General features: G+C 31.6%; 1 protein-coding gene across 1 annotated transcript; it reads right to left on the bottom strand.

Moving 5' to 3' along the window:
• Positions 1 to 12,575: 12,575 nt before the first annotated feature.
• Positions 12,576 to 40,487, bottom strand: LOC131847885 (lachesin-like). The gene is made up of 10 exons (XM_059197574.1): positions 40,306 to 40,487; positions 23,631 to 23,734; positions 22,638 to 22,845; positions 20,819 to 20,974; positions 19,338 to 19,466; positions 16,182 to 16,319; positions 14,450 to 14,599; positions 14,163 to 14,228; positions 13,240 to 13,326; positions 12,576 to 12,757 (listed from the first exon to the last, which is right to left on the bottom strand). The coding sequence occupies exons 1-10, from the start codon at positions 40,394 to 40,396 to the stop codon at positions 12,675 to 12,677; spliced, it is 1,212 nt and encodes a 403-aa protein (XP_059053557.1). The 5' UTR covers positions 40,397 to 40,487; the 3' UTR covers positions 12,576 to 12,674.
• Between the last annotated feature and the right edge of the window lie 27,863 nt (positions 40,488 to 68,350).

Genomic DNA, 68,350 nt, shown 5'->3' with positions numbered 1-68,350 from the left:
AGTTAAAGAGCAGCATCCACGTAAACATATTAAAAAAAAGAACAGTTTCCTTACCGCTACAAATTACTATCAGACTATCAAACCTATTAAGCTGTAGCAAGCTGAGTGTTTTTTATCATGTGACATGTAAAAAAATCTGTTACTTCCTCTCACTCCAAAACCTGTCAGATGTTAGTTTATATGCTATTTTGAATAAATAAAATTGTCATCTGGCAAGAAGGCGATGAAATACTCGTCAGCTGATGTCCTCTGGCTTGCGGCTTAGATTATCAACATTCTGTGAAATGCTATATTAATCCCTTTGAATCTATGAAATTTTCTTTATTATTTAATTGTAATATAACCCTGCTTTTTAAATGATGTTGGCAAATAACTCAATAATAACACCCAATTTGCATTGAACTTTAAGTAATTTATATATGCAAGTAAGGCTTGTAGCTATCGTATACTATAACTATTAAAATATATATTTTATTATAATGAAATATTTGTTTAGGACTAAAAGATATTATATTTGTTTCTTATAAATTTTCTGAGATTTAATCAGTTTTATTATTGTCTGCTAAACGGCACAATTGATTCAATAAATTATCTATTGTTCAAGAAGCCACGCGAATATAAGCGACCCAAATCCTTATCTATCGTCGTTTACCCGTGCGCGATGGATACGAGAGAAATGGAATACGAAATTTCAGGCATACAAAAAGATTTGATGTATCCTTGTTCTGGTTGTAACATCAATCACGCGGCACATTCTTGTCCTCGTCACTTGCGAGGCATAAATAAAGCATTGAATGCTTCCGACGTAGTCAGTATTGATGTATTCACAGCGCAAACTGGTTCCTACTTATTGTCAGGCGTCCCATTTATAAACAGTGAAAAGAAACGCGGTTGTCATCACTTCCCGTGTTCAAGTTGCGATTGTTATAAGGACATATTTTTATTTATTATATAATGTTTATTATTTAATACGAAAATAAGTCCTGTGGCTTTAAAATTAAAAACATAAAGCCCACGACAGCCTACACACAATTTATATGTATATGTGATGTTAACGTCTATAAATAAAATTGGAGTGTCTGTTTGTAATATTGAAATAACCGTTTGTTACTACATGTATATGAATATAAATACAGTACATTCAGTAAAATAACATTAGTTGCAATGTCTGTCTGTTTGTTCCGGCTAATTTCTGAAATGGCTGTACTGATTTTGACGGGACTTTTATTGGCAGGCAGCTGATGTTATAGGGAGTAACTTAGGCTACTTTTATTTTAGAAAAATCTTTTAATTTAGTAAAATAAAGTTAAATTCCACGCAGACGAAGTCGCGAGTACAGCAGTAGTAAATACAATTGAGTGCAAAACAGAACCCGTCTACATTAATTATTAATATCAATTATTTGAGTACAGTAAAAAATGATCCCCTCCTTGTCTGTGTTATATATATACTCACAAAATCTCTATATTTGCGTTCTGTATGTAATCTCAAAATCTACTGAATGGATTTTCTTGCGGTTTTCATCTATCTATATAAGTATAAATTTATCTCCCTGAGGTATACTCGTATAATAACTTAGTAGGTATCTGAAGGGCTCGTCAATTGAGTCCAATTACTACTCAGTGGGTTTACTGAGTTGCACAATTTCTGTATGTATTATTCGGTTATTGGCAGTCTAACTTGTAGAACTATTGGATTGCAGGATGTCAGTAACTATTCATTTTCAAGTGGCATGAATACTAAATTCTAAATTAAGTTCCCAAGTTGTACTTGAATGCACCTGGAATATGCAGAACAACAAGTAAGCATATTTGTCAAAGCGATAATTGATTGAACATGTTGCGATTTATTTATTAACCCTTGCATATTTGAAATCTAGATCGTATACATAAATGAGTAAGTACCTAGCAACTTTCTGGCAGTGTAACAATGAAAATGTCATTTTATGAAACGGGCCCGCCTTTGATTAATGGAGTTGGAGTGGAACGCTGTTCGGACCTCCTTACTTGTTTATTCATTCTAGTATCCCGTGTCAGAGGCGCACAAATATTTATATAGAAATTTATGATAACAAATATTTTACAGTCTATTATATTATCAAACTGAAATAGTCATCATGTGTCGATTGGTATTCTTATACCCATTTAATTTCCTTTTAGGCGACCTCGGTAGTTTAGCTGTTTAGTACACACTGCCGAACTTTCAATGGTTGCGGATTCGATTCCCTCTTGATGTATTCATGAGTATGAAGGTTACTATTTGGTGGTATATTTATGAGTTGTCTAGTACCCATAACACAAGCTCTGCGTAGCTTGGGACTAGATGGAGCTGTATGAATTGTACAAAATTATTATTATGATTTCATAGTAACTTTTACATATAATTACAATTGTAAAAACGACGTTATGATTATTTTAAAGAAATTCGCGTACTATAAGTGGACTGTCGAAAAGTATATTTTTATAGGTATTTTCTACAACTACACGGTCTAATTTATTTATTTCTAATTAATTAGTTAGGAATTGAATTATTCCAGCTATTTTATATTAGCAAGGGAATAGAGGATCACATACTACACATCACGGTATTCATAGATATTTACTATGTACATAATAATCGTCTGTGTACCCAAACACTATTCATAAGAAATCCTCGTGCCCGCTTTAATTCATTGATTATTTAATCAGAACTGTTCGAGATAGAACAGTAACAATAAATGTCGCGAGACATGATAACAAAGCGATAGACAGTTTATGAAATGCCAACGGGCTTGATAAATGACCTTAGCTGGTTCGAGGCGGACTGCGGACGTAGGAATTTATGCTTAGCCATCATTGGCAGCCCTACCAACCCCCACAATAATAATACAGCATGTTTATGAAGATATTGTTACCTTTTAAAGCGAGTTTTTATGATATCCACAGAGTGAATGTTCGATTAGCAAGCCGCAACGTCATGATTATTAATGAGGGCTTTGTGCCAAAACAACCCAACATTGTATGAAATCAAAATTTCAATCTCATTGCGTTTTTATGGTTCGCTTAATATAATTTGCGTAAGGTGATAAATATAATCACCATATTTGCGAAGCGTGGGTACATAACGCAAAATTAAAAACGCTCTGTAAATATTTTCAAGGGTTGCCTTGAATGAAATTGTATTCCAATATGACGCAGCTCGAGCATTGAGAGTGATGTTTAAATAGGCTGCTAATCCCACCAATATTGAAATATCTGCGACAATATTCTGGCGGTAAGCTGTGATCCGCTTTTATTAAAATACCGTTCTATGTGAGAAATGACAGAAAAAATATGGAGTAGATATATAGTTTACGTACTCGGAATATCATTTCAGTTAGTCGTTGAACAATTGTTTAAAAAAAGGCTCTACTTAAAATATATATCTTCAGGGACTGTCACGACATCCACCGACTTAATTTGGAGTACACTAACAGTTACTGAATCAGTTACTATTCGAGATTATTTTCTTTTTCATACTTGTTTGCGGTTCTGGTTACTTGTACGCTGCAGTAAGTGTGTGTATTTATTTTTGGGAAAAGTCCGCTATTTTACTAGTTCCTACTTTTTACAAATTTATTTGTATTATAAACTGTTATGAACAATTACTTTTTATAATACGTGTCTATTACATACCAAAGGAACAACGTACTAATTAATTATATTCAACATAGATTGCTACAATACTTCGACATTTTAGAAGGGGATGGTCAGCGGTTTCTTAAGATTCACATTAGGTATATAATACAGGATGATATAGGACTGCTAGAGTTGCTCATGGGTTTTGACAAATACAAGGAAATAACTAGTTGCTTTTTATATCTTATAATAAATAAAAATTCTTTACATCTAAGTATAAGTATCAGAGTAGTGAAGTGTCGCAATATATAGTTAACTACAATAAATTTATAAATGTAAATATTTGTATAATACCTATGCCCTAATTTATAGAAATTAATTACACAATGTACCTATACATCTTTCAATATTTGTCTGTAAATATGAATATAATTTTCACTGTACTTATTTTATATTCTTTAAAGTTTTCATAGATGCTTCCAATTAAATTATTTTACCATAAGAAATTGTTTGATTTCTCCCATGATAACTATTTCCATTAGATATTATTTATCAAAATAATACTAATAGCGGTAATGTAATAACAGTTACTCTGAGAATGGCTAGTTTAATAGTGCTACTAAATGTAATTTAGTATAAGTACCTATGATGTAATGCATAATTTTCCCCAAGACGGCCTGATTCCTTTTATGTTTCCATCTAACTAGTATTAATGGTTCGGAGCGAGCCACCTTGCACAGATTCTGTCATTTGCGAACAATTAGATTGCCCTCGTCTAATAAATTGCATGACTTATGATTAGTTATTTTAAGAAGTACAATGATAAAGAATGTCATTATGTTACTTGAAATTAAATTCTATTATTAGGTATTAAAAATTGGAAAAATTATGCTTTTGTAATTAGTAACGATCTATTTTAATTTTAGTATATAAGTTTTATACCATTTGAATCCCTGTCCTAAAATATAACGAATCAAAATGACCGTTGCTAATAAGGTATCTTATTAACAAGGGTCTAGTAATATAAGAGAACACTTATTAGTCAGTCAAAGCATTTATAATTTTATTTACTCATGTTTCATCTAGATAAGTTATTTAAAATAGATAGATATGATTTAAAAGCGAATTCAATGGAAAATGGAAGACAAAAGCTTTATATAAGCGAATAAATAATATAATCTTTAAGATATGACTGGCTGGAAATGTTGTTATATATAACTATTTACACAACAAAACAATAAAATATGTCATACTAGGAATTCAAAATAGCGAAAGCGAAAATGAATGTTTTAACAGTAGAGAGCGAGGTTTAGTAATGTTGGTTGTTTTTGTTGTTGAATATACCTGACACAGGCATAACTTATCTTGATAGATATATCCATGCGATCCGAATAGTCGCATTGAGTATCAACTATTTGGAATTTTTCACAGGTACCAGATGTGTTCTATCCATACATTACGGAAGGTTTTTTGGAAATACACACGGGAATAGTAAGATCGGGTTCTGGCTGGACTAGGCGAATTTGTATTCTATGCATAGAAGTAAAAAAAACTGTAAGGACGATTTTTATATTGAATATTTATAGACATGTCTACGTGTAAAATCCTGAACTCGAAATTCGGAATGAAAAACACAAACATTAAATATTTACTTTACATTTATTGCTATGACTTACATTGGTAAATACCTGACCATAAATTACTGAAACTTTATAAATTAAAGCATCATACTGAATGAAGTTAGTACATTATATTATCTAACAATGCGGTCACAATTGTTATCACATGTCACAATCCTATTAAGATTAAGAAGACCGTGATGTTTGATGTTTGTGCAAAAGTAAATTAGTCAGAATACCGCTCTGAATACTCGCAAAGACCTCGTTAATTGAAGATAAGCGTACAATACGAATTAATTGGATTAATCAACGTGTCGGCATTCATCAACGTGTCATCACAAACCGGAGACGCGTATATTGCAGACAAATTACACATGTATGTATGTTGTTTGACTTTATGTGACTGGAAACGCAAACCCAATAGAAATAATTGTTTGACACCTGTGTCATTTTTACGGTATATATATATATGTTTAGTAAGCGTAAGCGATCGTATAGCGTTACTATCTAGCTAAATAATTTAGTAGTTGTAGTAATAGTACCTTATTCTACTATGAGAGAGACCAGTGTTTCGTAGTTCCATACAACGTACCTATATGTTTCTATAATAGTAAAATTTTATTTTCAAGAGATAATTCGGCATGGTAGGAATCTAACCAAGTAGTGAAAAATAAACAACTAAATTAATTTCAAATCTTTTCTATTTTTATATGTTACATCGTAATATAACATTATTCGTTGCGTGTTTCGTAATTGGATGTCGGATATTCTTGTCAGTGTATCTAAAGTAAACTTTATTACTCATTATACAAAAAGAAAATATAATTCAATAGATTAAATTAAGGTTCTAAATTTAATTTACTAATTCAATCTACACTGTTTATTTTTAATAATGGAGCTACATCAATAGCATGTGAACAAATACAATAATTGTGATCTTCCAGCCCATGGAGAGTGCCTACTGTAAGGAATAAAACATTACTCCACGACTCCACGTAAATAAATCCTTGTAAACAATATTGTAACTGTCATCGATATCGTACTTTATGATTGGAGCACTGAAGGCAACATGAAATTCAAATTCTACAAAATTGACCGCGAACCCTTCTCAAACAGCCAATATATACTTATGTATAACAATACTAAAACACACCCTAAATCCTTTCAAGCCGTTGGACAATGACTTTGACGGTGTGCTATTATTATATATTATTTTCCCTCACGACTCCTTATTATTTTTATACTTTTCTTCATAGGAGGATATCGGCTATAAAAAACGAAATGTTTCTTGCCTGATTGAACCCTCGCACGACGCGTTTTTTATTTCCTAAAGCAGTATTTTGTACATTCGCTTTACTGTAGGGTTATTTTTGGTAGATATATTTTATTAGAAGAATAAAATTTTATAATAATATAAGGTGATGATATATTTCTATCATATGTTTGACATAAGTTTACTTTAATGTGCGTGTTTCAAGTTTTCAAGTTGAGTCAATACTTTTTTATGTCGCTAACTCTTATCACAACATTCATAAATATTGAAACTTATTGCAGGTTAGCTATATTTATGAGCAATTATATTTCATCCAAAAATTTTGCGTTTTTTTGCCAATACATATAGGTCATTACAGAGTTTATGTATATATATGTTGCAAATAGAACACAACAAATATCTATAATTGCTTAAGAAGCGAACAATCCATAGGCATTATTAGTATAAATGTGAAATTTTCCTTGTTACCTTTAGTGTCTTATGGGCTTAATCCGTCGTATATTGTTACTATACATGTAATATTGAAGAATAGTTCCTCGAACGAAATTGAAGATAAAACTAGAATATAATATAACATTGGAAAGTAACACGCACTACTCCATTAGCAATAAAGTTATAATATAGCAAGCAATAATTTAAACTGATAGTCTGATAAATACGTTATAAATTGATGGTTTATTTTACAATGAAGCGTTCTCGTTGGCACAGCAAAATAACCGCGGTTTATGGCTAATATACCGGCGACGGCTCGCAGCGAGGAACTTAGTTGCATTTTGCATAAAATCGATAGACTTATAGGGTGCTCGTAACAATATGCTATGAATGAAGTTTACCTATGTCTTAGTGAAGCACAGGTTTAAGTAGAGATTAAACGGTATGTGGTCATCTTGGTACGTGCAAATATATATTTCTATTTAATTTTATCGTGTTTCCTTTTTAGACTTCTTGGTTCGCGAATATAAATGTTGTTTTTTAATTATTTATCGAATAACATATGAGAGAATATTTCTCTTAGGATATGTCTCCGATTATTTGAAAAGATTATGAATATACATATTTTGTTTATATATTAAACGTACGAGATTCTTTTATCTAATACAATAGTTATTGAATACAATATCAGCATTGTGCGTATTATGGAATGGAATTGAAGTAATAATAGAGAAAGGAAACGTAAAGTTTTTGCTACAAATGTGGAACAGAAAATAGTTATTTTCAATTATTTATTTGTCAGAAATGTGTAATATTTAAATTAAAATAGTGGTTATTACAATTAATGTTTATAACAATGAGCAAATTTCGACGACCAGGACTGAACCTGTTAACTAAGAGGTTTTACTTATATTGCGAACTAATATATTCATATAATTTTAATCCATACCATTTAAAAAGTAACAGTACATTTGGGGGAATTAACACCAAGCGGCATTTTCTACCTGCTAACCATATGCACGATGCACATGTAACATAACAATCAAAAATATAATAAGAGCATTAAAGAAAGCATTAAAAATATTATATAAGGATACCATTTAGACATAAACACGTAAAGCTATTAATTCAAATATAATAATAATTAATTCCATAAAACAATAAATGATTTTATGGAATTAATAGCACTTCAATTATACAAATGTTATATACATATAATTAATTATCATTTAATGATATAATTTCGGACCAATTTAGATATCTATCTATATTAGAGATAGACACCTAACAAAGCGGTCTTATATTGTGGCGGGAGTTAAAATACAGTTAATTTAACGCACTTAAAGTAATTATCTGGGTCCCAATCGCGTTAATTTTGAACGTAATTACCAAAACAAAACCACAGCCAAAAATGTTATATTAAGCTCATTTTGTGTCGCTCTAATCATTTTAACGAAAATGAATTAACTTTCTTTTATAAGATATCGTAAAGTACCGAATGTTTGAACGTTCTCGTCTTACACATTAATTCATTACCTGTGGTTATGGTTTTAAAATTAACTTTGTACAATGTCACCTGTAAGGGTACGTTCGTTTGATCCATTTCTTTGTAAGAGTGAGAAATGTATGTAAAGTAAAACTATAGTCTTCTGGAACGGGAATGCATTAATGGTATCACAGGCGTCACGTGATAACGAGATGTCCGTGGTACTGCTCAGAGTTTGTTTGTAATTCCATCTTGTGGATGGCTTCAGATTACCACACAGCTTTATTTCCAATGGTCGAGGATTCGATTCCTTGCACGGTGCAAATATTTGTATTCTTATGAATGAGTATGAAAGTTTCTTATTGGTCTGGGTATTTTCTATTCGCGTTATGTGAATTATCTATGTATAAAAAAAGTAGTTCAATTGAGTTTCTTGTCAATTCTTTTCATTTGGATCTATGTACCGAACTGCATGATAGGGAAAAAAATAAAATTATAATGTAAATAATTTGACATTTATAAGTGGCTAAAATGTCCTACATGAATAAATGATTATTAAATTTTGATTTTTTTAATATGAATTGTTATTTTTATTATTAACTAGCTAATCGCCCCAGCTTCGCACGGGTGAACATGTATTATATATATAAACCTTCCTTTAGAATCACTCTATCTATAAAAAATACAAACCGCTTTAAAATGTGTTGCGTATTTTTAAAGATTTAAGCGTACATAGGGACAGACAGCGATTTCATTTCATACTATGTAATGATAATATAATGGAAAAATAAATACACACAGAAGGCATATTATTAGTATACCCTGTGGGAAAGTATTACATTTATAAATGTGAAGGGTGCGTTTTGTAAACGTTCTATATTATGATAAACCACATCTGGTTAAACATTAATGAATCGGTTCAGTGATTTTACGAGATGTTCGGAAAAAAAGAAAACAGAGAGTACAAGGCAGACATAAATTCACACTAAAATTTATTAATATGTTACGGCATTTTCTCTATTAAACGTCTGAACAGCTCTTAATGAAATTTGATGTGAAGACTAATTTTATCACGAGAATAGACATACGTCATTGATATAAAAATAGCTGATGAAGTCAGTTAGTAATATTTATGTTTGGTGTAGGCATTGAATAGCATGATTAAGGTATTTAATTAAGAGCATAACTATCATAATCATAATATATTACAGTTCCTTACAGTATTATACATATATTACTTTTTACTAGTTGGGTATCGAAATTTTTTACCTTCAGGACAGAAAAACAAAGTTGCATTTTCCCGTACATTTACACGCCACTGATAATTTTGTCAGACCGATGCTCCTCTTTACATAATTATATTATAGAAGACCGGTTTGGTGGTAACAACAAATGGAAAGTGCTCGTAAAAGGGTATAAAACGTGTGTAAATGTTGATAAAAATTAATATGATAGGATCTCACAATATAATAATGTCACAGCGTAGGGCGAGTGCATTGTCTATTTTTTTAATTACCTTATACAACGAAGTTTAAATCTTAGTACTAGTGTAGGTATTCATGTTTGTAACTCAAGCAGTAATGTTTTTTCTATGATAATGATAACGTATGTAGATACAAGCAATGAAACCAACCAACCAACCATAATGATTGTCTATTTTCAGATATTTCATTTAAATGGATGATGTTTATATCGAAAATTAGCGGTCATCCGTAACTTCCTGCGTATTTATTTTTATAAATGTGTCCAGTAGATTTTGCGTGAAAAAGCAACAAACATCCTTTCATACTTCTATTCAAACAAAAAGTTTTTAAAATGACAATATTAGTAGGATTCTCTAATAGGTACAACAAAACTCTGAACAAATAAGCAAAGGAATCACCATAATTTTCCAAAACTTTTTTATTAGAATTTCACATAGTCAGCTATCTTTAACAATTACTATACAATTTATCTAGCAAATGAAACACTGCTAGGATAATATACATAACTGTACATATAAATATATGCACAATTATTTCAATAATTACATAGTAGAATGAATTTTCCAGAAAACCATAATACAAAATATGTATCACATAATACAAATCTATGAATTTCTTGAAGGATAGGAGCTATATAGAAGTAAATTACAGTATTAGTGAATTAAGACAGTTTACACGTTGATTTCACGTGTATTATAATTATAAGTAGGTAGTATTTCACAGTTACATATTTTTACTTAAAAGCATGTCATATTGTCTTCATTGCTGAACTAATGAGTCTATTTACAGTAAGGTACATTAAATCATCATTGTAATATTACGAAATTAATGTGAGGAAAGTATGTACACATTTTCATTAAAATACGAGTAGTTTTAATTTTAAATTATTATAGAACAATTTAAAATAGTATCTTAGATACAATTGGAAATATTTTTAATGTGTAATAAAAAAAATAATAAAAAAATTACAACCTCATTTTTAAAATTCATAAGGTTTAATTTAATACGATTATCGTTGTAGTTTTATTTGAATACAAGCTATGAATATTGTTCTTGTATATTTGTGTCGTTGCTATAGCAAGGTATAAAATATATTTATTGAAGTATACCTACCTATTTACAATATGATCGACCTTTTCCTAATAAAACAAAATTTGAACTTCTATATCGTTACAATAATATGTACATGTTTTTAGTGTATTATCTACGCATAAAATGTTTTTACATATACTTAATGTGAAGTTTCGTAATACCTAAATATGAATACATTTCAACAACGATGTGGTACGCACATATTTATACAATATATACAAGTTAGGTAGAATATAAAAGGCAAGATCATGAACTATACAGCGAATGTTTGAGTTACAACATATAGGCAAGATATCTCTATGAGTACAGTGATGTCTTTTTAGACACCACAGAAATATTTTCATATTTAAATGCTTGCAAACTACAGACTAAGTGTGGTAACAGTGTGAATGAGAATATATGTACTTTGGTTATTAATTTTTGGCCGAAAATTGGGCATTATAGAACCTAATTTAAGGGACCGACTTTGGCATTTGATTCTGATTTCTTAGATAAAACAGTGTTAAAGTATTTTAGCGCAGAAAGAGGTTGGAAATCAATATACCGTTATTACAATATCAATGGCCATTGTGCGATTTTTTAGGTTTTACATTCTAATCATAAGTATTAACACAACATTGAAAATAATAGATTTTTTATTGCATTAAAACTTACTTGACAGGAAATGGTATGTAATGGTAACTGTCATATTTACACTAAATATAATTCTAGAGGTACATACTAGTCTCGGAATAGTAACGTCACTGTGCATTACCAGTCTGGGGAAATCCAAGAATAAAATAGGCTTCGGATTTAGTATTTTTACTGTGATATATATCAGCTATCGTACTGAAACATTTTAAAAAAAGGGTTTCTACTTGACAACAGAAATAGCTGAGGCAGAAATAGGTACACACAATGCGTAAATATTGTGTTCTTGACTTAACATACCTTATTGATTCTAGATTAGGTAGTATTAGTACAGTTTCGAAATCTGCAAATTCTATGATATTAATAGATATGGCACGTACATCATAAAAAACTATCAGTCTTCGGTATCAAGTAACAGTTTAATATTTACAGCGTATATTGTGAAATTTATTTTACATAAGTACAAAATTTTCATATAACAAATAACAAACTTAAGGTCTCTTTTTCAACCTTGAGACTCGATCTTATTAATTTAGGTCTTAGAAGAGCCACTGCGGTTTGAAGTAGGTATGTAATGATGGTGGCTGTTTAGATATGCATAATAGTATGCAGAAAAAGTAATATTTCTTTCTGTATGACCATTTACATCCTTATTTACGCTTACTTGTTAAAATATTTATTTTAGTATCTTTTAACAGGTATGCCTAGTTTCATATTGCGTAAGCAGAAAGGAACTAGTGTAGATATATTTTGAAAATATACTTACACATAATTTATATAAGCTCGAACATCAAACCTTACAGTGATTTTTCTTAAACACAATATGTACATGTGGACATAGCACAATTTTATTAAAAGTAATATTTATAATGAATAAACAAAAATTAAAAAAATTAAAAAAAATCTCTTACTGAGAACTGAGATTAAAACACAATTAAATCTATTAATATAATAGATCCAGCATTATATCGTTAATTACATCACTTTTACGAGCTGTTATATGGTTTAGCAAGTTCTGTTTTGGCACTATGATATGTCACTGATATGTACGATGCCTTGGCGTCAGCTGGTGATAAACATGGCCATTATGATGAGGAATACACCCTGAGTGATGGAGGCTCCCGAGGACTGAGTAGACTGGAAATCTGAACATTAATGTAAACACTGATTGAAATATAATTTCAGCTTTATATTTTAAGTTAGTATTTAATAGTAGACCGCAGCTATCTATAGTGTAAAAATATTGTAAGTGGTTATAAAATGGATGGATTTTCAATTGACGGATGAGTTCTGTTTTAATTCTTACTTGTATTTTTTTATAGAATAACATGACATGGTATAGAATAGAATAACATGACATTTGTCGCAAAATGACTATTATTTTATAATTATAATAATGTAAATAGTAATATTTTCTTGATGCAAATGTGTTATTTTATAGTCCATATATATATTAGTAAGGATAATTTATTATATACTTATATAGATTGTGAAATAAATATATATTATCCTGCTGAAGAATCTACAATTCTTTTTAAATAATCTTTATATTTACTATAAGACAACCTATCAATATTAACATATTTTTCTATTATAAATAACAAGTCAATTTTACAGCATGTCTTACCAGCATTCTCCTTCAACTCTTCAGCCTCGTAGTCACCGAGTACTCTATTTTCCGCAGAACTGTCCCTCCATCTGTTCTTCAGTTTTACTGAGGAAATTAATACAAGCATAGAATAATATTTGATTATATGCAATAATAAACAATAATACTAATTATTTATTAACACAATTATTGCATTTACAAAAGAAAAATAAACATAACAATATAAAACACCTATACGAAAGTGTAATTAAATATTTACTATAATGCTGCAGTCAAGAAGCTACAGTACTGATTTTTCAGAATAGTCCTCATGATAAATCATAGTTTTCATGTATTTCTTTCCATTACTTTACGTATCAACTATAGGATGCTATAAAATTTCTCATATAACGTTAAAAGACCATAAAGACGACGCTTTCAAGCTTGAACAAAACATATGATGTCATAAAGAATAGAAAGGAAAGCCCAAATCTATTACAATAAGAGGGCACATTGGAAGTCAAAGCCCAAACAAAATCGTTTTTCCCACAATAATATTACTAACGACCCAATTGTACGGAAGCATTGGGCCGCAGCGGCAAAACCAATAAATACAAAATCCAGATTTTCTTTCTCGCTCGGTGGTTGCAGGCGAGCACGATGAATGTATAAAAGGCACGTGGTCCTGTCTCAACTTTCGTACCCATTGCCTTTCTAATCGCGGTTTACGTGCCAAAATTGAAATCCTGAATTTCGCAATAACCTTTCTGATACAGAGTGTCGATTTGATCATGAAAAATTAATCCGAAATTTCCGATTTGATCGGCCCTGGAAGGGTTTCATTACAAACTTTGAGGTTCTGTTTGGACATTAATTATTTCTATGTCTAAATCAGTTCCATCAAGTGCCCTTTCCTTTAAAACACAATTGTAGCAGTTGGATTTCGTTATTTCTGAAATTACCTTTTCTCTTTGGAGGGCTGGTGACGTAATTGCTCGTTGTGCTTACTGTCGATGGTGCCGGTATTTCTAAAAATAATATTGAAATGGTGATTTTTCATTTTTTATTGTATAGTAGCAGTAATTTCAATATTTTGTATAAACATAAGTTAACAAATACTTATATTTTGTGTTAATTAAAACTATAATTAACCAATTTCATTTTCAGATTAATTTTTTTTTAGATTATTTCGTTTAATTAACTGGATCGTACTGTTAAATGAATCGCATGAATTGAATGTTTCACATACCATCAAGCCGAATTAGTCCATCAGTTTCCCCTAATGAATTCTTTGCGACGCACCGGTATGAAGAGAAATCCCTCGATGACACTTTCCGAATCGTTAATTTCATTTTCCGGCTGTACCCATCGTCACTTAAAGACGTGTTGTATTTAGTTCCTAGAAGTAAATATTAAAATTAGTCCTGAGTTAAATTTTAACAAATCGATTCGGCAGCCAATTAAAACTTTGCATCCTATCAAAAATAGCCAATTATAAAAAGTTATATTAAATATATACTACCACTTAAAATTTAAGACCTTATTTGATATAAAAGCGATTTTTATAGCTATTATTAGCTTATAACTAATATTCCAACACTTTTCTTTAATTAGTAACTGTCCTGAATTTACTGAGTAATTCAGTATTGAGATAACATAGCTAACATAAAATGTTTGTGTAAACTGGAATAAAAATTAAATTGGATATATTTATATACATATATATCACAGGTATATTTTATGGGCTTTAAATGTACTGTGTGAGTAGCTTCGAGAAAATGGCATATTGCTTTGCTCATTTTGGCGTATCCTTTTCTTGGTGATGGCACTTCCGTACACCATGTTTGCTCTTTGTCAATTACCATTCATGCATGTCGCCGTTCTAGACTTCAATTGCATCGTGAGCCAACGTTCAGTTTCCTAGTCGGCGTCGTTAAATTGCGTTATGTACAGATGCACTAACATTTCCGTTTAAGCCAACACCGGAATTGGATGGTGTCATAGAATTTACATAAACTTAATACGTATTTTCTCGATATACAATTTCGGCAAACAACCGTAAGATATGAATCGTATTCATATGAATGATGACAATATACGCGTAGCAATGTGTATCAGAGTGGATGTAATTTTTTTGAGCTCCTCCACATAAGGTTTAGTAAGAGCATTATTATTGGTTATTTGATAGTTTGTAGGTTATTTTTCTGTAAATGTGGTACAAACTTTCTATAGATTATATATTTTATGACAAGATAGATGCAAAGTGTATTATATTTATAGTAAAACTAGCTGTCCCGGCAAACATTGTTTTGCCTTAAATTAAAAATAAAAAAAATTTAGGGGTGGACTACCCCTAACATTTATGAAAAATAGATGTTGGCCGATTCTCAGACCTACTCTCACAAAACAGACAATACGCTCACAAAATTTCATGAGAATCGGTCAAGCCGTTTCGGAGGAGTATGGGAACGAAAACTGTGATACGAGAATTTTATATATAAGATAAAATATATTTATTTTTGTTATTTCAAAGTATTTGGTATTTGTCTAGACTTTAGACATAAAATAAATCTAATTTGAGTTTCAAACAGTTAGGGCTCTGCACCTATTATTATGTTTCTCGACAGTGATTTAGAATAATAGCCGTTATAAATACGTTTTATATTTAATTCTAATCCTTTAAAGGTCGTCTGTATTGATTCATATACAATGTACTTCGAAAATGTGTGAAATATTTAAGTATATATTAAATTAAATTAAACTATAAAATATAAGAAGACATAATATTGTTATACAAAACATGAATAACTTTTTAATATACATTATTTGTTTTAATTGTTTATAAGGTACGAATTAATTATATTTTGTACAAATTTTTTAAATACTATATAAAACGTTAAGAAGTATAAATTATATATTAGTATGAATACACGACATGACAAATTCTTGTATGAGGTTCAATATACTATGACTTAAAATACCTGAAATGATCATATCTCCTCGATCTGTTGTCCAATAGTTAATAGAGGATGGATACGCTTCTGTATGGCACTCCAAGGTAACATCCTGCCCAATGTATGCACCCTCCAATTGATTTGGTATTGATAGCATAGGTGGAACTAAAAGAAGGTATATCATTAAACAATTAAAATCTTATTGTTAAGAGATCTTAATAATAACGTAAAAATTTGAGCTGTGAGTCTATCTCAAATATCTCAAGTCTTGGGTCAATATGTTAGTAAGCGAATCACTGAGACAAAGATAAAAGAGTTAGTACTCTTAACGAGAAGTAAAGAAGATGAATGGTCCAAGATTGTATTTGCATACAGTATATACTGTATACGGACATGTAGTTGTGATTAAGAGTGAAATTAAATGTATTAATAACAACATTTTTATTTTTATAATAAAGCTCACTTTTGATTATTGAATATTTAATTCAATAATTAAAAGTGAGCGAATATAAAATAACTACGAAACAATAGTGAGGTGAAGTTGTAAAATATCTACATATACTTAGTGCCAAAAAGATTAGGGCTGAATAACTGGACAAATAACAAAAACGGTCTATTGATGAGTCTATCATCAATATTACGTCAAGTTTCTTTGGAATTACTATGTACTAGGTATTTTACTTATAAGTGAGTAGTATACGTAACCTATGTTAACACCATTATTTATGTAATTGTCTGCCAACGTCCTAATATAAAGAAGAAAAATATCCGAGCGAATTGTGATCTAATGCTACAAACTGCCACATAATAACATTATCAAGGATATCATCATAAAGATTTGTCTTCGGCGCGTAAGTATAATGAAAACTGACAGTGAATTCATAAGGAAGTCTCGTTGGTTAATCGTGTGAAAGTTACGTGAACATTTCACGTATCTTATAAGAAATGGAGAGGACTGTGAACGCGCTGAGATACGGAATGTGAATTAGGGGGAGGAAAGCGTCTCACTGGGTTTGGGTGTGAGGAGCGATGGACTGTCGGCGGGCGATGCGGTACGGAGAGGAGAGAAGCGGTGCGGCACGATGGGAACAGATAGTATCGCTATTATCGCGTCCGTGCCGTATTCACGTCAGCATAATGCTCTAATTGGGCGCAATTACGGCCGATCCGGCGGAAGGCGCCGTCAGGTAGAGACGCCGTGTCCTCGTAAATACTCGTTAACGACGCCCACCCCGAGAAAAATAATATTTCTGAACGCTGACGCCCGACTAAAGGAAAAGACGATGTGAAAATGCTCACGTACTTACCAAAGGAAGAATTTGAGGCAAGTTAACGGGGCGGGGGAATTGTGCCACCGTTTCTTTATTCTAGATGAGGAAGTAATATCGAGATAATTTGAGCGGCTGCCTTAAATGGTCTTAAAATGGGCACTCGTAAACCGGACTTCTCTATATTAAGGGAGCACTTAATTAGTGCTGTTGCCTCGGGTGGTTTAATTTATGAATAATTAAGTATTGGAACTGGAAAAAATAGAGTTCATTGTATTGTTAATAAGGTTGAAAATTGGTGAGACATATTTTGACATTATTTATTGGTTTTAATTTTCTAATAAATAATATAATAATAATAATAATAATTCTGCAGTTTTAGTTGTGTACTTTTGTAAATAGTATTCTTATCAGAAATTGTTAATATTCCATAGAAATTATGTGTAATAATTTGACTATTTTCTTTACATCAATATTTCAGAACATTGTGTTTCGGAACACACACTCATTTAAAATAAATAAACCGTAAATCATAGTTTTTGGGGTAACCTCCAGTATTAGAAGTAGGTAGAGTGATTGCGGATTATAACCATCATAAACTGAAGAAAAGAGATTATTCAAGAAAAACCTCATATTTTCTTGAATAAACATGAAACAAAATTATAGATAATATTTACATTTATTCTCTTATAACTTTTCGTCTAGCTTAATACAAGTATTTATTTAATTATGTTAATTATATCTAATATTCAAAGGAACTATAGCAAAATAAAAATGTTGAAAATGTCTACATTAACCACCACTGCGAAAAAAATATTTGAAGGAATTTGTAGTTATAATTAGTACAAACATTAAAATTTGTAAATAAAATAAGCCTACGCTTGCTTGATATCTCTTTAACAAAAATATATATAAGCAGTAACAAAGAGTCTACCTGTACTTAGGTAGGTACAGGTTTAGGTAGACAGTTGTCTACCTACCTTTTCACAACTAAACGACTCATCGGTCTTAATAAAATTTGAGGTGAATATATATTATAGCAAAGGACAAACATACATAAAAGCAGTCGCCGCGGGTAATAGCTAGTTTTTTATATAGTTTGTTAAAAAACATTTATACTAGTTAGGTAGTTTGTACTCATATACAAGGGCAACTTTCGGGAATTTGTGTTGAAAGTTTTACTATTGCATCGCATTTAAAAAGTTTCGGACATTTAGCGCGGAAATAGTTTTTGTGAAATAAAAAGATGTTTTGGCACTTTGCTATAGGCTCTTAGTTTTACCTGAAATATATACGTTTATGTATAATGTAAGAACAAATATTTGTATTGTTTAATACAATATTTGAATTTTTTTTTTTAATGTGATATATTTCTTTTGTTAAAAAAGTTATTATTCTTCTTTTAATACATACTGTTATCATGTACGTGTGTGCTTGATAACAGTAAATATGCATAAGTGTTTATACACCGTGTCCTGATCGTCACAGAAGTGCCTTTTTACTAACATCCTTAAAATTTAATTATTGATATGTAAAACAAACAAGACAGTGAGATTGATTATTTATAAAACCATCTGCAGAAGCAAGACTGCTCTGAGAGTAACTGGCAAAAAGAAAAGGTAGGTTATGTTGCAAATAGCTCGCATGTTTAATAAATCTTTAACAATAATATATTACAGAGTACTGGTGAAATTTCTGGGTACAGAAGCATGACCATGCACCTGAAAGCACAAGCTATCAACGCATATGTGAATGATCAATGTTCCATGATGATGCAGTGCACGTCGTGCTGTTCATGTACTATATTACCTAGGTAAGAGGCAAAAGTCATAGGATTCATCTCACCATCAGGGTTGACACCATGAGCTTGTATGCTTTGTTAGGAATATAAAAAATATAAATTTTATAGACTTACACTGAACCATGAGGACGACACGTTTGCTGATCGATGGTGGCACACCGTTGGATGCTATACACAGGTACGCTCCCATATGTAGCCGTGATACCTTCGATATAGTCAAGTTCTCCCCATCCACGACGTTTACTGCCAACAAAATATGTGTTTTAATTTTATTCCATTACGGTAAGCGTCAAACGTATAAGATAATGAACATTTTAGTCTACCCTTTTCCTAAAATTCCGACATGCTTGACATTGCTTATAAACGGGACTGAGTTTCTATCAAGATTTCTACAGCCAATGTAAATTGAAAAATGATACTATGCAAGTCGGACTTGCATATCGAGGATTCCGAATAAATATTCTAATGAACTTTATTTTATTTACACATGATGATTAAGTTACTATGAAATCACACATAACTTGTACAAAAATATGTTATAGCTGTGTAAAAAATCGAGGTGTCACTCCTCAATTTTTTATTTTGTATGATATTTTCTAAGAAATAAACCATTAGATACACTAATTAATTAACAATATTTTACCTGTTCCTATTCATATTGTTATAGCATTAGAAACAAATAGAGAATTTATAAAGAATTCAAGATGTCTTAACAATTTACAAATTCCATCTTTATAACGTCTTAAACTCGAATGTGATTATCTGAGTTGTATTCAATTTGTTATAGTGTATCGACTATTCATCGAAAATTTACGGTAGGGGATGGACGATTTGTTTGAGAATCGAGAGGCGTCCGGTGGGTTCAGTCACGTGATCTTCGTACCCGTACTTTCGCGCTCCAGAGATTTCCTTTCATCTGTTTTGTTTCTTTGCGAGAGCGTCAACATAATGACCGTCCGGGGCGAATGTTTGGACCGGATATTTATGAGAGAAAATCTCTGTTAGCAACAATTTGGATTGTCCTATTGTTACCATTTAAAGGGAATGTGTGACTACGTTTGTGCTGTTTGTCATAAGTTAATATTTAATTACTAATTACATTAAATATTTTTTAAATAATTATATTTTTAAAAAAGTTCATAGCTACGCTAATGCTTTTACTGATACGATTTTAAATAAAGTTATACTTTTAAGTACTGTATATTTTATAAGTATAATTATAACTAACAAGCTTATTTATTGTGAGAATGAAATTTTCTTCATATAAAGGTAATGTTTGTTACATGAAGGTATTAGGTCATAATCCTGAAGATTTGGAGAATTTAAATAAAAAAAAACTTAATTTTATAAAATATTTCCTTTAAATTATGGTTTTTAAGTATTCATTCTTACTATTATAATATTTAAAATACACTTTAAGGAAATAGTGGTTTAAGATTCAAAGACATCAATATATTTCGTCGGTATACTCCATTTGGATTAGGATATTTTTTAACTTGTTCTTAATGAATAAGTGTTATCTATAATAGACTTATAATTTTAAAACATAAATATACAAACGTCAAAGTTTACAGCTTTTTTCTTGTGATATTCACCTGATTCTCCATTGCAATTAAACTCTTGACCATCTTCTCTTCTCCATATGACATACGGTTCAGGATAACCAGTGGCCCGACACACCATGGTGACGTTGGTGCCTTCTCTCACCACCATATCCATTGATGTCATATTGTCTATTATGACTGGTGGTACTGTAGATAAAATATATTTGTAACTAGCTGTTCCCGCGACTTCGTCCACGTGGATTTTATTTTATTTTTAGAAAATAAAAGTATTTTTCTAAAATAAAAGTAGTTTAAGTTACACCTTATTACTTCAGCTATCTGCCAAAAAAGTCCCGTCAAAATCGGTCTAGCAATTTCAGAGATTAGAATATATTACAAACAGACAGACAAAAATTGTAAAAAATTAAATTTTGTTGTATGTACCGTATTTACATTCTTATGCATGTAGTAAAAAACGGTTATTTCAATATTACAAATAGACACTTCAATTTTATTTATATATTTCTATTGAATTTCCGTATCGCAAATATAAAAATGATAGTCTTGTAGCAAATTACTACTACATTTTTCTTAGTAATTTATATATGAAATTTGACATAGTTGTTAGTAGTTTCTATATCTACCCAGGGCATAGAATTACAAATATTTTGTAACTAAAATGAATAGTAAATTTATGATTAGTTAATTAATATTGTGTATATACATAGTTGTCTAGTACCCATAACACACGCTTTAGGTAGCTTAATTTGGGTCTAGATGGCACTGTGTATATTGTCCTGTGATAATTTATTTATTTATTATAGTTACGAAAACTTTATCTGTGTATCCTTGATTTATACAAATTAAATTTAAAAGAGCAACACACAAGTTTCTTGCTCGTTCTTCTTGTGATGAGACAGCTTTCCAAACGAGCGGTAGATAAAAAAAATTGTTATGACTATTCAAAAGTGCTTAATCTAAGTTTATTTGAAAAAATGATTTTCTATTCTATTCTATTCAAAAATGTAGGTAATAAATATTTGGTTACAATAATATATACAAAAAATAAATTTAATCTGTATTTAGAAACACATAATTATTTGTTAATGTAATTACGTATACAAATATTTATATATTTTACAAGTTTGTACCAAAATTATAAATTTATATATGCCATATTTCTCTCTTATATTTTTTTATTTGAACGGTTTATTCCCTCGTTGTCCGTTATGCCGCATTCAGACATATGTATGTTGACCGAAATGTAATGTATCGTTTAATCCAACGCAAACAGCACTACTGCATAGGCAAATAGCAAATGAGCACTGCAAGTGCTTTTGAATTCGCATTAATATGAGAGTCGTTGCGTCAGCGCGAGCGTCGGTAGCGTTAGGTGCAAATAATTTGTAATGTTCGTATTGCGATCGTACGCAGAAGTCGTGTTACATTACATATATTACGGACTTCAGTGAACATAACGAACTGGAGACGCCGAGAAAAAATATTTGGGAATTTTAAATAACAAAAGACTTATATACACACACCTTAACAAAAAGTATTTTTGTGTAATATTAACTTCCGTTACAGTTTATAAATTAACAATCAATAGGTCTTCATTATTACCTTTGAAAATGTTTTGTAGATCTGGTCGTAGGAGTATGTCAATCTTATTAATATAAATATTTAAGAAGTAATATAAACTGGTTCTATGATTTTTAAGTTGAATTGAAATAATTTTATGAGTTCTGAACTGCTATTAGTAGTATTTGACAAAAATAAATGTATGAGAGAGTGTGAGACTTGCAAAAAACTAAGTAGATATTAATATGTAGACCTAAATTCTCAAGAAGCTAATTTGGTTTATACTAACCCACGACTTGTAGATATCCTTTTCTGGAGCGCATAGGATCTGTGTTCACTTGACACATGTACCAGCCGCGGTCCACTTCTTGCACGTTCTTGATGTGAAGGTACCAGGAGCGGTGGTCGTTGTACGACAGGCTGATACGCGGGTTCTGTGTTATTATATTGTGGTGGATACTCAGAATTGTCTGTGTGTCCACCCTCACCCATGCTACCTGTGTAGTAAAAAATAATATCACCTGCAACACTAAATTCTGCGTTATCCCGCATAAATCTCACCACACTGTACGGCACTCCAATTTTGCTAACTAGCCGTCCTGCATGATTAATAACGGGCGAATCGTGCATTCTGAGCAAAGTGATATTAAGTTGGCTTGTTAAAACTTTAACCCGTGCACTGCAATGAAGTTGCATGAAGTTCCGGGTGCTACGTATCCGTTTATAGAATTAGACTGTGTGCTCATTCATCATGAGATAATTATGATGTGTCAACTTTGTGGATTTAATAACGGTAATTTTATTAATATGCTTATCTGATCTGATACATTATCTGATAATAATTTATATCACTTTACTTATAAATTAATTATATTACTTAGTACATAAGTAATATGAAGTAGTAGCTGTTAGTATAAGTTAATACTAGACATTAATGTTATAAAATAAAGGAATTACTGTAAATTAGGCGACGAACAGGGGATTTTCATATTTAAAAGTGATGATACACCAGTTTTCATCAGGTAAACCGTTATTGGCATTCTAGTAGCAAGAAAAGGTCTCATAATGTTGTATGAACGAAATATCAGTAGATTAAAAATTTTCAAAATGGAATCCCATTTAAATCGGATTCTATTCTATTGAATTCGTTCTGGATAGTACGTAATACATTGGGATTTTCAATTTTTCTATCCGAACGTACCGCATTTCCAGGTTTATGAACAAAATTCCAATTTCATATATACCAATTCAAGATAATCATGACGGCTCAATTTATACTTACCTTATATCCGCGCAAATCCTCCACGACGCAGGCAAGGAGTGCGTCACGGCCTACAGTCACTGTGACGTTTGGAACCGGTTCCACGAAACGGGGGAATAAGGATTCTGAAACAAACATTGAATGCTAAGTATCCACTTTTTTTCACCTTTTTACTTATGCTTGGCGCGTGACTAGCTTTGAGCTATTTCGTCGTAATCGTAACCTCAAAACGAACGAAGTCGACCGGCATAAGGGTCCTTCCTGTTGATTTAGGAACGTCTTGCTTACTCGTCTATCTAATAGTGGGTGTTGATTTTAGCTACATGAAATAATATTCATCTAAATGGGCATTTAATTACGATACCCAAAGGGACTCGACTCGACATGTACATATATGGTATCAGTCACCTTCTCAGGTTTGTTCCTATTACGGCACGATATAGGAGCGACTGAAATGTGTTCTACATTTCAACTTGATTAGCAAACTTGGCAATTTCACTACTTTAATTCGATAAAAGAAACAGTAATAAAATTCCGTCCAATAAAGATTGGCAATTTGGACAACAGAAATACGCGTGACTACTAATTAATATGACGGTACAGACCCATCAGAAAAAAAGTAATATTACTCTTATAACATCATAGCTGTAGCTCAGTAAATTTTGTAGAATTTGTTCATTTAACGATGTCTATCCGAGTAGTTTCTATTTGAGATGTTTATCGATTCGTCAGCGATGATTCGGTTCACTGGCAATTGCTTCAAAGGGTAGGTGGTTATTTATTCACTCTCGGAACGTTCGGCGCTGTTGTATCGGCGCTATAACTGGCACCGGTCATTTCAGTTCAGTTCAACCTGATCGTAGTTTGTAAGCGTACCTGTACTGTTGAGATATATTTGAGAGAATAACGGCTTACATTGTTTCAAACCATTTATTTGCCTCACATTTTAGGATAGGAATATTAGATGTTTCATGGAGGTATTCATATGCTAACTAATAGTAAACACATTTATATAGTCGGTAGTATGGTACGTAGCATTATTGAATTATTTATATTATATATTGTTAAATACCTATTACCGAATAGTTTTGATACAACATTATCTGTGTAGTTTGTAAAAACATCGCCTATTATTCTTAATATAATAATTATTTTATTTTATTATAATAAAGCGTAATATCCAAAATGTGTTTATGTGGTAAATAGGTATTTATGTGGTTTAAAATTTGTAGTTTTGTAGGTATAAGTAATAGCAAATACAAAAAGGGCACTCAAAGTATAGTTTATTGTTTATTAAAGCATCGATAACGTAATATTATAAGATGTGATTAAATTGTTATACAGTATATACTCCGGTAGATAAGTAGTCTCTTTTTTTAAATAAATACAGATTTTTATTAATTAAAATATAATAATCACTGTAATTAAGTTACAGAAAATCTCAATTCGTAAAGTGTCAATTTTAATCATTTCTATTGTTCCATAAAATGTCCATTAACGGTTAATTACTTCACTGTTTAGCGGAAAGTAAGCGATGTTATCATCTTTAGTACTTTTGTGGTCGGTAACGACGATGGAACAATTAGATACAGTTTTTGTTATATAATGTCTCAATTAAGGTACAAAATTGTTATCGATTCGTGACCTACTTTTTACGGCTGTATCTACATCAATAAGTATCAAAGGTCTCCTTGATTATCTATAATAATGTGGTACACATGTCGACGTAAACGATGCTCCAAGGCCTGCAACAATCTATTTAGGCTAAACAACCTGAGACACGGAAAAATATCCGCGAATGATTGATGAGTGAGAACGCGAATAGAACAAATCCATCGCGCGCCCATCAATCTTGGCAGCGCGGCACGGAGGTGAGGGCTGAGGGGGGGGGGGGGGGGGGGGAGACTACAAGCGTCTCCGTCTCTAATGAAAGAAGAGCTTACCGGGCACATATAAACAATCGGAAAATGTTGTTTCTAATATCCTCGCAAGATAGATGGTTCACAAAATGTCTCCCTTAATCCGAAATAAACTTCTTCTATTAAATACAAAAACGTACAGACTGTATTTGGAATTTCATTGCAAGATTTATAGGTCCTAGGAAAATTATAGACAAATCAAGGTAAATGCCGAGATTTGATGCAGTAGAATATTCAGCAGAGTTCTTGATAGAGTTCGTAGTGTAAATAAAAAGAGTACATAAAATGTAATATTGAGTTTTAAATATTCATTGGATAGCCTGATAGATTTTCAAATGTATTGTAGTTAAATATGTAATATCTGTCTGTAAATCAAACTTTAAAGTCTAAAATAACGGGCCGTAATTGCGCACCTTTCTGTGTTCTCTAGAATGCTTCTACAATTTAAAGAGTGTGCTCAGGAACTTTACTATCTAATTTCTCCATTATTTTTTCAGGTTCTGCTATCAGCAACGAAAAATATGTTAGGTATAGGTGTTGTGGTACGTTTATGTTGATGTATTATTGTAAAATAATTATGCAAAAATGTTTGGTGTAGTTCGTGTATTTAACATACAAGCCGTTATTAAAAAACCATCAAAATAATAACAAATGATAAGAATATTTGTTATTATTAAAATTAGTTAAAACTTGTTTTATTCAGGGTCGTGTCAAGATACACGCAATGCCCCGCATTACTGACGGTCGTAATGGAGTAAGAATAGGAGTAAAATATCTCGTTACTCCTTTTTATTCTCAGGATATAGATATACAGATGATTAAGAATTCAAATTAAGAATTATAATAATTAAAAAGTAGGTTTAAAAAAGTGTAAAAACGAAATAGCATTGGTTCATATATGTGAAATAAACAGACAGGTATGTATTATCATTATTATATAGTATAAAACAAAGTCGCAGTCGCTGTCTGTTCGTCCCTATGTATGCTTAAATCTTTAAAACTACGCAACGGATTTTGAAGCGGTTTTTTTAGTAGAAAGAGTGATTGAAGAGGAAAGTTTAGTTATATTTTATTCATTGTGTATGTATTTTATTAATATTTATCTATAGCTTTATATATATTGTATGTATTTGTATATGAATGTATACATGTAAGTACATGTATACATTCATATACAAATAACTAATATAAACTAATAATAAACTTTTAGTAATATTTATAACATAGGTATTATTTTTCTTGTTGATTACATTTGCACCGCCTACAGTTTCTCTGGACAACCTGTGATAGACTGGTAGAAAATGCCGTAAGGCGTTAAGTCCGCCATATGTACTTTTACCTTGGTATTTTGTACATATATATCTAGCTATTTAATTATAACCAATAATTGTTAACTATAAACAATTGCTATTTCATATTATATTGAAACAATCATCTGACAAATTGAATATAACGCTTGGCTGCAAACGTTTCATTTGATTGATCATTTGATTGCATCAATATAAATACAAAGAATAATCGCAACGGGACTTTGACACGTTTTCAATTAGAGAAAAGTCAATTTAGGGTGAAAGAGGTAAGTAAAGTGAGTACAACCAGAAGCGAGCGTCCCGGGCACGAGTGAGCGAGGGTGAACGCCAAATCTAATTTACTCCACGCTCAGTGCGGACTTTTGTCACAACGTACAGTACCAATTAGGTAAATACGCGGCCAGCGGACAGTCGGCCTGTCACGTGCATCCGTAAACACTTATGGCCTGATGAGCCGACCGCTCGTAATCATATTTCAAGTGTCCCAGCGTAATCTCATTGCTTCATCAACACCAACTTGGCACATTATTAACACGTTAGTATATTAAGTAATGAACCCAATCCAGTAACAATATGCCTCTTCTCTAAATAGCTGGTGTTAAGTGTTTCTATTATGTTGATAACACATTTACGCGGTGTGCTGAAAATATTCTACTCACTCTTGTTCTGTTGTAGTTTAAATTTTCGAGCTTCAGCGTAAGTAGAGAGAACTTAGTTCTATGAGTCTTCATTTTTAAACATATACTTTCTGTACTTTTTAATACATCTGATTTTTTATACAGTTGAATTATTCTGTAAATAACTTGTGATCTGTTTTGGCTATAGGTATTAGATGTGATGTATCTATAGGTCTGCTTCGACCTAATCTTGAATACTTCAACTAAATCATTATAAAGAATAACTAACTATACTTCATTATTTGGTATGAAAACATACGGAGACTAAGTTTATTCCAGTTATTCTGTAGAGAATATTATCATAATCACCATTTTCCAAATCGTTCACTGACTATTATTATTAAGGCATTCCAATATTAATCTATACCTTTAATACATAAAACCGATTGCAGAGAAATATAGTTATCGAATCTCCAGCGGTTTCCCGCTAGCTTCGTATCGTGCTGGTCATTCATGAGTATCGATTTTATGCAAAATGCAACAAGATTCACTTGAACACGTCGACTATACGTATTGTGCGGGAAACCTATCTATCCAACAATTACATCAGTATCGCTATCGAAGCTTGTAAATGGTTGCGAATAACGTCGGGTGCGTTGAAATGCGAGGGCTTCCTGCGAAATGGAGAGAATTGAAGTTGTGTATAAACATGGAACACAATTAGCGGTTTGCGCGCTCCGATGGTGTAAACGCGCTAGCCTCGCAGTAGAGGGACGGGGCCTCTATAATAAGATGTTGATAAAGCCAATTTAGCTGGGATCCGATTCCTCCGTCTGTTTATTATCAGTTGCGTCTAATTTTAGTTTTGCCAGCTCTATTGTGTTAACTGAACGAACAAATACGTAATCCAAATTACGGCTAGTTAAGTAATTTCAAGTTTCTGCAGGTCATGTGGCTACATATAGAATTAATTAAAATTATTAACTAAAAACAAAATAATTTGCAGTTTAAATGATAAATTAGATAAGACATTTTATATTTACATAATCTGTTTTGGAGCCAAAAAACGATGCTCCAGGATTGAATTCCATGTTTACAACTTGTAAAGCTGGCGGTAAACATGGACCTTGTTCAAATGAACATTAGATTCGGTACCTTGCTGTTATTGTTCCTTTAGATCTCGTAATTTCTTTGATGTAAAATAAAGAAAACATTTAATAAATAAGAATACCTTCTTAAAGCGGTTGATAAAATTAAGGTAAATTTCTTTGTCTTTGTACATATTGCGTACCGTATATTACACAAATTATTATGTGTGGTAAATGGCAATTTTGTACATCTATTACAAGAGCCTTATCACGTATATGTATACAGCATGTTGTATGTATAAGCCTGTAACATGTTCTCGGCACATCTACGAATGTGCTACGCCGTAGTACCGTAGAGACTTCATCGTAATTTTTATTATTATTATGGTCTTTATTGCTTACTTTCTGCTCTGTAGTTATTTCTGTTGTTTACTTTAGTGACTGAAATCCTTTGTTATAGGACAATGTAAGGAAAATAGTCGATTTATTCGGTAATATTTTCGATATCGGTGACTCGACTTGGAAAATGGAAATTAGTATTATTTTTATAAAAAGCTCGCTGAACTAGTAAATAAATCATAACAAAACTATAAGAATACTAAAGCCAACTGGTAAACAATGTAATGCTTTGAACAGTAAGACGAAATAAAAACAATATCGCGCCATCAAAGAACAAATGTCACGAAAATATCGTTACTGGAAAGAGCGCCGGGGCGACAGGAAGGAATATAAAAATATTTAGAGGATAGGTTGGCTTTATATTGCCGTTATAAATCAGTGCTAGCGAAAGCAGAGAGCGGCGATTGCCAGAGCGCCGACGCGTGCCGTGTGCGATGAACGACGCGGTATGCGGTGTGAGGCGACACGGCGCGATGCGGCGTGCAGTGCCGAGCAGGGGTGTCAACCTTCGTACATTTAGCCTCAAATGAAGAAGTAAAAATGTATGTATGTATGTAGCCCCAATTTGGCTCTTTAATATAGTACATCATCGTATTTTAACCGATTTCATTAAGTCAAAATCTCGAGTACGAGGATATAAATATCCTCGTAATGAAGGTCAATAATCTCGAGTCGGCACGAGGATTCTCGTACGGTTGGCAACCCTGGTGCCGACGTCGGTGTCGGTGCCACGCCGTATCGTGATGTCACCCGCCGCGTACACCAATCATGTGCAAATATAGATATTATTACCTCCACGTAACAACCGATGCTACTCGTACAAGCCCACAATATACACGGTATATACATATACTAGTATTTGACAAGTAGATATTAATTGTTTTGCTACAATCAATCCCTATTGCTGCATAAAAATTATACGGCAATAGGGATATGCCGTATAATTTTAAAAGTAAGCAGTAATTATAAGAATAACTTATAAAATATATAGAGCTGCGGCCCATTTACTCATTCGACTAAAACTTAACTTTAATGTATAAAAAGATGATGAAATATATTAAGTGCTTGTTAGTATTTAAATGAAAATTTCGACCATAATCCTTTGATTATATATGCATTATTAATTACATAACATAAAAAAATATTCGTAATGTTTGATTAAATTGATTAATGTTTAATAATATAAATATTAATCAATTTAAATTCCTTGCTAACATTATGTATTAATATTTGTGGCTCTAGAAAAATATGACTGATTCGGGTGTCTGTGTACTGAATTTATTTAAGTCATGTTTCCACTTATACTTATTTTATACGATATAAAACTTGTTATTTTTAATGAAAGCACAGCTAAAGCTTAAAGAGCAACGGATTGTAAATAAGTAGTAAAAGTTTTAAAGCGTTGTATACAACGTCAGCACGAGTGGCAATGGCTTCCGGCTCATATCGCTAGATTGGAAACGCGAGCGTGCCTGACCAGGGTGAATTACGCGAAACAGAAGTGACGCACTGTGAGATTCACTTACGTACATTATTTCGTGACTAAACTCTATACGGGGCTGCAGTTGAACCGTAAATAAAGTAGGACCGTGGTGCGGAAGCCGCATATCGAAAAACCGGTGAGCGTCGCGTGAAATGCTACCGGTCGCCGGCGCGGTATCGGTATAGTCGTCAAGAAATATGGCCAGACACTTTGCACATACGAAATATGGCGGTGTGCCACTACCAGTGCCGTGACTACCGGTGCCGGTCGCTCCAATACTATACAATGTTCTATTTCTCGCATATATAATATATTATTTATAAAACACGTTGAGCGACTAAAGGCAGGCACCGCTAACGTGCATGTTGTGTAGACATTTACAACACGGGTTTCCTGAATATATTTTATATACTCGTAACCAGCTTAGATTTTTACAGAACCTACATTCAAGTTTTTTAGGATTGTATATGTAAACTCAGTATATATATTTTGCCAGACGTTTTCTGTCTATTAATAATTTTCTTAATGTAATATTCATAAACTATTTCTAGTTGACCTCGTATCTTTGCCTGAATCACATGTTAGTCGTAGCGTGTATTATATAGCATTCCACGATAAAGGGGATAAGGCGATAAAGAGGCATACACAAAACTAATAGACTTCTTGAATTCGAACCAGTAGTTCCTGGAATTAGCGCATTCAACAAAGTAAATCACTCTTTATAAACCAAAATTATCACTGAGTATTGACAGTACAATATCTACACCTGCTTTATTTAATATTAATGATAACATCACTTAAAATATCTGCTAAGTGAGTCCATGTTTATTTTTAACGCTGTTCGAAGAGAATTGGATATTACATCAGCGAAATGTTTTTCACTGCAAATTTTGAATAAAATTATTTGTTTTGTAGACAATCAAATGAATGAATATATTTACATTTGGATCACTTGTTTTAACGTACATTGTTTTCGTGCACATGCATATATGCACGTATTTATATTTTTTGTTGAATAACATTTGTTCATTTATTAATACCTACATTATTGTAGTTATAGATATTTAACTAGGTGGAAAAGAATGCAATCTTTAAATTAAATGACAAAATATTTAAAAAATTGACATGACAATACTATTATTCAAATAATAAAAATATATATTCGTATTTGTAAACTTTAAATAATTTTATAAACACAGATACATATTTTATTAATAATCATTCATAATAATAATATTGCGATTATTATTACTAATAATATTGCGAAAGTGTCTATCGGTCGATTACCTTTTAGGTCAGGCCTTTTCAGATATAAACGGCTGATCGGATTTTAATAGAAATTGCCATGAAATAACGAGGAAACACATAGGCTAGGTTTAATCTTGAAAAAAAACAGACAAAAACTCAACTACTATTTAACATATATATACAAAACACGTTTAATACATCGATGTTAGATACATCGTAGATAGAATATAGATGTGGCTCTTGTAGTTGCACTGAATCCATTCGCCGCGAGGGCAATTTCAATTAGCGCTATACTCGTATTTTGGTGAACAGTTATTGCTACTTAAGTTTCAAATTAGTATTTTAATAGATATTACGGGAATAAAGAATAGTCGGTACATACAATTGTGAATTGGGTAACTAAAACAAAAAGGACATTATTAAAAAAAGTCACGTCACCTGATAATATTTATACAAATTACAGGATGTATAAATTTACAGTACTTAAATGTGTACGGAGTAGGGTATAATATAAGCTATTTTTATTTTCATTTATATGTTTACTATTTGAAAACTGTATATGCTACTGTTAAAAACTCCATCTATATTCAATATTGTCTAAAAGTATATCGTAGTTGGTACATAATACGTTGGAAAATGCGTTGACTGTGTAGAGTTACGAAATAATGTTTTATAGTGGTAGTTAGTAGGCACGGGTCAGTAATTTTGAATGGTAGTTGAAGAAGAGCTTGTGTATCTACGTTTTGTGCATTTTCTCGTAAATGCCAGTTGTGTTGCAGCTGACTCAGAGGCAACTAGCGTAAACTTTAAGTAAGAGGAAATGTGCTTTGAAATATTCTCCGAGACGAAACTGCAAATAAGGGGAGACTATATTCTCTGAGATTCTGTATATAATAAATAACATACTCTTGAAGCAACGTGCAGAAGTTACTAATCTTTACGAATAATATAAAGAGAGAAGTCCTGACTAAGTGACTTAACTAACATCACTGTGCCATACCTGCTGAATTTGTAAACCATTTACGTAGTGCATTGTTGTACGCAAGAGATAAGAATTAGAAAATTGTCATATATTTATTAAAATGTTAACGTACTTCTATTATAAAGAATACGTTTAACTATGCAATAACTTATATTTATTCTAAAATATTTACATAATAACTTAACAAAATTTGCGAAATTAATTTTTTTATGGTAGCTATTATGTATCAATCTCTAAGGCGATTTAAAAACAAATTAAGCTTTATTTATATATACGGTATATACTACATGAAATTCAGTAAAACAACTAATACAATTTCTGCGCCTATAGGAAGTTTTATAAAACTTCACAAAATTGTTCATTAGTTCATAGAAACAGACATAACAATTTGTTGTTTATTAAATCAATAGAAGTGGAATGTAAAATTAAAAGTAATCTGGCAGCGCGGCAATGCGGAAGGAGATGAATGACAAGGGAAATACGCGAGAAAATTCAAAAGGAGCGCAAAAGGTAGAGCGGGCGTGGAAAATTGGCTTCATTAGATAGAAGGGCGCATTATTATATGACATACAGATTTTGTGGCAAGCAAACCAATGTTGTAGTCATCAATTTTTAAAATAATGATACTGTATGTGTTTGGAAAGATAGGAAAACTCATTACTTGGTGTTTTTATTGAGATACTTAGATACTCTTTATAGAGATTGAATTTTTGTCAGTCGGTCCAGTAATACTGTTTTAATATAACGCTTCGTCGTTTAAACTTGGCAATCTAAGCACGAGTGAACTATTAATTTAATTCACGCTACAGACCTTTAATAACGAGTTTTGGGATACTATCTATTTATATCGTTAATTATTTTAGTTTCCAAAATTCGTAAATCATCCATATTTAGTAATTAGTTAGATATATGATCATGTATATGGGAAATTCATGATATCAAAGCTAACCTACCCAACAACATGGTCGTCTGCTCTCTTTAAGATAGAAGATGGCTTATGACCGCTCTTGTGATACACTTTTATCTTTATGTCAAATATAATTACGATCAGTTTAGCAGTAAAAATGTGGTAAAACAACTATCAAAAAAAAAATTTTTGCATTGCTAATATTAGCATGGATTTTTATTTCTTACCTCATTAATAGGTTATATTATAAGTATATGAGTACATAACGTATAAAAATTTAACATAATCATTGTCCATTCCAGATCCAAATATCGGATAAGATATTTGGATCTGGAATGGACATTGCTTTGCATAAAGTCTTATTGTATAGATTTTGTTGAATGCAATCAGAAATACTCCACGAATTTTATGAATAAGTACTTACTACCTTCACGAGATACAAACGTAAAATGTCGTAAAACTGCAAAAGTTTGTGCTTTCGCATATTCTCACTGTTAGTGGAACAGTTGAAATAGAATCATAATAGTCACTTTCAATGAACATTATTTGTTTCTGTTACTGTATATTAATAACTTATTACATAAAGTGCTAGTATATTTTTAGTTTTGTATGTTTTCACTACCTATAAGTAACAGACTAACATCTGTTATTGATAATGTTTTATTTAAGACGTAACTTGACTTCAGTTCATCATATTTATATTTGCAAACATCTATATATTTCCTTCGGGTATTAGATTTTGTATATGAAAATTAAATAAATAAGTGTTATTGGTATATATTTTAGCTGAATATATGAAAGTACCAAACACTATTCCACTTATTTATTTGCCTTATATTTTTTAATTCTATGGTTTGGAAATACAGACGTCTGCTGATAAGATATTCAAAATTTTTCTGTAGTGCTTACATTTAAGATACTGTATATTAAATGTAGACAGTACTATAACATCAATCTAATAAAGTAATTGTTAGAGCATACAGTTATTAATACGTTCTAGGTACATTTAATAAGCATTAAATGATTTACATTGGTATATACATTCCGAGCAAAACGTCTAAAGTGATCGACAGTAACTTATTTGGTTTAGTTTGAATACCTGCGTTCTTAATAAAACTTAATTATTAATTCTCATGCCTAATCACGCAGACTGTCATTTCTATGCCCGACTCAAAAACTATCCAGGGAAAATTGGTCAGAAGTAAGTAGTATCTAACATACAAAAACACTACTAGACTAGTACTGAGAGGTGGTATAACTAAATATGTGTCTATAGTACCTGCACATGTAATGCACATTTAGCATTAAGTTGCATGCAGGTATTAGATATTATCGCTATACGAGATGTCAAGTGTATTACATATATAGATACTAATGTAATTGTCTATGTAGAAATTAATGTTGTTTAGTATGGAGTGTACAGAAGAGAAAACAGTAGTTAATTAAGGTACTTTAAATGAATTAAGTTCTATTGGAGTTGTTTATTTCTATTATTTTCTTTAGTAGTATATGCATATTATCATAAATATTATCAGAGGAGATATTTAGAGTCAGACTTTATACAAAAATGGTTACATGAATGTATTCATCTAACTTATTTTTGTCACCTTGTAAGGTTGACATAAGGCGTTGAAATTATGAGGCACAATGCCTTATATTTTTATAATAATAACGACTCAAATACTACTCCGCGAGTGTCGTTATATATTTTATGATGTTAGAGGTGTCGTCTATATTTGGCGCTTAATAAGCTACCAGTCTATTTACTTTATGTGGCCTGTTAGTTGGTTCAACTCCATCACGCGTAATCATTGGTTAAGTCGGCTTTTAGATACTTACTTCTGTCTCTTATCACGAAAACACTCCCATCGCAGATAGTAGGAAAGCGAAAACATTATATTGCACATTAAAAATACTGAATACATATGCATACAATTTATATTTGCCTAGCTGAATATCGCTTCTCACTTATTCAGTGAGACCCCTTTAGACTAGTCTTATAAAATAAAAAAAATATTATAATAAGTTGAAGATTTCCGGGATACTTAACTATAGAATGAAGATCGCTGAATCCTTTCAAGGTTTTTACTCTTAAATTCGGGTACACAAAATTAAGGAAAACTTGCCTTTCTCCGTAAACTAACCTAACCACTTTAGCATAACGAGCACTATATTTCTTGGATAATCGCCCCCAAATCGTTTGGGTTTTTTATCGAAAACCCTTGAAGTAATAACAATAAACTTACATTTTACCAACACTTAAAATTATTGAAATGTACTGAAGGACTTGAATTTCAATAATTTGTAAATACCTATTCATGTTTACATATTATTTACAACTTCATTCTGGTCCCGTATGGAGCACAGAAGACAATAGAATACCATTGTCTTACATTCTGTTTTTGTTAAATAAAATTCAGTGGCATGCATATTGTCGCCTCGAGTGTTTTGTTGTGAAAATAGATGTTTTATGACATGTAGTGAGAACGGTAAACGAAGTTTTGCTATCGCTACCGCATTGCGAGGGGTGGGAGGAAGGAGGCTTGTTTATGTGGCAATTGGCGTCGCAATGAACTGGTATTCTGCCGGGGAGCAAGTTCTCAGCAAAGGCGGTTCCGAGTTGAGTAACAAATTGGAGCGTAGCGCGAGAAACTCTGAAATAATCATACGAGCTAGGTAAGTAAGTTGGGTTGAAAGTTCAACCAACTTGTATCTGATAGTAATTCACTTTGGTATTGCGGTCAAGATTTCAAGTGAGGTTTGTATACTCAACGAAATAAATACTTCTGAAAGTTAGTAAGGGATTTATTTACTGTTACTCTGAAAGCAGTGTAACTAATTTACCAACATACTTTTATCTAATTTTTTGTACAGAAAATCAAGTACATTTGATGTGGTATTGGTTCGGTAAAATTTAGTATTAATTCTTAATGTTTGAAAACTACTAGATCTGCATTTTATCATATATGAAAAAAACAATGCTTATCATGTAAGTTATTTAAAACTATTGCCATTCATATATCATACATACATCTAAAAATTTATAGGTACGACTAATTAATCCGATTTCTAGATAATTGAAAAGATATATATATCTACAATTTTGTACAAGGTAATATCTTGTATAAGATACGAGAACCCACAAATCGTCTTGTATCGTTTGAATCTAAACCTCTATTTATCAGTATGTTCCATATTACTCCAACGTCTCCTGAGGGTATGCAGACATGTTTTTCGTCAACGGGCTTAGAATTTAGTCGTACCAGTAAAACATACGTTTATAATTCACGTCACGTACTACGCATGGTTATTTCGATTTTTATTTCGTTTGAGCATTGAATACTATAGTAATCACCATACAATTGAAACAAACAATGAATGTCAATGGCTCTAGGCGCACATTCGCCAATCCAATAATTCCTCTTTAAATATTCTATGGCTCATCCAGCAAAAAGCTAATCCTCTGAATAATGGCTTATAGATATCAACGTTGGAGCAGGCGTGCCGGAAAAATATGCCGATTGTTTGCTCCTGTATGAGCTCAGGGTATTAATAAAGGCATTTATATAATAAATCGCGGGTTCGTTGATATTTTAATTGCCGTACCTCGAGCTATTTACAACTGCCATTGTATTGACTGTTCTGTTAAAAATTTACAGCTGATGGGTGAATTTTGGTTCATTAATAACAAATATTTGACGTAAATATATTATGTCTAAATCTGGTAATGATATATTGTTTTTTTTATGTAAATATGGGCAGTAAAGTTGGGGCGATTAATTTCGAAGAGTAGAAAAACTTTGGTAATAAATTATTTTGGTAAACGGCGAACAAGTTGAAACATTTGAAGTTGTATAGATTACTTGGTTAAACACAAGATAGAAGAGTCTGAATTTGTTAATACCTTTGTTAGGCATGGCCTGTTTGTTACAAGTTTTATTAAAACGTTGTAAATTATCTAGTCAAGAAGAAATATATCTAATTGTAAGGAAAATAAACTAATTTTGAAATATGAAATTTCTACCTACCTATTTCATGTATAATTAAAGATAAATTAATTTTATGTGACCTACCTCCCTCACCTTTTACATTCTATATATTAATTTCAACAATATATAGAATGTAACAGGCCAATGAAACGTTTTGAATGAAAATGCTTAACATTTTTTTTAAGAACATCTTAGATAATTTACAAAAATATCAACTAGCAGGTCTATTGAACTAAGGAAAGGATGTAAGTACAATATTAAACACTTACTAGTTATGAATATCAGTATAGTGTGAAATCACGTATTGTGATAACACCGATTGACAGAAAAAGATCTAAAGAGATACTAAAATTATATGGGTATTTAACTTTATTGAATTAGTGCTAGTTAGTGGTTTGTAGTCATACGTTTCAACTTAAAAATGTAAAGTAACAACTAAATTATTTAAAGGAGCAACACGAAAGTTTCTTTCTCGTTATTCCTGTGATAAGACTGTTTACCGAATGACAGGTAGATTAAAAACAATGTGATACTTATTCAAAAGTAATTATTTGAAAAAATGATTTCTATTCTATTCTATTCTAAAATTGTTAACGAGCTGCCTGTTCCGCCTTTATTTTTTGCATTATAAATACCTTTTAAAAATGTTAAAAAGGCCTCAAAAAAAAGGATTTTATCAATTTAAATACTACATTACTAAGAATCAAGAAACTGGTACCTAATAGTTCAACATGAACGCAAGGGTTTTGGTATAAACCAGTATTATTGTGAACTAGTGACACGCCCTTGCTTCAGTCGGGCTCCAGTGTGTTTCGGAGTTTCATATATATTAACTCAGTATAAAGCGTATGTCACTCAGGAGTAATGCATCTTTCAAATTCTCAAATCGGTGAAGTTCATTACTGTCCCCATAGCAAAATCGACTTTCTCTGTTTCTAATTATATAAATTCAGTATTTAATTATAGCATGAGGTAAATAGACTTAGTTACTAAAGGCAAAAGAAGTATCCACTCAAAAAAATGGTTTAAATCATGGTGTTTAATCATGTGACAAACCACATTTTTGAGTTATTTATAATTTATTTATGACTTAATGCTATGAGCATTCTCAATTAGTCAACAGTACTAGTACCAGAATTAGGGTACTGATGGTTATAATTAGTAATTATTAACAAACGTACACAATATAACATAAAATGGCAAAGTAAATTCCAGTGATAGGAACCTGTATAAACCTTTCCTCAAGAAGGTCGAATATGGATAACAAGACAGTTTGCATGTAAATCTTTTTTATATTCTGACCTTTCCGTGACCGGATACAAGACACGTGATCGCTGTAACTATTTCATAATTACTTTTCGTGTCTAATATAATATAAGTACAGGTAATGATATAAATGCTAATTTTCAAACTTAAGAATGGACACAAGAGATGTAGATGCATAGCAACTTTGTATTGTAAACTTTTTTAAAGTATCTAATTCGTCTAATTGTAAAATTTGTATTTGGTTGTATCTATCTAATAATATATACAGATACTGTTAGACATGCCAATAAAGACTTACACTAAACAGTATGTTTACATTTGCATTCACCTGCCGGGGCCTACATAAACTTATTATATAGTACCGTTTACAGTTAAAAAATTCCACCCCATTTTTTGGCAAAATAAGTTTAAATAGTTTATTTATTTATAATCTTCGACTCTGAAAAAAGTTGTTTGCTTTACAAATACTAACGTATAAGTTATTATTTTTCAATTTTTATATTACTGGCAGCTTGACCAGTTAATAAAAAGTATAGTTTTCTAATATTTATATCTGATATTTTTTATTCATATATTATTATTTGTTATCTTGTTATGGACAACTACATATTCTTATATTTCAAGACATTTCAGTTTTTGAATCGTCTCTTTTCTCTACCTTTATTATATAAATAACTTTATTCATGTTTATATATTATACATAATACGTTAATACAGACAATCACAGTTTTTTAATCATATTTATCAAATGACCATTGTCATACTGTCTATAGTTGAATCTTTGATATTATATATATATAAATAAAATATGTATAAACCGTAAATAGTCTAATTGTACAAAAGTTTAAATAATAAATTTAACTATTAATTTACAGAAGTAACAAAAATATCATATTTAATATAAAACATTACAAATCATATGAATAGAATTGCAAAAGTTATGAATACTAATAATATAATACAGGAAGAAAATTTATTAAATTAGAAGTACAACAGAACATTGACAGTAAAAGCGGTGTAAAGGGCGGTCTGCGAAGTGTTTACAAACTTGCGGGACATGTATCTCACATCACGAACTTTTGCGAGATATATTGTAAAGTTTACACGTAGATACGGATGCCTACTGTTAATAGAAATGGAATAATAATTATTGTTTTTATTAAGTTACATAAACTATTATTAAAGAAAGAGAAATGAAAATTAAATGCAAAAAAATACATAGTTAATTAAAATATATTGTTGTATTATGTAAAATACTAAATGTACCTATTTGTTGCCATCCATGTTTATTAGAAGAAATAAATAAATAAATTGTAATATTATATTATAACTAAATTGACAGCGTTCCCCACGTGGTTTTCAAATTTGACATACCAATATATTCTTTTTATGCTTTATAAAGATTAAGAAGTAAACTTTGGAAGAGTTGCAGATATAAATAAAGTAACAACAACATAGGAAAATAAAGTGAATCTGTTTTTTACTTACCATCGGAAGGTATTGCATATCCGCTAAATACCACAAGCAAGTGAACAAATGTCGCTATTTGCAAGCGTAGAATTGATCTATTACCATTCATGATGGAATAATAATTTACCCCAACGACATTGTAATCTTATAAACTTTTTTAACTGTTACAAATGTGTCAACAAATACGTTGTCATGGCTGTCGATGGGGTAACGGGGTTAGTCCATTCATTCGCTGCTAGAGGAATAGGTGCTTTTAAATATTCATTGGTAGGTCGTGAATAGAACGGGTGTTTGAGTCGTAAAGCGTGCGACGTGGTGCGGTGGCGGCGGGCGACGGGCGGCGTCGCAGCGTGCTCGCGGCGCGCCAGCTGCGTACTGGCCGCGCTCAGCGATTCGCTTTGTCTACGGTTCGTCTTCAGCCTGGCGCTTGCGTAGCTCCGCCTCGCTCTCAGATGAAAGGACGGAACATTACCAGTATTTGTAACAGTTTGCGTCAAATTGATATAAATGGAGACGGTTTTAATAAAGTGTAATTGACTTTTGCCAACTTTGCGTCGCATTAATTTCGACCACGCTAAGACGCCTCGGGCAGGTGCGGCGTTAAATACCACCCGAGTTACTTCGCTTTCGCTATGAATAATCTCGAATTTAAATTAATGATAATTATTATGAGTTTTTAAGTTCACTGCTATACCCAGGGATTTGCCCCAAAATTATGTTTAGGATGATGAACGGTGTCTGTTTTGATAGATATAATGGATGTCAGCTAATGTTGCTTTCACATGATTGTTGTCTCAAAGTAAAGCAAACATTTTTGTTTTGTTTATAGATTACCTACCCTAAATTTATAATAATTGATGTTTGGAAAGTAAATATAACGTATACAACCGAATACAGTTTTATTTTTCTTACAAGCTTTATTTTACTTATCTACAATGTTGCTAGGTAAGTATTTAAAATTAGGAATAAATAAAAACAAAAATTAATTTATAATTTACTGTTGTCAGAATAGTCTGAAAGTTGATATTTGATTTCCATTACTGTGGTAATGTTACGATGTCACAATTCTGGTTTTGTGATAGAAACGAAAGTTGGTCATAAGAAATTTGGAACTACACATTATAATACAGTTACAGCATTGGTATTTTAATTTTAATTTATTTATAACATGATATATAAGATTAAATATTTAAAAATAAAATTGCAGTATTCGAAACATCAGAATTTTTAAGAAGTATATAATTTCTCAATACAATAAGTTGCTTATCTTCAAAAGCTGTACGTAGGTTTTGATAAAACAATTATCGTCAGTTGTATCTTGTTATCAAGTTTGAACAAGACGTAAATGGAATTTGTACCAGATGCAAATGAAATTTATTGTTTTAAAGGCTTATTAAGGGTGCCCAACGACTTAGGGAGGTAATAAAATAAATAGGTAATCTGTGACGCAAGGCTATTATTAATATTGATTTAAAATTTATACTGTCCATAGGCAATGGCCGTCTGCAATTCTAAGAGTCATGTGACGACGATGATTCTGACGGAACTTTTTAACGTCTTTTTAAAGACTCCCACCTCGAATTATTTTGGGAAAAACTTAGTATCTAAGTATTGAGGCAGAAGTGTTTTTTAAATGTTAATAAATAGTCACAAATGTCGTAGATTCACAGATATATTATAAGTGCTATTATACTATTCTTTAATATACTACTATTCATAAGTGCTTACATTGAGTCTATTCTATTCTACAAAATGTGCAAACATTTATGCAGAATTTATATGCATATTAAAATTTATAATACTAGACCAAAGACTCCGTAATGAATTTAGCGATATAGATAAATTTGGATCATAAAAATTTGTTACGTATTTAATAGATACAATTTATCAAATTTTTTTACTTATTTTTATGATAAAAGATTAGATACTAGATTTTTTTATATTTACAGGTCATCGTGTAAAATATTCTATCTACATACGGTAATTAGATTTGTTTTTCATAATTATCCAGAAAGGGTTGTTATTTGAACGTTCGCGTATATTATTAAGTACCAATAATATATTGATTGTAGTTTTCAAGGATGTCAAATTAGCTTCATACCACAAATGTCTTTCAGACCTTCGTTAACCATATCAAATAATTTTCTACAAGTTAGCTGTAAGATTTTGTTTGAATTAAACAATGAGACGACTTCGATTGAGACAAAATAAGTAGATAATTAAAAATGAACCATGTACATATTATAAGATATAGGATCAGTGTTAGTTAAATGGCGCAGATGCATGATTTCTTTATAAATTTAAGACGATCCCAATAATATTTTATTTTATTCTCCATTCTCCATTCAATAAGGAGGCCAAAAATTATATTACATACAATTTTATGCATCCTTATAAGATATCGACAATTTCGTTTCGCTTTCCTTTTATCAGTATACTGTAATTATTTATTGGTTTCTATTTATTTCCTCATTCTATCTTTCATATCTATATCATAAATTTGCATTGGAAATCTTCATATTTAATTAGGTAATTTATATATACACTCAAGGTTTAATAAGATTTACATTAATATTATGGTTGCAGATATGTCTCCGTTGCCGTGTGTGAACTTCGATAAGCATGAATATTTAATCGTAATACGTCAATGTAGTAACTGATTCAATATAACATTCACGCATGGTGCGAAATGCCTTCATAATTATATCATAATTGATTGATACTCTATAACCATATACATCTATCTTGTACAGCCAAAATAATTTTTACATTACATAACAATTTGAGTGTTATTATTATGTTAATTTTACTAAAAAATAAATTTATGATAATTCTGTATTTATATACTGGCTGTTTCTTTATCTTATATATAAAATTCTCGTGTCACAGTTTTCGTTCCCATACTCCTCCGAAACGCCTTGACCGATTCTCATGAAATTTTGTGAGTGTATTGAGCAGGTCTGAGAATCGGCCAACATCTATTTTTCATCCCCCTAAATGTTAGGGGTAGTCCACCCATATTTTTTTTTTTATTTTAAGGCAAAACAACGTTTGCCTGGTCAGCTAGTAAATATATAAAATACTCAAGTAATGATAGTTCAACATGGTCAACATAACAAATATGTTGTCCTGTTTTGTGACAACAATAAACAAAAGTCTCTCAAACGTCAAAGCTAAAAGTTGCATCAAAGATATTATTCATGGATATTGGTATGTACATATATGAAAAATATACATATCACCGTAGTTGGGTAAATATTTTTTAAAAGTTGTATGATATCACCTTTATAAAACTTTAGAATTCATCAAGGTATATACATATATGTTAAGCAAACTATATATAAGTTAAAAAGTGGTATGAATATCTACTGTCGCTATTTGTAATCAATCGGATATCATTATATTTGTTTGTATGTGTATTTTCAGATAATATATACCTATACCTAGTATTACCTATCTAGTATTATATAATATAGTAGATTTAATAATATTGTACAAGCTGTTAATTACGGTTTCACCTGCCCGTGACTGGCTCTCTTGGAAATTCTGCAAAGTCCATTATTACTGGATGCCTACGTCATAAAGGAAATAGGTTCCCTTTCATTCAAAATTTCAACCTTAGAGCCAGCCATTAAGGTTACGTGTCGATAGATAAGCTGGTAGAAATAAACCTCTGTTTATATACCTATAGTAGTTATGTACAGTACATGAAGCTAAATCTCACTCAAACCAACTCAAACCAACTCAAACCAACTACGGTTTCACATTTATAAAATGACAAGGATTAATAATATTATCCGTAGAATCTTGACAATAAATAAAAATAGATAGATACTTAAAAGGCTGACCGTGTTTTCTTTTCGATGGTTCCACTAATACGCTGGCCGAAGTAGGCTAGCCCTTTGCTCCCCAGAGATGTGGATCAGGCGGTCGGATATTTGCTTAAAGAACCTCCTCTTATATAATGTCTTGTATGTTTGTTTTGTTTATAGCATAGAAAATATATGAATGATTTATGCATAGAAAATTTACAAGTATATAGTAGATGAGTTCTAAGTTAGGTTCTTATTACATAGCAATTATAATGTAAGTACATAAATCCGTTAGAATAAAAAAAACTAGCATGTAAGATAAATATACACAAAGAGTCTCATTTGTAAAGTCGGTTGAGAAAGAACGAAACAGTACACAGTACAGCAACTGAACACATGACCAAAGAATCAGTTGTACACTTCCATTCTAATTTCCAAAGTATTTAATACTAGCTACCCACCCCGGCTTCGCACGGGTGCACCATGTAGATATTATACATATAAACATTCCTCTTCAATCACTCTATCTATTAAAAAACCACTTCAAAATCCGTTGAGTAGTTTTAAAGATTTAAGCATACTTAGGGACAGACAGAGACAGCGATTTATTTTATACTACATATGTAATGATGATGATGATAATAATTAAGATATATTGAATTTTAATTAAGAAAAGCAAATTATGTAATAAACATTAAAACATTTTTATTCACGTTTTTGCATGATAGTGCTCAAAGGGGCTAAACCCATTTGAGCACAAAGGATGAACGACCCAATGATGTTTTATGTCTATAGTATTACGTCGTAATATTATGTTAGAGAATAATACATATCGTATTTATTAACTGATATTTATTTTTTTGACCAGTTGTTTACCAGTAGAAAATTTGTACGAATCGGTAACTAAACCCTCTGCAGAATCATTTTAAATACAAAGCGATGTACTCGTAATTAATAACAGGAACGTCAATGATGTTTAGTAGTTTTATTATTTTATAAATATTTTTTACGGTTTTAAACTAACTTTATATTCGCATAACTACTATTCCTAACATCGAAAATGTAATGGCTACAACTTATATAATAAAAATAACGAATTAAAAAGTTACTGAATGGTATCGAATTAATATTGAAGTTAAATGTATGTATATATGTATTTATACTTGAAGTTGATGGCAATCTGGCGTACGATCCAGCTGATGGTAAGCAAGTGCTTTACGGCTACTGTAATCACCGTAGCGGCCGCTACGGTTATTATCGTAGCTGTAAGCAGTGGTATTACAGCCATCTGTAGCTACGGCGTAGCATATAGAGATCTGCATTGTGAAGGCGTGAATAACGGGAAATGTTGGTGTCTACTCAGTACAAAATTACAATGTAGTAAAAGGCTATTTGTTTTATAAATCGACAAATATTAAAAATTGAAAGTTTTACATTTAGAGAACTTACTACAATGGATTATACGGAATGTCAGTCCAATATATATTAATTAGTTCGAATGATAGAGAACTGTATAATTATTACAAATAATAGATAATCAAGATTATGTTTATCCATCAAGAAACAAGTACAAAAAGATTTTGTAGTAATGTGCACAACAAAATGCAACCATATCACTAAAAGAAACTACACTCTCATAACATTTATAGATCAAGTCTGTTTAAATAATAAAAAAAAAAACTGATATACTCGTAGTTACATAAGTTGTCAAAATGTAAGAATAATGTTTTTGATTTTTGACTTAGTGTACCAAATGTCGCTTGAAAGTCCATAGCACTTACTTTAAATCGGTAGGCCGATGGTCGTTATGGTCACCATTTAAGGGCCGTTTGTGGTGTACGGGCCATTCTAGTTTCCAATTTCAGTATATAATAGACAAACTACTCCAAAAGTTTTTAAGATTACTCAAATTTACAAGTTTTATAGAATACAATATTTGGTGATATTTATGGTTTGTATTAAATGTAGTATACGTTTATTATCTACGTAGTAACCATAATACAAGAAGTTTTATAATATATTCAAGGATTCGATATATTATTTTAATTAATTTCAATTCATCAATTTACAAATTCGCAATTAGTTATAAAATTTCTGAATGATTTGTAAAAAATTGCTATTTTATGAATTAACTTAACGGATAAAAAAGTCTACCTGTTGAGGTTCTTGTCAGTTGAGTTCAACTGCAGCTGCTTAACGGAAACTACCGAAAATCATAAAAAAATACATATCCGAAAAGGCAAAACGTGTCCTCTTTTCAAAAAAATATTTGGACCAAAACTTTAGAATTTTTCTAGATTAGTCCATCTGTGTATCATATTTTCGACCAGTTTCGTTCATTAATTTGTTTTATTATGTGACAAAAATCACCATATAGTTAGAAATAAAAATCATTTCACTCATAACATTGTCTTGGTAAGTTTATCGATAAACAATTACAGTATAAGTACTGTTATGCCTGATAATGAACGACTTGTTTCTTATAGTTAATGAGATAAAGCTGAGCTTGTCATCCTTTAAGTGATTTAGTTGAATTTAGTATTAATATAATATGAATATCAAAGACGCACTGACAGTGTTTCGTGTCAAGATTATAATTCACATAATATAGTTGATTCTATGTTATCAATACATGAATAAAATTAGCTGTTCAGTTAATAACAAATAAATCCCTTTTGACGTTTGAACTCGTCTGACGTCGGTCATTTCATAATATAATTTTATTGTATTAAAATTCGTATACGAAGTAGGTACAAAAATACTGTCTAATATAATTGACGAACCGAAATTTTCATAATGGATATCCTTATATTCCTTATTATTTATATATTAACCATAATAAATTACTTAAATATACATAATAATATCACAGATAAGAGAATGTTACATACTATTTTTTACTATAATTTATTAAATTAGTGTGTCATAAGTAAAAGAATCGCTCCTCAGCCCAATTTATGTATATGTGAACATATAAGTAGTTAAGCATAAATTTATTAAAAATACAGAATTAAACGATTATTTGTATTGTATATGAATACAAAATTTTTTATGATAGAAATAAATAAGCATATTAAAAACATATATATTGTCAAAAAGGGGAAAAATTGTTAAATAATAACATCACATTTTTAATAAATTTCTATTATATTATATTAATTCTGTGTTTCTTAATATATTTGTGTTTAACTATTTATGTTCCCATATAAATAGGGCTGAGGAGCGATAAATGGAAAGACGGGTCGGTTATACAGGATGTACGGGATACATTATGTAATATGAAAGAGAATTTAGTGAGGATAAATTACTATATTCTTAAATTTGTTATAATATCAATGAAGTATTATAGTAGTTACTAATAGGAAAAAACATAGGTGCTACATATGTGTTTTTGGTGGCACGCCTTTCTGGCAGCTTTGGATTACAACTGATGTATTATTCATAAAGGAAATAATTATCTTTTTATTGAAACAGTGCTTATCGGCCTTAATGTTTATCTTAGTATAATATTATATGAACTCCTAAGCTATATATCTACTAATATACGTGATCACATATCTTTACTATGTACTCAGATATAATAATTCAAGAAAATAAATTTTTTCAGGTTTGTAAATCAGTAGCAGTTATCATACCAATCAGGCTGCATCTATGTAACTAGTTAATAATAAGTAATTTTAGTATTTTCTATTCTGTGAAAATATTATTAATATTATAACCATAAAAGTTTGTGAGTATGAGTGGATGTTTTTTACTCTTTCACACTAATCAGAATACCATATAGGCTATAAAGTTCTTGCGGGAAAAACTGCGGGCACAGTTAGTACTCTATATTATTTTATTTCTAATAATTTATACCTATACATAATTCACTATAAAAAGTTAAATAAATTCCATTCTAGTAAGAGTTCATAGGTTATATTTTTTTTTATAATTTTCTATTTGATTAAGTATTATAACGAGAGGTTTAATAAATATTACTTAAAAAGATATAAATGAATTATGTTAAGTGTGTCATTTATCCCACATTTACCCTATTACTTTTTACAGTTTTATTTTATGGGAAGATTTCCCGAACGCCCTGTGCAGAGGATCCGCAGCGACTAAGCTTCCCGAACCCTTTTTCCTTCTTCGCAAATCGTCGGGGATTAAGCCAGAAGAGCTCACACCTTTTCACCAATATTTTTTTGTGGTTTAACCGCCGGTAAACCGCCATGATACAAAGCGTTTTGCTGGCGATCAATAGGTGTTTTGAAAGATAACGTTCCGTTACAACTCTTATTGATATTTTGATGAGAAATTTGGGTTGGATAAACAGATAATAAGATTTGTAGGGAAACAAAGTTTTTGTTTAAGAATAGTAGATATTAGGTGTCTTAGTATTAATGTAATGGGTATGAATAAATATTATATGCAAGATAGTATTTATCAGACGTCTCTTTGGTAATAGGTATGAACAATAGTAATTAAGACATTAACGCGTTTTATTGGCATTGAAAGCTTACCGACATTAAGTCGGTACAGAATAGTACAGATGTCCTGGCTGATAAAGTAACTCTGAGCATGTTACTAAAGTTGTCGATGTAAGAAGTGAAATGTAAAACACATTTGTGGTTGTTTATTGACGTTAAGCAAAATTATAGTTGTAAACATTTTAGAAAAATCTTTTTACATGCGGCAAGAAGAACGTAAAAGTTTGTTCGTTTCAAATTCAATATATTATGGCGAGCGTGCTCTCGCTCAGCCGACACCGAAACTCACTCGAGCGTAGCTCACAGAAAATTTATTGTTTTTCTAAGAAAATTTTCTTCGCACGACATTACATCCTTGTTGAGTCCCAAGGGAAGAGTTACAAAAACTTAATGACGTCTTGAAGAAGCTAGATTGTTTAACCTCATCGGGTTAGGCAAAAGTTGGTTAGCGTTACTATAGAAATTGAATACTTCACATACTTGGTAGAGTGTAGGGGCTGAAAATGCTTTATTACAATATATTTATGGCTTCACGACAGTATTGTCAAGGTTGAATCATAAGCAATTTGAATGTCAATCGTAGAGCGTCGCGGTGAACTTATGGCATTTATGAAGTCTACTTTTTTCAACAAAATAGCAACATTCACGGGAACGTAATTAATCATCGTTATTAATATACACATATGTGACATTTTATCACTAAGTAGATTAAATCTGGACTATTAATGAAATATATATATTTGTGAGATTAATGGATAATAAAAAAATAATTCTTTTATACCAATACCAATATTGGAATAAATATTGTTGTCCAAGTTTAATCCATTATTTTGGCTATAATGGCTTCCACATAATTGAAAAATGTATGCTTTCATGAACTTTTTGGAATTATTCAAGCAAATAATTTCACTATAGATCATCCTTGTATGAATCTAACGGTTTTATCAGCGTATGCCAAGTTAACTCTCAGATTAAAATAAATGTACTACAATCTACTTATAACTACAATTTACTTTGCTTACTTTACATCGATTTAAAGTAAAGTTTCTTTATGAAACTTTACAGTTTTTTTACACTTTAAGTTTTTGCATAAAAGAACAACAAACACCCACCAATTCGTCCAAACAAACTTTCTTGTGTGTCTTTATAGTACGATAGTATTATAGGATAGTTTATTTTTCAGCCGGCGTTGATAATCGTCTATAAATTAGATCTCGTCTCTTATGTATATATGAAATATGTAGGCTATGTGACTTGCCTGATACTATTCTATCTTTGCATGGAGTATCTCTATGTACCGCATACAATTTTTGTGGAATAAAATAAACTGATCAACAAATTATCATATACATTTTTATAGAATATGCATTAGTAAGGTTCAGTAAATATATTATTTTTTAAAGTTGAAGCATTTATGTGACTTTTTTACTTGTATCCTTACTTCTGGTGTTATTGACCGATGCGTGTGAGTGAAAGTGTAGCCACATAATATACGCAATAATTTTCGCGTCCTCCACATGAATGTCAGTGCTAAGACGATAATGAGGATACAAATAGACTTCCGTTTACATTAATAACAGTAATAAAAATATTGTAATTTATTATATAGTTAGATACTATATCGTTAGAAGTCGTAGACGGGACGATTACGCCTAATACAAATCTAAACGAGTCATTCGGTTATGACATAAGAGACTAGAGAAAAGCTGGGAGTACATAATATATAAGTCATAAAATATAAGCGAAATAGTGAGCTTTATATAAATAAGATATGCAAACATAAAAAGGACGTGACGCCAAAGGCACAGTTTCAAGATAAAGTCTTTTATCGGACACATAATAACATTCTGTGAAAAATCGTTAGTCCATGCTCACGTCGCGGGGCCACGTGCGCGCAGGGCACTCCCGAGACTGATCCCTCCTTCTGCTTAGATTAAATTTGTTCCTATAAAAATGTGTCCTCCAGTCGATAACGTCGAAAATGTGCAGATGTCGACGGGCAGTGTATGAAGCTTGCTTGCGATAGGGTTCATGGGACGTGCCGAGCCTACTGACGCCTCCACTCGCCTCAATCCGATCACATTCTTGGTTCAATAGAAAAAATAAAACTGCTGAATCTTTTTTTGGTTAGAAACAATACGCGAGTAAACTCAGTCATTATGATTTTAATAATGTCTTCTCGGTTTCATATAATTTTATAATTGTATTGATTTATAATATCTAATATATATACTAAATTAAGTTAATTTGCAAATTATCTTTTGATTATGTCTCAAATGGTAATAGATTTTCTTAAATTAGGTACTAATTTGTAAAGTTTTCCAACTATCTCACATATGAAACTCTTCAATACTTATTTAGTTTCGACCACTGGGCGACCACTATTTAGATATATTATTCTAAAACTCAATGTGTTTATCTATAAAAATTCATATAGGAATTCGAAACATTTCGTCAATTTAAGTCATTGTGAGTTAGACATTAACAATATAAAAGAATTCAGATTTATCGCATTAACAAAGAATTAAGGGAGCTGTTTGAGGAAAACTTTTATTTTGTGATCACGAACGGAAACTTGTACATTTAGGTTTGAAAAACTGTGAACCATTCCAAGTTAGAGAATCAATATTTAAAAGCGAGAAAAGTTGAAAACAAAATAAATCTTTTTAACAACGAAATTCTTTTTGCCCTTTCTAAAATTGTATTTATCATTTTGATCATAGTTTATAAATGTCATACTTCTGTATATGAACATTTATTTTGATATTATTATTTTGAGTAGCTAAGTATTTCTTTGGAAAAAGTTGAAACTTTTAATTAACGCTTAGAAGTCTTCGTAAAATTGTACTATGTCATAATATTAATAAAAGAAAATATTGTTTTTAATAGGTATCACTTCATTACCGTTGAGAATTTCAAAGTTGCCCAGAGTATTTTAATTAAATATACCTACATAATTACATTGACTATCTGGGAAGTTACGAACTATACTTAGCGATTCGTAGTATTTATCCAAGGTAATGTTGAAACGTTGCTGAGAAGTTGTTAACATTACAATCAAAAGATAAACGAAGCTATACATTTTGTCTGTTTGGGCTCTAGTTGTTACTCTCAAAGTTGAATTTACCGAGTCGTCGTATTAATTAATATCCGGGCGCTTAGGTTCCTGGATATCTTTCCGGTAGTATGTTTTTGAGTATTTTAAACTGGCTGTAGAGAGCTCATGGAAGCGGTTGTCTTCTTTGTTTGATCCGGTAATTAGATTATAGATATGACAGCGGTGCTATTGTTTGCTTAGGTAAATAGGCGCAAGGCTGTATAAGGCGCCGGCGCTGGCAACAATGCCCTTTCCTATAATGCTTGCAGCCCTGAACGATCAATCTTTGGGCTATTACGATGTTTTAGCGCCTTGATGTATTGTTTCAGCTTCAATAAAGTTTTGATGAATTTTCGTGTTCTCGCCGAGCCTTTGTTGAAAATAAGGCGTCGGATATTGATGAATAATTTGACGGCTAAGTAACGATGCTGTAATTATTCAAAGGTTGATATCGAGTTACGTTCTTGTTTATTAAAAATTCAATGGCAGTGGTAAGAGATGCCAAGAACATTGTACTCATGTAAATTTAAGTACTTTGGTTAAGTTAGTATTTTCACTTACACATGCAAACGCCATAATTTTGCCTCGGCAATAAACATTATTAATATGTATAGTATAAAGAAAATAGTCATCATTGCCTTATCAATACACAGCCTAAAGGTTATAAATTAAATCTTGAATTAATTATAATAGTTCAATTTAATTTTTACTTCAATGACGTAGTAGATGTATGTTATTTTCATCACACACACACATTTAAAAATGATTTCAAAATTATAGAAAGAAAAAATAACAAATCCATCAGGCCCTCTTTCGTTTAATAATCATGTAATAGTGTCAAATATATTCGTTGCATATAAAAGGCAAACCTAACTGATAAAAAAAATTCAAAACTATTTATTCTAAAAAATGATTGATATACAAATATATGTATTATAGAGTTTAGTTAGCTGATATTTATAAATAATCCTTAAAAAACTAAGTAAATCTTACTTCCACTTATTATATTGTCAGCTGTTACATTCAAAGTCGAGTCAACTCGTTCACAGAGCTTAGCAGTACACGTGCGCGTCTCCTAAGAACAATAATATTTCATCCATGCGCCATGATTCGTCGCTTAAGCGATAGGGAAATCGTAAATTCGAAGGAAAGAATTTTCTTTATAGTCACCTAAAAAGTTTCACACAAGCACGTATTTGAACACAAGCGGCAACGCGAGAGCAAATGGCACCGAATTGTAATACCATCCGTTTCTGTAGACACCCCTACTTTTCAAATTTTCTTTTACAATGCGACGAGGTAATATGCGTTTTATTGGATCGTTTTTCTTTTGAAATGAAATGGAATTGTTGTTATGTGAAAATGTTTTTTTTTTCACGAGTCGATTCCCTCTGAATGTGACTGTATTTCCCGAAATTCTTATTGTAATAATAATATCTACTGATGTTACATCGGAGGATGTATTAAATGTTGAATTGTGTTTAACACTCTCACAGTTCATGGAAACCAATGTTTATTTTACTGACTTTATTTTGTCGACTTACAAGAATTTTTTTAGAACCGATTTCAATATGTTATGGTACGGAAATCTTAGTGGTGGTTATCGTCCTGTACCGTATTATCTGAAATAAACAGAGGAAGCAATCACCCTTTACAGAAGATTATTGTTGTATATATTTTATGAATTTCATATTGGAACCGAAGATAATAAGTTTCAATGAATAAGCATTTCTCTTGAAAATGATTAGAATAGGAAAATAATATCTCTCTAACGATAGCAGCTATGTTTGTACCTAATTATTAGTCTATTTCTGATTGTATTAAGTAGTTAAGTAGTGATATACTTTATATATATAATATAATAATCAATAAAACTATTATATACTTATTTAAAATGTAAATGAAAACAGAAATAGAAACTCGTAAATATGACAATTACGAGTTTCCTTTTCTGTTTTAAAATATATATACCGAAAGAATAGCAAACATATTTTTTATATATATGCAGCTTATATATAGTGTATCTTAGCGGAATTATAAATAAAAATTATATATTTATCAAATTTGAGTGTGAGTGCAGTGTAATAATTGGAATAAAATATACCGAGATGGTTAAATATGTCTACATAAGAACCTGATACCTGAAAGAACCTTGTTATACTTGCATAATTCAATAGACAAGAATAAATAAGCTCAAAGATTATATTTTTATTGGATGCTGGTTTAAAATATATAAAGTTCTGTATAAAATGCATTTGAATATAGCAAAGGGAGCGTTACTCACTCTGACGTAGTTTGTGGTCGGGCGCGACTGACAGATCTACGGGCTAGCTGCGGCAAACGGATGATAGACTTTACAATGGACGCTTTGTTTTCAGATCAAAAATATTTACATACCCAAAAGCTTTAAACATAACACGATCTCTTAATATTCGTTATAATAGATATATAAAGTTTCATGGTAGGCATTATTTAAAAAACTTATTTGAATATTTAAATACAAAAGCTCCAAATATAACATGATCTCTTAATATTCGTTATAATATATTATTATATACCTATTAAATCTTATTAAATAAATACATAAAAATAATAAAAAAAAAAATACATATTAAAGTAGTTTGTTTATTATTACACATCATGTTTTTAAAAATTCATATCTTCGTTAAGGTGATAATTATAATATTTATTTACACAGCTAACGTTAATAAATAAAAACTTGAAACGATTTTATTATTTATTTATTTGTATTTTTATTTATTCGTCAAAACTAAATATTATTTAATCATATCAAATATTGTACAAAATCTATATCATACAGTCTTGTGTGGAATTTTCCAGTTCAGTCAACTTATTTAGTATAACAAAAGTACCAATAAATAATTACAATAATTTTATCTACAAAGCTTAGACAGAAGATACAATAATACGTTTTAACAATAATACTATTGCGCAAGTGGATGTGCAATATCAAGTTATTTATAGATATAAATAACTATAATAAACACTTAGTACATATCTATACATATAAATAAAATTGGAGTATCTATTTGTAATATTGAAATAAACGTTTTTTATCACATGCATATGAATATAAATACGGTACATACACGATAATAACATTTTTTACAATTTTTGCCTGTCTGTTTGTTCCGGCTAATCTTTAAAATGGCTGAACCGATTTTGACGGGACTTTTTTGGCAGGTAGCTGATGTAATAAGGAGTAACTACTACGCTACTTTTATTTTAGAAAAATAAAGTTAAATTCCACGCGGACGAAGTCGCGGGAACAGCTAGTTTGGAATAAAAAAGCACATAGGTACTCTGCTTTACTTAATTTTGGTAAATTCCAATCCTGGTCACGGGAAGTCTCTGATAATACTAATAATATAATAAATACAAAAGGTCAATGGTGATACAGAATGTGACGTATAATATTGTTAAAGTCCAAAAGGTCAGGAGTCAAATAGAATGTGTAAACATATGTTTGTTGTTGATGCGTTCTATTATATGTACTTAGCTAAATGCGCGTGATTTGAAATGTCTTACTCGCTTTGTCGAGATGAAGACATCAATCATTCTTACCTGAAAACATCCAATTTCCAAACGAATACACCGACCACAAAGGGAAAAGTTACTTTCACTTTGAAAAAACATTAAGTAATAGACCATTCTTATTGATTTGATGAAAGTGTTTCAATAAATTACTGTTATTTTTTTATATAATGGTGTTTCAGTCTTACCACTATTTACCGATTTGAGTGTTATAATGGACTAAAATGTATTGTATATAGATAATTTTTATTTATTTTAGAGAAAATGCTATGAGAGTCGAGATAGCAAAATTACTGGTTGTACAGCCTTAGTGTTGGTGTTAGCGACTTCTGTGGGGAGAGCGGTCACAAGGCCGCCTCATGTGCGTCGGCGCCGCGGTGTGCGGTGTGTGCCTGCAAATGGTCGTGCCTCAAAGCCCCCAGCTGTGAGAGCGGGCCGAGCAGGATGGACAATGCCCAATAAAGGTGGCTCCATCCACAGGGATCCGATGTGGAGTGGCGCATGGGCGCCTCAGAAGCCGCAAGGGCCTGAGGTGTGACCGCGGGGGCGGTCTCATCTCCAAGAAAAGCCTGAGAAGGTGGCGCCTTTTCAAAAAAGGAGGGGTGTGGACTCCCCAAAATAAAAGCGAGAGTCTCTTCACTTTTATTTTCGCAAACTAAAGCGGGCCGACGCCGCCGGAGTTGCGGTGGACTGATATTCGATCCCGTGACTCCGGCAATAGGCGCTTCGTCGGGATACCTTGGAGTTTTTAGTGAGTAGGAGTCTCACAGTACCCGCTTGACTCCCCCGGTGCGGGCGGGTCTCCAATCCAAGTAAAAAAAATATGGTGTTAGCGACTTATGTCATCATACATGTTCTGTGAAATGTATGTCACCGTATGTTGAGGGTAAAGTATTTTAAAATGTACGTAAGTTACGTCTAAGTCTATAATTTCTGGGTACTTTCAACGTTCTTTTTATTATTCTGCTAGTCTGCGTAGGGGTTAGTATATTGAATAAGTGGTGTATTTTCAATACATTAAAATTCTAATAACTTTTCAATAACAGAAAATATTACAAATCCTTATCGGTTATGTTTTACATAGAATGGGAGACACGCTATTCATAGGGATGTAGCAATTGAAATTCATGAGATAAATAATTGACATAGGCGTTTTTCAGAACGTAATAGAATAGAATAGAATAGAAAATCATTTATTCAAATAAACTTAATTTAAGCACTTTTGAATAGTCATAACAATTTGTTTTTTATCTACCACTCGTTCGGAAAGCTGTCTCATCACAAGAAGAACGAGCAAGAAACTTGTGTGTTGCTCTTTTAAATAATCCTTGTAAGTTTACATTTATAAGTCGAAACGTGTGAATACAAACTACCAACAAGCACTAATTTTTTGGGTCAAATATAATCATGCAATAAGATTAAATCAGTCGTAGTGATAAGAGCAGACCAGTCCCTACAAGCAGCACTCGTTCACGAGTATGACGGATGAGCCAGCCATCACTGCGCTCGACCATATTTTAGGGAGCCCATTGACCCGGCCCACCACGCCGCCACATGTCTGGACATTTTAGTGAGCATGACTACTCATTCCACACGACCACGTCACAGCTACAAAAATTACTATATGGTAGTTACAGTATTCGCACTTTACATAAGGATGCATGCGGCAATCAATACAAAAGCCGCTACGCTATCATATATCAAGAAAGCAGTATGAAAATTAAAATTATAACGTTGTCCGCAAATAAACTTATTCTTGCTATATATTGCTATCATCTATAAATTCATCTATCTTATAATAGGCTTTTTTACATAACATTTGTTTAATATAAGATTTGAATTGCCTCTCTGTAAGATTTAGCGTAGACTCTGGCAGTTTATTATAGAATCTTACGCAATTACCATAAAATGAATTACTAACTTTGTGTAGACGGCATTTAGGTAAAATTAGCTTATTTTTATTGCGTAAGTTTCTACTTGTACAGTCTTTAAGTTTCTTGAAACTATCTAAGTTTTTCCTTGTATACATAATATTTTCATAAATGTACTGTGAGGCAACGGTGAGGATATTTGATTGTTTAAAGCATTGACGTAATGACTCTCTAGAACCCATACCATAAATAAAACGTATGGCTCTCTTTTGTAAAATAAATATAGTATTTATATCGGCAGCTTTACCCCATAGCAGTATGCCATATGACATAATGCTATGGAAATAACTAAAATATACAAGTTTTGCCGTCGCCACGTCTGTTAATTGCCTTATCCTTCTAATTGCATAAGCAGCAGAACTAAGTCTACTGGCTAATTTTGAAATATGGGGCCCCCATTGTAACTTCGAGTCCACTGTTATTCCTAAAAAAACTGTATCATTAACAAAATTTACTATTTCATCATTAAGCAATAGCTGCGTATTTACTTGTTTTACATTAGGCAGCGTGAATTTAATGCACTTAGTTTTGTTGGAGTTCAATAATAGATTATTACATGTGAACCAATTTAGTATAGCAGAGATAGCATAATTTACATCGTCTAATTGATTACATTGGCGACCAATTTTAAACACTAACGAAGTATCATCCGCAAATAACACTATATCTGCAACTTTCTCTACCATGTAGGGAAGGTCATTTATGTAAATTAAAAAGAGAAATGGGCCTAATATTGAACCTTGAGGAACGCCCATTTTTATATTAGTTCCCTTAGACTTTACACCATCAATATCTACAGTTTGCACCCTATCCTCTAGATAAGTTTTCATTAGACTTAGGTCATTATCTCTAATACCATAATATTTGAGCTTGTACAAAAGTGTTTCATGATCTACGCAATCAAACGCCTTCGACAAGTCACAAAAAACGCCGAGAGCATCCTGTGAGTTTTCCCATGATTCGAATATATGTGTAATAAGCGCTACACCTGCATCAGTAGTAGACTTGCCGGCAGTGAAACCATATTGCTGACTGTGAAGCAGTCCGTTATCCCTGAAGTATTTTAACATTTGGTTAAACATAATCTTTTCAAATACTTTACTTAGAACTGGCAAAATAGAAATTGGTCTATAGTTGCCTAGCTCAAATCTATCTCCAGATTTAAAGAGTGGAATTAATTTACTAAATTTCATTAATTGAGGAAACACGCCATTATCAACACATTTATTGAAAATAGTAGCTAGATAAGGAGCAACAATATCTATGAATGAACTAACTACTTTAACTGACATGTCCCAGAGATCTTCCGTATTTTTTAAATTTAACTGTTTGAATATTTTTATGACATGAAAAGGGCTGACATGTGAAAATTTAAATGTTAAAGAGCAAGGGCTGACATTAGCCTCCAGTAATGTTTTTGCTCGAATTGGAGATGAGTCTAGAGAAGATGTAATATCAATCGGAATATTAGCAAAAAAATCTTGAAAAATATGAACTATATCTTTTGTTGCTGTTATTAACTTATTGTCATAATTTAATGAGAATTGATTGCAGGCTTTTTCAGACCGTCCAGTTTCTTTGTTTATAATTCCCCAGATGGTCTTAATTTTGTCAGAGGACTGATTAATTTGTTTATTTACAAAATTAGATTTAGCTGCAATACAAACTTGTTTGAAAATTTTAGAGTAATTTCTCACATAAGTCGTAAATTTGTCATCAAATCTATATTTTTTTTGATCATATAAATCAAATAAAATGTTTCTACTTTTAAGTATTCCTACTGTTGCCCATTCTGTAAATTTAGATTTAACACAATATTCTCTTTTCTTGAAAATATTCTGGTATTCTTTTGACAAAAGACTAATTAACTTGGTGTAAAGAATATCAGGATTATTAAGACTGACAGATTGTAACTCTAAGTCTAATTTATATTTAACCGTGCTTTTGTATTTATTAATATTGTAAGCATTTATTTGTCTTTTTGATCTTTTATTATTGGTATTTTTTTTAGTCTGATTACTAAACTTAACAACTTGACCACAGTGGTCCGAAGGAAGTTTATTTATTATTAATTTTTCAATATACTCACAGTTACAAAAACATTATCAAGACAAGTAGCAGTCGTAGCGGTTACACGAGTGGGTTCCTGAAAGACATTACTCAAATTAAAAGACTGAAATAAACTAATAATTTTTGTACATGTGGGTGTATCACAAAGAATATCAACGTTAAAATCACCACACACAATGATTTTTTTACTGCTATTAAATACTTTTTTTAATATATCCTCCATCACCTCTTCAAATACATTATAATCACTATTAGGAGGCCTATAAACACATATAAGTATATAATTATCTAGTTCTATACATGAGATTTCTGTACAACACTCAATAGAAAGTCTAACAATGTCAGCACGTTCCTTTACTTTAATATTATTTCTTGCAATTATCATAGACCCACCTCTGTTAACTGACTTTCTATTGAAGCAGCTGACAACATTATAATTATTTAAACTGAACATCATATTGCTTTCTTTAAGCCAATGTTCAGTGAAACAGATAATGTCAATATTGTATTTTTCCAAAAATAATTGTATAATTAATTCACTGCCGGGAAAACTTTGTATGTTGTATTGTGTATGTATGTAATGAGAATAATATCCTGTTAAATTTTATTATACTTAGTAATAAAATATGAGAAACATATTTGTTCAGCGATGAAAGTTTACAATTCATTTAGTGTTCGTTGTTTTACCGCTTTACGACTAAGCGAAAGATTTACGGCTGTGGAAATGAAATGATAAAAAAATAAGAATATTATTATAGTAAAAGATTTAGTTATTTGAGATTTATATTTGAGATATTTTTATATTTATAATCCATTCTTCTATTACACTATTTTGATGTTTTGAGACAAAATTAGATTAAAAGCTATTTTAGAATGAGATTTTAAAGTGTGTTAACATTTATCCGTGAGTAGTTAAGTAGATTACTATATATATAAATAGTATATATTTGTTCATCAAATGAATACAACCGCTATATAAATTGTCAATACAAATATTTTTTTATTTAATTAAAGTTAAAATGATACCAAATAAATTGTATTTTTGACTGCCTTTCCGCAGAAGAAAACATCAATATTGATTTTAAACCAAAAAGTAATCGAAATAGAGAGACATCGGAAAGTCGGCCTCTGCCACATAGGATTAAAATATACCCAGCATTTACCACAATATAGACAATTAATGTTACCACTGACTTCTCCACCTGGGATGACTGTCGTAACGGTTTGTTATTATAGGTTTTCTACACAATATTTTTGGCTGCATTGCAGAATCATTTTGCGATATTTTAATCATATAAATGATGGAAAAAGTGAATTTATTTGATCATTCAATTTATTTTACAAGTCGTTAATATCGTGATTGATTTCGACGCTGGCCGTAACGATACATGAAATATTCGCGCTCATTAAATCACGTGCCGCGAGAGTGGAGTGCTCGCGAGGGCTCTCATCCAATCATGGCTCGGTAAATATATGATGTCGAGCACTCGATAAATTAATGCTACGCTAAATGTAAATGTAACAAATTTCATAGAAATTATGTCACACGGTTCACAAATAAACCGAGTCAATTTTGCATTCAGTGCCCTGTCAAGTTACAAACATAACGAAGGGGAAAAGTCGTGAATCTGTGAGATTCCATGTTATATGCAACACCATTACTCATAAATATCTATTACTAGCTGTGCCTGCGGTTTTACCCGCGTGTAATTTACACTGATATGACTATGTTTTATTTTGATGTACATATAAGCAAGCGATGTACAAAAACATTGACAACATTAAAACAACTTTTTGTGAAAAGAGTAACAAACATCCATCCATCCAACTTGGATGGATGGATCTTTGTTACTCTTTTGGATAATCCAACCATCCTAACATATGCGGAGTTCATAATATTATTAATAGATAATCTGACTTCAAGAACTAGATAATACTTTCATAATGTTTCACTGATTTGAATGATTGTTTATTTAATTGATAAAGGTTTATGGCTGTTCTTATACTTATTATATAAATATTGAATTCGGTCTTTTTTGTAGACATGATTCTTAATTACTTTTTGACTGTCTTACCTGTAAATTCTAAGATAGTAACTACAGCGTAATTTCGACATTAAGCGTTTTCAATTGATGAAGGTATATATATTTGTATTTAGTAAGATAGTAAATATATTTTGTATAAATTATATGTTGATTGAAATTGAAATAAATTAACTCCTCATAAATGAATAATTACTTAGGTACTTAAGGGAAGAAAACAGTATAGTAGTTCCTAACAACTTTTGCTATGAACCGTTGCTAGTCTGAGAATGTAAATTTACAATTCAATAGAAACTGCACAAGGCTTTGCATGTCAATACGTCCATTTGAAGCACATACGATAGACTTCCCATTTGAAAGATGAATGAAATCATTCAAATACGAAATTCCGGTCTTATGATCCCCAATACGTGAATGTTAACTTCGGAAACAGCGTGTCTAGTATTTTTTTATTAGTTATGATGTGTAACATCCCTAACCCTAACCCTACGAAACCTACACTGAGTGACGACAGAGAGTCGTAACACAGACCTAACTATCCCTATCTAATACTTACGTAAATATGTCGTTGTGATGGCCAAGTGATCGTCTAGGACTCTACGTCGTTACAATTAATACCTAAGAAATTACCTAATGCAGTAATACGAAGCCTACGTGAATATTACCTAGAGAATAGTAGTAAGAAATAAAACAAGGATTGAGCCGTAAACGAAGTTATTTATTTTCGGTTTTATTACGTGAACAACGTTATTCGATTCGTTATGTGTTTGAAATGAAATTAATATTAAATGACTTTACCACCCGTTCGGAACCCTATCTACGACCAAGAAGATACGGGCAAGAAACTTGGATTTTGCTCTTTGTCATAATAACGTTTCTGTTACAATGTTTACATGCTTATGATTGAAATTAATGTTATACATAACTTCTTAATATTAGAACTATCAGGAACCCAGCTGTAAGATTCGTTGGATGCTGTCGGAGGTCACCTTCGTCGCGTGCGCGCGTCGTCTTATACCTGGATACCGACTCGTAGTTCCCTCGTAGTATGAAAATTGGATAAAGAAAGAAGATAAATATCTTAGTCTCATTATTGAAGACTAACCCAGTTGGAACTATAGTTGTAAATATATTCTATCAGAATGGACGCATACGATAGTGATACAGTTAAGTTAGACCCTTAAAATAGGTTCGCGCAGGTGATCCACATCTGCTACTTCCTGACCACATTAAGAGCCCCTAAAACCCGACATAAGACAATCCATTCTCGGCACTCCTGGACCTAGATCTAACACGAGTTGCGAGAACAAGGTAGGGTTCTAGTCAGCCGGGCCTAGGAAAGCTTAGAGAACATCCGAAAATATTATATTTAACCTAGTTAACAGGCTTTCTGCCATCCACAGTTGAGTACGGCTGTGACCATGTACCCTAAGGCCCGATCGGCGCTGACATACCGCCCTATGCTGGTCAGAGAACTTGCTATTCCCACATCAAATTCGAGCAACTACTTTACGTCCATACAAATTTTGTTGTTGTTGTAATGTTGATTTATGATTATATAGAAGAAATAAAATATATAATATTTGAATATTCACCTGATATTATATTCACACCACAAAATATTTAATTATCTATGCTCGAATCATTATGAGGTTAACAAAAATACGCGATCTAGTATTTGAATAATTCTATAGTTTAACTACAATTCGTTTTGTAATATGTATCACATTCGTATGATTGTATTATTCTTGAAAACCCAATTAGTTAAAAATTCAAATTTATAGTCCCAGAAAGGATATATTCATAACTCGTTCCATAAAGAGATAGTCAATGTCATCCCTTAATAGTTAATATTATTACTCCGGTGATTATCTTCAATATGCTCAGTCAATATGTTCATATTAATGACGTGGTTCTTTTAAATATTCCATTTTAATATATTCTCCACCTTGTGAATAATATACTATTTACTTATTCATTATTTGCAATCTCCACCTTGTGGAAATGTACAACCATCCATCACAATAATTAAAGAAAGCACTGTCTTTCTGCTCAACATTATTCTTATAATTGCAAGTTTTACCTTGTAAAACTATACAAACATACAATACATACTTTTGGAAATTGCTGTATTTCGGTTTGAAAATATATAATAGTTTATTTGTAACTTCCACCTTGTGGATGTGTACAAACATGCATTCGAGAAAAGAAAGGAAAGCTCCCATTATCCTTCAAAACTATTAAAGTAATCATATAAACTCTTAGGGGGGTCAGAGAAGATTCCCCTTAATATAAATGAATGATTATATTATAATTATTTATCAGTTATTAAGCCGTACTTAATGATTAAATATTAATCATATGGACAGGAGCACATTTAGTAAATCAATAACATAATCTATTAAATTATATTTAATAGTGTAGTTTTATATTAGAATAAATAAAATATCATCATCATTTCAGTCGCTCCTCCTTAAATATCGGTTCAGTAGTTTGTTGATTACACTGAGCATATTATAATAATTAACGTTTTGTCCATTACTTAAAATCTACTCACAGTTACAGCAACCGTTACCGAAGCTCGTTTGCCATTATCACCTATATACATGAATGGAACCCAATCTTATGTATCATAGATATTACCATATTTATAATACAATTATTAACATCACCACGCTCCCCTCCAAAGTGTACCCAAATTATCTACCTTATGACTAAAATAAAATTACAATAAACTTAAATAATAATTAAAGTTTTATACGACCTGTCATGTGGTAGCTATTCTATCTCACCAATAACATTTTGACGTCGACGTCTCTCGTTCAGCCACCGTTGCACCGTCCCGGATGTATTGTTCGTTGCTAACTCTCAAGGAACGCGGAAATTAACCCTTAATTCAGATCGACTACCCCGCTATCCGTTCTAAAACCAACTGTCCTGATTTCTCCGTGTCTCAATCCCACCATGACACGCATTGCCTCCCCGCGCCCCTTGTCCTTCTTACTTTTACTATTTTTTGCTAACAACCCTTAAAGCAAATCTTAAGCAAGCCACTGTCCCATGTTGTGCCCTGTCTAATAAACTTATTAATTTATTGTTTTAACTCGACATCTTCTCAGCTTGAGTTCTACCTAAGTGACGCCACGTCTAATAAAGTATACTAATTTATGTTACCTAAATAAACAATACTTAGAAAATAAGGACCCTACAATATCCGCAAGTGGCATGTGAACGAAATACGAAATATTAGAAACACGTTTGAGAGTTGAAGCCGTTTTTTTTATGAAGTAATTATTTAAGTATCCGTTCCACGAACAAATCTTAATTCTACTAATACGCACTTACTATGTACCTATAATATCACGTCATTAATATCTATTAGATATTAGATTTACTTATCTAATTTTTATGGAACAATCAACATACCTAGTATGTGATCGTTACAGATGCTATGAGAATCAAATAGATTATAATTTAAATTAATTAGTACTTGTTTTATATTATTATTTTTTACAGTATACTAATGGTGTATTATTAACATAATGCACAGGATGTAATATTATTAAACAAAGTAATCAGCATCTCTACTATTACCTATTACCAAACTTGCTTGCAAGCTGCATCCTTCTCATCTTATAGACATTTAAACAAATATCTAATAAATCCATTGATAACACATTTAATTACATGATCAATATGATCGAATGTCTAGTAATCATTAAAATATTTTTATACCTGTAAATATTTTATTATTTTTCGTATAAAAGTGAAATTAAATAATTTTCATAATCGATTGAAAAAAAGGCTACTGAAAGGCAATTGCCATGAGACCATTATTCAATCGAAACGATATATCTCGTCCGTTGCTCGAACTGGAGCGTAGCGATAGCTAGCTCTGCAAAAGTTGGCACGCCAGGCCGTAGAGACCACTGCCAATTTCCATTAGCCCATCATCCAAAACGAAAAATGCATAGACGATCATTTTTTCATTCAATTAAAATTGGCCACCAACCAAAACGGTTAGACATGTTTAAGTGGTACATTATAGTAACATTCAAATATGTTTCTAATTTACATTTTGTGAGTGAAGGTTTCACAGGTTGAATGATAGTTGAAACCGAAGCTCACCCAAAGTTTTAGGAGATTAATGTTCTGTTTCTATTAATGTACGCTTGGTATACTAAGTTACTTGATGAATAAATAGTGAACGTAATATTCCATTTCATTCTCACGAGTTGGCGTACTATAATTTAGTGAATACATTCCAGATATTGAACAGTGTTATGTTTTATTCAAGTGAAAATTTGAGAAACAATTTTTAAGTTTAAAGTAAAGAAAGTATTAGGTAGTATTTTGTTGGAGCTGTTAAGATTTTGAATATAATATATTACATGATAATTACTATGAGTATGAAAGGGTACGTATGATAGTAAAACTCATATATATATATTAAATCTGTTCGCTTTTTAAAATCATTTCCTGAAGCAGTTCGATACATTTCAATAAAATCATTTTGTTAGAGTACTTACCGAAGCAAAGTGCCATTGCTCTCAGTGCGCGCTTTGGTAGTGCACTATTTCATCACAACATATGTACAGCAGGATTCGCTCTTACGATCTAGGCATCTATTTAGTTATCACATTTTCCATGACCTTTCAGTGGAATGAAATCCCCACTCTGCTTTTTCATCGTACTTAGCTGTTCGTTCTTTCAAAGTACTTACCTTATATGTTTTGATAGGGAATTTACGGAATAGGCTTGGCACTATCTCATTAATTTTATATAACCCTTCGCTTGACCCCTTTTTATTATTTAATTAGAAATCAATTACGTATTTAATTTTTTCATACAATGACGAAGGAAATATAGCATACTGCTTTACATAGCGTGCTACAAACATCATCAACACAATCCAAATCTAACAAAATTCCACAAAAATCAAATTTAAATATTACTTTAAATCTATCATTGTCATTTGAAAAAATACCGGCTGGAATTTTATTTCATTATTCAAATATAAAATTTTAATAATATTACTTTAAAATAAAATTTAATATAAAAAATCATTGTAAATTATATTACATTTAGCAAATTTTTTACACATTACACAGTAGTAGTCAAACAATGTATAGTAACTATACATTGTTTGACTTTTATAAGCATTGATTAATTTCGAAGCGTCCATAAAATGAAATTTTTGATTCATACAGCAACGTAGGTGCGTAATAAAATCATGGTATCGTAATGGCTTTTCTGCGCCAAGCGTTGATTATCGAGCCATTTACGCCGACAACATCGAAAATCCATAAGCTTTCAATATCGTAGAGTTAACTCCGGTTTTGTTCCTAGTGGTTGCTCGATCTGAATATCAAAAATGTGAAAGCAGTCGTCAGTAACCGAGACACGTATATCGGGACCCTATCACTTCGCTCTTTACTTACTTGCTGGGCGCCATCTGCGCATTCTCTACCTAATCCAGTAACAAATTTGATTATGTAACAATATAGAAAAAAGTTGCTATTTTGTTTTCCATTTATAAATTCGAGGCGAAAATTGTTTATCACTTAAACGATTTATGTTGAGCTAAGCCAGTTCAGTTCCGCGAAAGGCATGGTTATAAAGCCGAGTTCTTTGCTTTATTTATTATTTCTTATTTAAAAAATATTATTTGTACCTATATATATGAATAATCAAAATTTGTTTGGCTGTTGATTTGATTGTTGCTGTATATTTCATAACTGTCTATGTTATACAATTAGTCCCAACTTAAAACTTTTTAATTATCATACGAAAAACTGTAATTAAGTAGCTGTCAGCTGCAGTCCTATGTATTTGTCTAACGTTTCATAACTCTCTATGTTACTTTTAGCAACATAATTAATATTCGTTAATAAATATAATGTAACGGAAGACAAATAAATAGGATTGTAACTGTGAAATTATATTGTAATTATTGCCTAGTGTCAATGTTGGCAAACAAAGTCCAGAAGTTTTTAAGTTCGTTGCAAACGGAACCCCAATCATGTATATTTCACTTGGTCTTGGCCGGTTTTTAAAACTTTAAGCGATGAGACTTCTTCGTTCCAATGAAACCCAAAGAAACAAATCGGGAAACTTTTGGTATTTAAGCTTTTAGGACTGTGAAAGTTAGTAAGTTTGAAAGAAGAACAATACTTTACATTTAAATTTATAAAATGGTATCGAAAACGATCAACAATGTTTATTACATAAATTATTAATACATACGTGTGCACCTGAGTTGGCTCCGGTACTAACGCGTCTTTTCCGGTACTGCTACTCTACAGGTGTAGTCCCGAAACTTTGGAAGACGGCTTTGGTTCATCCGATCCCTAAGAAGGGAGATCGCTCAGATCCAGCTAACTACAGGCCCATAGCCATCACCTCCTTATTCTCAAAGACAATGGAGTCGATTGTCAACCGTCAACTCCTACGATACCTAGAAGTGAACCAGTTGATTTCTGATCGTCAGTATGGCTTTCGCCAGGGTCGCTCAGCTGGTGATCTTCTAGTGTATTTGACACATCGATGGGCAGAGGCTATTGAGAGTAAGGGGGAGGCCCTATCTGTTAGTCTGGATATTGCGAAGGCCTTTGATCGGGTTTGGCACAAAGCTCTTCTTTCAAAGCTACCATCCTTCGGGTTGCCTGCGAAGTTATGCAAATGGGTCGCCAGCTTTCTCGCTGATCGGAGCATCAAGATCGTTGTCGATGCTGCTTGCTCCGACCCACACTCTGTGAATGCTGGTGTTCCACAAGGCTGTGTGCTGTCTCCGACTCTGTTCCTTCTGCATATCAATGACATGTTACAAATCAACAACATTCATTGCTATGCGGATGACAGTACCGGAGTTGTGTTCAATTCAACCCCAAGAAGACACAAGTTTGCGCGTTTACCGCTAAAAAGAATCCATTTATCGTATCTCCTCAGTTTCAAGACACTCTCCTTGATGTGAAGCCAAATCTCGAGGTCCTTGGCGTTGATATATCCAGTGACGTTCAGTTTTGCGGCCATTTGGAGGACAAGGCTAAAATAGCCTCAAAAAAGCTTGGTGTGCTCAGTAGAG

This window comes from Achroia grisella, unplaced genomic scaffold, assembly GCF_030625045.1.
Source record: "Achroia grisella isolate CSIRO2021 unplaced genomic scaffold, CSIRO_AGI_Agris_v1 utg544, whole genome shotgun sequence".
NCBI lineage: Eukaryota > Metazoa > Arthropoda > Insecta > Lepidoptera > Pyralidae > Achroia > Achroia grisella.
This window is presented reverse-complemented; position numbering and strand designations above follow the sequence as displayed.

Coding starts and splice junctions, on each gene's coding strand:
- LOC131847885 (XM_059197574.1), bottom strand. CDS start 40,396: ATGAATGGTAATAGATCAATTCTACGCTTGCAAATAGCGACATTTGTT. Junction 22,846..23,630: donor AGGATTTGCGCGGATATAAG/GTAAGTATAAAT, acceptor TTTACTACACAG/GTAGCATGGGTGAGGGTGGA. Junction 19,467..20,818: donor TAATTGCAATGGAGAATCAG/GTGAATATCACA, acceptor TTTTGTTGGCAG/TAAACGTCGTGGATGGGGAG.